At 37.5% G+C, this 72,089-nt stretch overlaps 3 protein-coding genes and 1 pseudogene across 3 annotated transcripts; all 4 read left to right on the top strand.

Moving 5' to 3' along the window:
- The first annotated feature begins 46,654 nt into the window (after positions 1-46,654).
- On the top strand, positions 46,655-47,776 carry LOC125861441 (uncharacterized). The gene has a single exon (XM_049541339.1). The coding sequence runs from the start codon at positions 46,655-46,657 to the stop codon at positions 47,774-47,776; it is 1,122 nt and encodes a 373-aa protein (XP_049397296.1).
- A 2,267-nt stretch (positions 47,777-50,043) lies between these two features.
- Positions 50,044-50,512, top strand: LOC125861440 (uncharacterized). The gene is made up of 2 exons (XM_049541338.1): positions 50,044-50,222; positions 50,314-50,512. The coding sequence occupies exons 1-2, from the start codon at positions 50,044-50,046 to the stop codon at positions 50,510-50,512; spliced, it is 378 nt and encodes a 125-aa protein (XP_049397295.1).
- A 10,245-nt stretch (positions 50,513-60,757) lies between these two features.
- Positions 60,758-63,351, top strand: LOC125861439 (uncharacterized). Its single transcript, XM_049541337.1, has 5 exons — positions 60,758-61,483; positions 61,706-62,260; positions 62,686-62,817; positions 62,901-63,239; positions 63,340-63,351. Exons 1-5 carry the CDS (start codon positions 60,758-60,760, stop codon positions 63,349-63,351), a joined length of 1,764 nt encoding a protein of 587 aa, XP_049397294.1.
- Positions 63,176-66,740, top strand: LOC125861438 (uncharacterized; annotated as a pseudogene).
- The last annotated feature ends 5,349 nt before the right edge of the window (positions 66,741-72,089 follow it).

The following is a 72,089-nucleotide window of genomic DNA, read 5'->3' as shown; positions in this document are numbered from 1 at the left end:
CCACTTGTGCAAGCATGGTGAGTGCATCACGGAGCTCACCATTGGTGGGTGGCTCTTCCGGTGATCGGGCCCGTCTTCCCCTCATGTTTGGCATGATGATCTAGCAATCCAAAGAACAAGCGTTAGGGAGGAATCACCTTATCGCACTCTAAGCACGACATAGAACATGAAGAAGGGAAACCTTTCCTAAAACGTTTTGTAGCCTCCCATTCATAGTCGTGGCGCGCTTCACAACCATGATTAGGACTCTACTCAACGCGGTGTGTTGGACTCCGAGGATTTAACAACCTAGTGCTCTGATACCAAGCTTGTCACGACCCAAGCCTAGGGCCTAGACGTGACATGGCGAATGAGGAACCCGAAGGAACCCCAAACAAGCCTCTCAAACTTGTCATCACACTTCATCGGTCGCGGAAGTACAATCAACATTAATTAACGGGAAATAGGGACTAAGGGCAAACCATTTCAAAATGACATCATAGAACAAGAGTCAAGCTCATTTACAAAATACTTGTCCAACGCACACCTCTACATACATAGATAGGACGGGGGCCATGACATACTACCGGCTCCCCTCATAGTCAAAATACAATTGCAAGCTAAAGTCTCAAAACATAGGAGTAGGAAACATAACATAGCCCTCGAATCATTGAGGACTCACCAACAAACTCGGATAAGCACCGTACTAGCCACGTGAATGGAGAGAAGGATCAAGAGTAGCTCCGGTCCCTACATGGTGACATCATGTAGGCAAAATATGCGTTAGTACTTGGAATGTACTAAGTATGCGGGGTGCAACACAACAATAGACAAGGACACAATCGAAATACAAGAAATAGTTTCATAGGCATTATGAATAACAATATGAGGATGCATGATCAAAGTGAAGTCAAAACATGTTTAAGTAAATCTATACTAATAGTAGATATCATATGTGTATGCATGATCCAACCAATCTATAACCCCAACTTAGGATGGGGGATGCCGTTCACACCCGGACACCCTGGTGGCAAGGTATAAACCCCTCACATGGTTGATGTTGGTCACACCCCAAGCATCCTAGGTGGTGAGATATAAACCTCTCACATGGTTGATGTTGGTCACACCCCAAGCATCCTAGGTGGTGAGATATAAACCTCTCACATGGTTGTCCGGTTCTTTTCCCCCGGACCGGGCATGGTCATGCAACACTTTATATAGGAAATTCCCATTAGGCTCTAATGCAATCTCACGTATGGAATGAACATATACACAAGCTTAGTTTGTCATCAACACATCTCTGGATTGCCATACATCTCATAACTCAAGCTTTAAAGCATCGATTCATCAATTCTCCATAGTTGGACATTTTGTCAAACACCTTGAAGGCATGTAATGGAATCAAAGAGCATGGAAAATAGGGTAGTAATTATGCAGCCAAACCAGTGAACAACCTACAACAACACCTTTTAACACCCACAATACCACATGAAAATCTCCACATCCATTCCAAATTTAGATTCAAGTTCTAGAGTCACAACATGCTCAAAACAATCACTTTTCATGTTTAAAATTCAATGTGCAGGAAATTATTACAAAGAACAAGACTAATTTATGAATCTTAACTTAAACCATGAATTAGTGAGTAGAATAGAGTCTAGGCACTATGGGTGGAAGGACCCATGAGTTCAACACCACATACTTTGAGTTTTTATGAAGGTCTTGAGAGTGTCTTCAATGGAAGCTTGGAACTTGGAGCAAGAATCTCTTCAATCTTGAGGAAGGTTTTGGATTAGGATTCTTGAGAGAACTTGAGAGAAAATGTGTCTAAGTATGGGAGAGGTGTTTTGGGAAATGTTTTAGAGATGGGAATTGAACTAATGGTATATAGGAAATAACATATGCCCTTTGGAAAAATGGTCCAACACTTAGAAAAAGAAATGAGGCGGGTGAACAGTAAAAACGCTCACTGGAAATTGCATTTCCTGCCGGACAGATTTTATGAAAATGGGCATAACTTCTTCGTCCGAACTCCGAATGAGGTGAAACGAAGTGCGTTAGGTAGCTAACTCAAAGGTCTTTCCATGGATATGTTATGGGCCACCAATTATTTGTGTGCTAGGATATATGACCCTCCAAAGTAGACCCTCGAAAAAGGCTTCACTTGGAAATTTCGGATTTTGATACGGTTGCTCTAAAATTTGGGTTAGACCCATTCCCCACTCAATTTGACCCCCTAAACAAGAATATGAAGTCCGATTTTTGAAAAATGAAATGAATTTTTTTTTGATATAGCTAAACAAGTTTCTGGTAACTTTTGAAGCACATTTTTAAGAACCTTATGGGTAATTTCAATTTATCGATAGAGCTAGAGCATAAAGCTATGTGGGGGATGAAGATGATAAAAGTGAGAATTCTTCATGGGTGATCTTGTGCTCCTATTCAACTCTAAGTTGTGCTTGTTTCCGGTCAAACTGAAATCCAACTGGGCCGTGCCATTTTGTCTCTCAAAAGTGCCCTCCCATGGAGTAGTTGAGCTTGAGAACAGTGAAGGAACAAGGTTCATGATTAACGGGCAAAGGATCAAGATATATCTGGGAAACGCAAAAAGTGTGTAAGAAGTTGTTAGGTGTATCATCTTGATGAAGGCTGAGTAATCCAGACGCCTACGTTGTGCCACGACATTAAATCAAGCACTTCTTGAGAGGCAACCAAAGATGTACAATCTAGCCAACTATTGGTTTTCGTTTTCCATCTAGTAGTTTTCTTTGTTTAGTTGATTCTATATGTTAATTTAGATAGGTGTTTTAGGTTGGTACTAGTGTTGGCTAGAATTAGCATAGGGCTCATGTGTAAAAAGTGTCCAGAAAAAGTAAAAATAATAGGCTAAGGGTTGTTATGGGTTCAGAGACGTGAAACAAAATAAGCAGAAACAAGTCTGGTGCAGAGGTCTACGGACCCCGTTGATGGCCCATAAGTTAACCTACGGACTGTTAATTTCAAACGTAGATCCCAGGTAAGTTCCTAAATTTTTCTAAGTGTAAGAGTGATCTAATGTCCCCATCTACGGAGCATAGATCGACCTGTTGACCGTAGACAGGGTCCCGTGGGTCCAAAGTCTTGTAATCATTGCCAAAGAGATGGAGGGATTTCAAAGAGGTAAGAGCTTCCTATGAATCCTATATTGGTGATAGAGTTGTTTGATGTATGGGCAATTGATTATATGGGTCTATTTGTGAGTTCACATGGGATGTAGTATATTCTTGTTGTGGTTGATTATGTATCGAAGTGGGTGGAAGCAGTTGTGCTTCCCTACAATGAAGGTAAAAGTGTCACCGCATTTTGAAGAAGAATATCTTATCCAGATTTGGTACACTGAGGGCGATTATCAGTGATGGAGGTTACAACTTTTGTAAGAGGTTGTTCAAGGCGCTACTTGAGAAATATGGTGTCTGCCACGATGTAGCCACTCCTCACCATCCGCAAACTAGTGGGCAAGTTGAAGTGTTAAGTAGAGAGTTCAAATAGATTTTGGCAAAAACTGTGAATGCTAATAGAACAGATTGGTCAAGGAAGCTTGATGATGCTCTATTGGCCTATCACACTACATACAAGACTCCCATCGGTATGTCTCCTTACCAACTTATATATGGGAAGTCTTTCCATTTACCGATAGAGTTAGAGAAAAAAGCTATGTGGGGGATGAAGAAGATAAAAGTGAGAATTCTTCATGGGTGATCTTGTGCTCCTATTCAACTCTAAGTTGTGCTTGTTTCCGGTCAAACTCAAATACAACTGGGCCGGGCCGTTTTGTCTCACAAAAGTGCCCTCCCAAGGAGTAGTTGAGCTTGAGAACAGTAAAGGAACAAGGTTCATGATTAACGGGCAAAGGATCAAGATATATCTGGGAAACGCAAAAAGTGTGTAAGAAGTTGTTAAGGTGTATCATCTTGATGAAGGCTGAGTAATCCAGACGCCTGCGTTGTGCCACGACATTAAATCAAGCACTTCTTGAGAGGCAACCAAAGATGTACAATCTAGCCAACTATTGGTTTTCGTTTTCCATCTAGTAGTTTTCTTTGTTTAGTTGATTCTATATGTTAATTTAGATAGGTGTTTTAGGTTGGTACTAGTGTTGGCTAGAATTAGCATAGGGCTCGTGTGTAAAAAGTGTCCAGAAAATGTAAAAATAATAGGCTAAGGGTTGTTACAGGTGCAAAGACGCGAGTTGGTCTGGTGCAGAGGTCTACAGACCCCATCGACGGCCCATAAGTTAACCTACCGATTGTCAATTTCAAAAGTTGATCCCAGGTAAGTTTCTAAATTTGAAGTATAAGAATGATCTACGGTCCCTATCTACGGAAAGTAGATCAACCAACAGACCATAGACGGGGTCTTGTGGGTAGAAACTCTTGTGATCGTTGCCATAGAGATGGAGGGATTTCAAAAAGACAAAATCTTCCTATAAATCCTGTATTGGTGATAGAGTTGTTTAATGTGTGGGGAATTGATATATGGGTCTAATTGTGAGTTCACATGGGATGTAGTATATGGGTCTTGCGGTTGATTTTGTATTGAAGTGGGTGGAAGCAGTTGCGCTTCCTAACAATGAAGGTAAAAGTGTAACCGCATTTTTGAAATAGAATACCTTCTCCACATTTGGTACATTGAGGGCGATTATCAATGATGGAGGTTCCCACTTTTGTAATAAGTTGTTCATGGCGCTGCTTGAGAAATATGTTGTCCGCCACGATGTAGCCACTCCTTACCATCCACAGACTAGTAGGAAAGTTGAAGTGTCCAATAAAGAGATCAAACAGATTTTAGCGAAGACTGCGAATTCTAATAGAACGGATTGGTCAAGGAAACTTGATGATGCTCGATGGGCCTATCGAACTGCATACAAGACTCCCATCCGTATGTCTCCTTACCAACTTGTATATTGGAAGTCTTGCCATTTACCAGTAGAGCTACAACATATTGCCTTGTGGGCCATGAAGAAGCTAAATTTGGATAGGGTCGCCGCATCTAATCAAAGAATGAATAACTTGAATATGCTTGATGCATTTCTCCTAAAAGCTTATGAAAGTTCAGCCTTGTACGAAGATAAGATGAAGAGGTATCATGATCAAAGAATTGAAAAGTGAGAATTTGTTATGGGTGATCTTGTGCTCCTATTCAACTGTAGCATGCGCTTGTTTCTGGTCAAACTCAAATACAAATGGACCGGGCCATTTTTGGTCACAAAAGTGCTCCCCCATGGAGTAGATGAGCTTGAGAACAGTGAAGCAACAAGGTTCATGGTTAAGGAACAAAGGATCAAGATATATCTGGGTACGCAGAAAGTCCGTAAGAAGTTGTTGAGGCTTATCATCTTGATGAAGTCTCAGTAATCAACATGCCTGCGTCGTGCCGCGACTTTAAATCTAGCGCTTCTTGGGAGGCAACCCAAGATGTACAATCTAGCCAACTATAGTTTTTGTTTTCCATCTAGTAGTTTTCTATGATTAGTTTATTCTCTTTGTTAATTTAGATAGTGTTTTAGTTTGGTACTAGTGTTTTCTAGAATTAGCATAGGTTTCGTGCCTAAAAAGTTTTTACAAAAAGTAAAAATAATGGCCCAAGGGTTGTTATAGGTGCAGAGCCGCGAAGCAAAATATGCCGAAACAGGTCTGGTGCAAAGGTCTACAGAACCCATCGACGGCCTGTAAGTTCACCTGCGGACCGTCAATGTCTAACGTAGATCCCAGGTAAGTTCCTAAATTTTTCCAAGTGTAAGAGTGATCTACGGTCCCCATCTATGTATTGTAGATCGACCAAGAGATCGTAGACGGGGTCTCGTGGGTCGAAAGTCTTCTGATCGTCGCCAAAGAGAAGGAGGGATTTCGAAGAGGCAAGAGCTTCCTATGAATCCTATATTGGTGATAGAGTTGTTTGATGTATGGGGAATTGATTTTATGGGTCCATTTGTGAGTTCATATGGGATGAAGTATATTCTTGTTGCGGTTGATTATGTATCGAAGTGGGTGGAAGCAGTTGCGTTCCCTAACAATTAAGGGAAAAGTGTCACCGCACTTTTTAAAAAGAATATCTTCTGCAGCTTTGGTACACTGAGGGTAATTATCAGTGATTGAGGTTCCGCCACAATGTAATCCTTCCTTACCATCCGTAAACTAGTGGGCAAGTTGAAGTGTCCAACAGAGAGATCAAACAGATTTTGGCGAAGACTGTGAATGCTAATAGAACGGATTGGAAAAGCAAGCTTCATGATGAGATACGTGCCTACCGCACAGCAAACAAGACTCCCATCAGTATATCAACTTTTCATCACGTATATGGGAAGTCTTGACATTTACCGGTACAACTAGAGCTTAAAGCTTTATGGGCGATGGAGAAGTTAAATATAGATTGGGGCGCCGCATCTAATCAAAGAATGACTGACTCGAATATGCTTGATGAATTTCGCCTAATAGATTAGGAAATTCAGCCTTGTAGAAAAAGAAGATGAAGAGATATTATGATCAAAGAATTAAAAAGTGAGAATTTGTTGTAGGTGATCTTGTGCTCTTATTCAACTCTATGTTGCGCTTGTTTCCAGTCAAACTCAAATACAAATAGACCGGGCCATTTTTACTCACAAAATTGCTCCCCCATGGAGCGGTTGAGCTTGAGAACAGTGAAGCAACAAGGTTCATGATTAACGGGCAAAGGATCAAGATATATCTAGGAAACACAGAAAGTGTGTAAGAAGTTGTTAAGGCCTATCATCTTTATAAAGTCTAAGTAATCAAGACACCTTCGTCGTGCCGCGACGTTAAATCAATCGCTTCTTGGGAGGCGACCCAAGATGTACAATCTGGCCAACTTTAGGTTTTTGTTTTCTATCTAGTAATTTTCTTTGATTTGGTGGTTCTCTTTGTTAATTTAGATAGGTGTTTTACTTTGGTACTAGTGTTTGCTAGAATTAGCATAGGTTTCGTGCCTAAAAAGTGTCTAGAAAAAGTAAAAAAATAATTGCCTAAGGGTTGTTTTAGGTGCAAATACGCGAAGCAAAATATGCCAAAATAGGTCTGGTGCAGTGGTCTACGGTATCCATCGACGACCCGTAAGTTAACCTATGTACCGTCAATGTCAAACATATATACCAGGTAAGTTCCTAAATATTTCCAAGTATAACAGTGATCTACTTTCCCCATCTACGGACCGTAGATCGATCAACAGACCGTAGAAGGAGTCTCGTGGGTCTAAGTCTTGTCATCGTTACCAAAAAAAAGGACGGATTTCAATGTAGCAAGAGTTTCCTATGAATGTTGTATTGGTCATAGAGTTGTTTGATGTATGGGGAAATGATTTTATGAGTCCATTTGTGAGTTCACATAGCATGAAGTATATTCCTGTTGCGGTTGATTATGTAACGAAGTGGGTGGAAGCGGTTGCTCTCACCAACAATGAAGGTAAAAGTGTAACCGCATTTTTGAAAAAGAGTATCTTCTCCAGATTTGGTACACTGAGGGTGATTATTAGTGATGGAGGTTCCCACTTTTGTAATAAGTTGTTCAAGGCGCTACTTTAGAAATATGGTGTCTGCCACAATGCAGCCACTCCTCACCTTCCACAAACTAGTGGGCTAGTTGAAGTGTTCAACGGAGAGATCAAACAGATTTTGGCGAAGACTGTGAGTGCTAACAGAACAGATTGTTCAAGGAATTTCAGAGAGGCAAGAGCTTCCTATGAATCCTCTATTAGTGAAAGAGTTGTTTGATGTATGGGGAATTGACGATATGGGTCTATTTCTGAGTTCCCATGGGATGTAGTATATTCTTGTTGCAGTTGATTATGTATCGAAGTGGGTGGAAGCAGTTGCGCTTCCCAACAATGAAGGTAAAAATGTCACTGCATTTTTGAAAGAGAATATCTTCAGCATATTTGGTACACTGAGGGCGATTTTCAATGATGGAGGTTCCCACTTTTGTAATAAGTTATTCAAGGCGCTACTTGAGAAATATGGTGTTTGCCACAATGTAGCCACTCCTTACCATCTGCAGACTAGTGGGCAAGTTAAAGTGTTCAATAGAGAGATCAAACAGATTCGTCAAGGAAGCTTGATGATGCTCTATGGGCCTATCGCACTGCATACAAGACTCCCATTGGTATGTCTCCTTACCAACTTGTATATGGGAAGTCTTGACATTTACCGGTAGAGATACAACATAAAGCTTTGTGGGGGATGAAGAAGCTAAATTTGGATTAGGGCTCCGTATCTAATCAAAGATTGAATGACTTGAATATGCTTGATGAATTTCACCAAAAAGATTATGAAAGTTCAGCCTTGTACAAAGATAAGATGAAGAGGTATCATGATCAAAGAATTGAAAAGTGAGAATTTGTTCTGGGTGATTTTAAGCTCTTACTCAACTCTAGCTTGCGCTTGTTTCTGGTCAAGCTCAAATCCAAATGGACCGGGCCATTTTTGCTGATAAAAGTGCTCCCCTATCGAGTGGTTGAACTTGATAACAGTGAAGGAAAATGGTTCATGGTTAACGGGCAAAGGATGAAGATCTATCTAAAGTTTTGTGTTTGATGAAGAAGCTAAATTTAGATTGGTGCTCCATATCTAATCAAAGAATGAATAACTTGAATATGGTTGATGAATTTCTCGTAAAAGCTTATGAAAGTTCAGCCTTATAAAAATAGAAGATTAAAAGGTATCACGATCAAAGAATTGAAAAGTGAGAATTTGTTTTGGGTGATCTTGTGCTCCTATTCAACTCTAGATTGCGCTTGTTTTCGGTCAAACTCAAATCCAAATGGACCGGGCCGTTTTTTCTCACAAAAGGCTCCCCCATGGAGTAGTTGAGGTTCAGAACAGTGAAGCAACAAGGTTCATGGTTAACGGACAAAGGATCAGGATATATCTGGGAACGCAGAAAGCATGTAAGAAGTTGTTAAGGCCTATCATCTTGATGAAGTCTGAGTAATCAAGACGCCTGCATCGTGCCACGACGTTAAATCAAGCGCTTCATGGGAGGCAACCCAAGATGTACAATCTAGCCAACTATAGGTTTTGTTTTTCATCTAGTAGTTTTCTTTGATTAGTTGATTCTCTTTGTTAATTTATATAGTGTATTAGTTTGGTACTACTGTTGATTATGTAGTATATTCTTATTGCGGTTTATTATGTATCGAAGTGGGTGGAAGCAGTTGCGCTTCCCAACAATGAAGGTAAAAATGTCACCGCATTTTTGAAAAAGAATATCTTCTCTACATTTGGTACACTGAGGGCGATTGTCAGTGATGGAGGTTCCCACTTTTGTAATAAGTTGTTCATGGCACTGCTTGAGAAATATGGTGTCCGCCACAATGTAGCCACTCCTTAGCATCCGCAGGCTAGTGCGCAAGTTGAAGTGTACAATAGAGAGATCAAACAGATTTTGCCGAAGACTGTGAATTCTAATAGAACGGATTGGTCAAGGAAGCTTGATGATGCTCTATGGGCTTATCGCACTGCATGCAAGACTCCCATCGGTATGTCTCCTTACCAACTTGTCTATGGGAAGTCTTACCATTTACCGATAAAGCTAGAGCATAATGCTTTGTGGGCCATGTAGAAGCTAAATTTGGATAGGGTCGCCGCATCTAATCAAAGAATGAATAACTTGAATATGCTTGATGAATTTCGCCTAAAAGCTTATAAAATTTCAGCCTTGTACAAAGATAAGATGAAGAGGTATCATAATCAAAGAAATGAAAAGTGATAATTTGTTCTGGGTGATTTTGAGCTCTTATTCAACTCTAGCTTGCGCTTGTTCCCGGTCAAACTCAAATCCAAATGGACCGGACCATTTTTGCTCACAAAAGTGCTCCCCTATGGAGTGGTTGAGCTTGAGAACACTAAAGGAACAAGGTTCATGGTTAACGGGAAAAGGATCAAGATCAATCTAAGAAACCTAAAAAGTGTGCATGAAGTTGGTGAGGCTTATCATCTTGATGAAGTCTGTGTAATCAAGACGCTTGCGTCAAGCCGCGACATTAATTCAAGCGCTGCTTGGGTGGCAACCCAAGATGTACAATCTAGCCAACTATAGGTTTTTATTTTCCATCTAGTGGTTTTCTTTGTTTAGTTGAGTCTCTGTGTTAATTTAGATAGGTGTTTTAGTTTGGTACTAGTGTTGGCTAGAAATAGCATAGGGTCTATGTCTAAAGTATGTCCAGAAAATGTAAAAATAATGGCCTAAGGGTTGCTACAGATGCAGGGACGCGAAGCAAAATATGTAGAAACAGGTCTGGTGGAGAGGTCTACGGACCCCATTGACGGCCCGTAAGTTAACCTACGAATCGTCAATGTCAAATGTAGATCCCAGGTAAGTTCCTCAATTTTTCCAAGTGTAAGAGTGATCTACTGTACCCATCTACGGACCGTAGATCGACCCACAGAACGTAGACGGGGACTTGTGGGTCGAAAGTGTTGTAATCGTTGCTAAAGAGAAGGAGGGATTTCAAAGAGGCAAGAGCTTCCTCTGAATCCTATATTGGTGATAGAGTTGTTTGATGTATGGGGAATTAATTTTATAGGTCCATTTGTGAGTTCACATAGGATGAATTATATTCTTGTTGCGGTTGATTATGTATCGAATTAGGTGAAAGCAGTTGTGATTCCTAACAATTAAGGTAAAAGTGTCACCGCAATTTTGAAAAAGAATATCTTCTGCAGATTTGGTACACTGAGGGCGATTATTAGTGATGGAGGTTCCCATTTTTGTAATAAGGTTTTCAACGCACTACTTGAGAAATACGGTGTCCCCCTCAATGTAGCCACTTCTTACCATCCGCAGACTAGTGGGCAAGTTGAAGTGTCCAACGGAGTGATCAAACAGATTTCGCCGAAGACTGTGAATGCAAATAGAATGGATTGGTCAAGGAAACTTGATGATGTTCTATGGGCCTATCGCACTACATACAAGACTCCCATCGGTATGTCTCCATACCAACTTATATATGGAAAGTCTTGCCATTTACCAGTAGAGCTAGAGCATAAAGCTTTATGGGCGATGAATAAGGTAAATTTTGATTGGGGCGCTGCATCTAATCAAAGAATGAATGACTTGAATATTCTTAATGAATTTCACTTAAAAGCTTATGAAAGTTCAGCCTTGTACAAAGCAAAGATGAAGATGTATCATTATCAAAGAATTGAAAAGTGAGAATTTGTTGTGGGTGATCTTGTTCTCCTATTCAACTTTAGGTTGCGCTTGTTTCCGAAAAAACTCAAATCCAAATGGACCAGGCCATTTTTTCTCACAAAAGTGCTCCCCCATAAAGAGGTTGAGCTTTAGAACAGTGAAGAAACAAGATTCATGGTTAACGGGCAAAGGATCAAGATCTATCTGGGAATTGCAGAAAGTGTGCAAGAAGTTGTTAAGGCCTATCATCTTGATGAAGTCTGAGTAATCAAGACGCCTGCATCGTGCAACGACGTTAAATCAAGCACTGCTTGGGAGGCAACCCAAGATGTACAATCTATCCAACTATTGGTTTTGTTTTTCATGTCGTAGTTTTCTTTGTATAGTTAAATCTCTGTGTTAATTTAGATAGGTGTTTTAGTTTGGTACTATTGTTGGCTAGAATTAGCATATGGTCCGTGTCTAAAAAGTGTACAGAAAATGTAAAAATAATGGCCTAAGCCCGATTTATAATGGTCATGCCATCCAAGAGTTGAGATGCTATCACATAAGGTTGATGCATCAAACCTCTAGGAGAAAATTTGTCAGCAACACCATTGTTTATCGAGTCAAGGCTCCCGTAAAAATAATCCAGCAACACGTTGTCTGGCAAGCCATGGGTTGGTCATTGAAGCACCAACTCCTTGCATCGCAGCCAAGTTTCATGTATTGGCTTGCCCTCCAGACGCTTGAAGCTCTGAATGCTATCCCGTAGAGTCATCATCTTCGAAGGAGGGAAAAATTGAACATTAAATGCGGTGACCAGCTCCTCTCACGAAGTGATTAATTCACGTGATAATTTAGCCAGACACTTACACACTTCTCCCATCAAAGAGGATGGGAACAACCTCAACCGGATCGACTATTGGGATATATTCTTGAAGGAGAACGGTCTGCACACATCCACGAGATTTCTAATATGCTCATGGGGATCCTCATGAGCCAAACCACTGAACAACCCCTTAAATTGGAAGAGCTACAACATAGTACTTGTGATATGGAACACCGTATTCCCTTCGGCCGGAGGCAAGCGAATGGCACCAATTCCACCCAGAAGATGGGGGTCATTAGAATTAGGCTCGTTAACATCGTTGAGGTTGCCGATGTCATATTGATGCCCTACTTGGCTGTAATTGCTGCCATTCACACTCATACTTCTTGTTTCAAAACACAAACAAGCAAAACAAAACTAAAAATAAGTAAGTTCAACTATGTAACGACCCGAGAGCACCCCCTAGCCGTTATATGCGTATTCAACCTCTCGGAGGTCTCATACAAGCCTTGGCATTCATTCATCGCATAGATTATAAAAATCACTAAGAATTTAAAACTTTTATTCAATAAAACCATAAGACTTCAAGAGTCATCAACACTTGAAAACATCAATACGCAAGCGGAACTACTAAGTCTCTTTAGCCAATCTTAGACAAGAACTTAAAACGTACTAAGGGACACGACCCTTTACAAATGAAATGAAACTTAAGTGTCTATTACAATCACTAAGAAACTTCTAAACATAGTCCTCGAATCTTGAGGACATACCAAAGACTTGGAACAGTGAAGCAATCCAAGCAACTCCAAAGCACAATCTCCTCCTAGTTATCACAACCTACACTTGTAGTAAAATAAAATAAAGGGGTTAGTACAACACACTTACTAAGTATGAGGATATGAAAAACCTGCTAAAAAGGACATTTGTTCGGAAGTTATGCTTTCATGCCATTTTAATAAATCTCATGAACATCAACATAATAGGCACCTTACAAGTCACAACCAACATTACAAAGTCATATGCTTCACAATACCTCATAAACATACATAACCCATTTATCTTTACCTTCTTGCCTTGGACCTCCACCTTAAGTAACCGTTAAGCAATACCTTTGTGCAATGTATGGGCAATGTCCCATACCATCACCCACACTAAGGCACAACCTTAAGGTCACACAAAGTGCACTTACCATGCATACCTCAACCTTCACCAATTAATCACATAAGACATATAAGCACATAAGCCAACAAGCCACTTCATAAAACTGGAACACTCATCAAATGTCATCCCAAGTGATTCTTAAGGCTACACAAGACAAACTCCCTTCACATCTCAACATAAATCATTGATTCAACTTAATGCATTTAGACAACTTCATTCACTCATGACATAAGATCATCACAAACATTCAATTCAACATAAGCACTTGCATTCAATTCAGTATGACTCACTTTCACATTAGAATGCTCAAAGACCAACACTTTCATTAATTAGCCCAAAGAGACTCATTCATGCATTATCATTACTAAGACACACCAAGATCTCCCTTAAATATCTACTTGTGCAATGCTAAATGATGTCCCATTCCACCACCTATCCTAAGTAGTACACCCTTAAGAAACCCTAGTTCATTCATTCATTAATGTGGGGGAAGAGCCTTAACCGACATAGACCATGGAGCTAGACATGGAATCCCGGTAATACCGTTACCGCATGAGGGATCCCTACTTGCCTAAGGTAGGGTAATTCTTTTAGCCTTTACGTGGTAGAGACCACTAGCTAGTCCTATGTGGGCACATAGTTAAGGGATAGAAGGATTGCTTCTAGGTACTCTCATCTCAACTCACGAAGGAGCACCCATCTTAAGGGTTGCTACTAAATACTCACATCTCAACTAATGAAGGAGTATCCACCCATCTTCATATCCTCTCGGTGCTAGACATTACTTTCCCACGGAGTTTGAACATTCATTTCATTCATTCATTCATTTAGGGATAAGGATTGCTACTAACTACTCTCATCTCAACTCACAAAGGAATACTCATCCTAACCCAACATTCATTCATTTAGGGATAAGGATTGCTACTAAGTATTCTCATCTCAATTCACGAAGGAATGCCCATCCTAACCTCATTCATTCATTAAGAAAGCCTTTGGATTCAAAGATGAGAAAACCTTTCATCTAGGAACCCTATTCATTTAAAGGAGTACTTTATGAGACTATCCTTACAATAGACCCAACTTTAATTCATTAGCATTAACTCCCATTCTTTTCATTCATTATTACATTCTTTCATTCATTCTTCACTAGGTGTGAGGGTAGGTAAACATAGTCTATCCCAACCCCTCATTCATTATAAGTCATTCAAAGAAAAAAACAACAACCAAGCATAACACATAAAGTCTATACACAAGGTCACATTTCATGCTCTTAGACCATACACATATTCACATCATATCACATTACCTTCACATAATCAACATTACTCAAAACAACAATCATCCAATTTTGCCTACAAGGCCATGATCACAACATGCTTATAAAGTAAACACCTCCCCACTTTCAAAGGGATCAAACCTCACAATTCTAACATCTGCAACATATATATATAATACTATAATCAATAATCTATTCACGACTTCATCATCATCATAAGTCTTAGGTCACAATTGCCCATTTAAGGACAATATCCAATATAACACAATTCGCCATCAATTCTTCATAATCCAATATAGAACAATACATAAATCAATAGCCCATAACAATCTACACATTAATATCACATTATTAGCTCATAATCAATAGACCCACTTTAGACCCAAAATTAGGATTTCATGATATGCAAGGGTTCATGGAGTTTTTTATCTTAAAACAATCAATATTAACATAAATCATCATTTGAAATACTTTCATGCAAGAACCCAAGCTTAGAATTGAAATTGGGGTTTTTAGTGTTTTTGAAAAACATTAAAATCACTTTAATTTGGCTCTTTGATTGAAAGAAGAATCAAAGATAAAATCCCCATACCTTTATGATTAATTTCCTAGGAATTTGAAGGAGAAATTAGTAGGAACCCATCCCCTAGCTTGAAGATTCATCAATGTCTTCCATTGAGTTCTAGAGAGAGAATTTATTTGAGAGGGAAGGTTCAATTTGGATAATCAGGTCTAATTCTAGGTTTTTTTTGGGTTTTAACCACTTAAAATATCCTAAAATAGGTAGAATAACGGTTTATAATAATTCCCCAAAGTACCCAAACTACCCCTCACATAGTTGGACCTTTTAAACAAGTCAAACTTAAGTTTTATTTTCACAGATTTCATTGGGAAACAAGTCTGCGACGCGGAGATGTTCCCACAAGTTTCTGGAAATTAAATTTCGAGACAGAAGAGTCCGCAACACGTCCGCGACGCGGACCAAACTTTTGGCCCTTGATGGAGCTAGTCTGCGACGCGGATATGCTCCCTCCATGAGCATTTTTGCAAGTTGCCTTGGTAGCTTGCTTGGCCAAGGTTGGGGTCCTCCTCAGGGACCCTTAGGTTGGTCCCTACGCATCGTACTCGAACATTTTGACCCTAAAAATATTTATTAAGACACTAGGGTCACCTCCACTGATTTAACACTCCAAACAACACATAAAAACAAGAACAACATAATAGAACACACCAACACGTAAAAGACTAGTTTTCGAACGTCTTGGTTATCCCTTGACGTTTGACTTCCAAACTCTTTAAAACTGACTAAAAAGTCTATTCTTCAGGGGTGTTACAAACTATGACTAACAAGACCAAGATTTAACTTAAATAAAGATTCTTAACCAACACCACTCCCCGGCAGCGGCGCCATTTTGATTTAACGTGTCAATGAAACTTAATCGAGTTTTAAGAGTAAACGATCGTTAGTCAGTATATAACCCAACCAATTGGGTTCGGATCATTCCCACAGGGAGTGGTACGTGTTTGATAATCAATAGCCAAGTACAAATATGTTCAAGTCAATCATAGGTAAAAATATTTACAAATAAAAGCATGGTTCAAGTTTAGGGTGACACAAGTGTCAAATAAAAGGGGGGGGGGGTTAGATTGTAATTATCAACTACAAAGCAAATAACACTACGAAACAAATAAGGAGACAGGTTCTTGGGATATGATCGGACTATATGGGCTAAGATAGACAAATGGGTAATTACAATTGAATGAAAATAGTTGTAAATCAGTGAATAAGCTAGACTTTAGTGGGGGATAAACTTTCTCTCGAACAATTTACCCCAAATCAAATTGGTTTTTCTCAATCACCAATAAGGACCAATTAAGAACATCTTTCGCTTTAGTCCATTAATTCTCTCGAGCTGAATGTGTAGAAAAGGGTTTAGGATTCACTCTCTCGAGTTGAACCCATGAAAACCCAATACCCACAGACCATCAAATCAGTAATCTTGGTTTTAAAACCTCTCTCTCAAGCAAGACAAAAACATGAAGGTAGAGTTGCATTTGCAACTTCAACACTTTAGATTAAGCCACAATTACTGAATGAAATCACTTTTAAACAAAATTTAAACTATCAATTAACAATACTCGCCATCTAAATCAACCCATAATCATACCCAAGGAATTGGGGTTTTAGCTAGACATCATAAAAAGGTAAAAATAATTACCAAATTGTGTTTCCATCAACTGGGTAAGATAGGAAAATATTGTCTCCAAACTCGGAGTTCTAAAATTGATTCTATAGAGAAAAACTAGATACTAAACTAAAAAATTTAAAATATATTTATAGTTGCCAAAAAATATGTTTCGAAGGACCATTCGGCGCAATAAGTCAGGATCGCCGATCCAGTTGGCGATCCGTCTTTTGGTCAATTCCAACGCCTTTTTACTTTGGCCGTCATCATCTTCAAGTTCTGTAACTTTGGGCGATATAGCACTGCATCACGAAACTGTTCGGCGACTCACCGACTACTCATTTCTATCGCAGACTTGAGTTTCTCCTTCATGGCTTGGCACACTAGAACTTTAGCCTAGATCATGGCCATTCGGCGACTCTCCCAATGGGTTAGGCGATTATCAGGCCTTTTTTCCCTCATTCTTTCAGCTGCCTTGTTCCTTTTTGCACATTAGAGCCCATGCTTTGTTCCTCGATCCAAATACCTGAATATCAAGGATTTAAATTAGTTATTGGCACAAAATATGCATTTGAGGACACTAAATCTATTAAAATAATGCCTTAAATGAGTCCAAATCATGGACTCATCATTTGTGATGGTCAACCGTCAATTAGGACTGAAGCTGGATTATGAAGTTTTGATCCACAAATACAGACCACGGTCCGTGACCTAACCTAAGATCCGTGGGTCTGGCCATGGGCAAACACTTAGTTAAATTTGTGGGTCTGAGTCTGGGGGGTTTCAGATGCGAACCACAAACCACCAACACAGGTCGTGGGTCACCCTACGGTCCATGGGTGGTAATCGTGGGACGCACATGTAGCTTTTGGAAATCTGCAACTGGTTCTGTTATCGGATACATGGTGTTAAATTGTCTCCCCCTTGGGAACATTCGTCCTTGAATGAAGACTATTTAGATGAAATGGAAGGAGGGAACTGCAACCCCTACCACTAGATACTGGAAATTGATTTTTGACTAAACTAAGTTCCAAAAACATGCAAATACGCTGAAAATGGAAGTACTGATGTTTGTGTAATCAAGACACAACCTCCGATGCAAGTGTCTACGATCGTACAATAGTTTAGTAACCCAACCAAGGGTTGGGATCGTTCCTAAGAGAGTGGTTTTGAGAACTAATAGAAAAATAAATCTTAGTTCTAACTAGTCTTAGCTAAAGACATTAACGATTAAAAATATTGTAAATTAAAGGGGTACACAAGAGTGTCAATTAACAATGGGGGATTTTGTCACAAGTAAGTAAAAACAACAAAATAAACAAGGGTTTCTAAGTAATGAGAGGGGATCCTTGGGATATGATGGGAATACGTTTTAAGCTAGATTATTGGGTACATATTTTCGATAGAAGATTCATAGAATAGTTATGACTAGGCAAGACTTCAAGGGGGATAATCTTTGTCTCGAGCAACTTACCCCATTTCAAGCGGGTTCCTCTCGGAAACCCACTTGCCAAATGAAGAACAACCTCCGCCTTCCCCCACTCACTCTCTCAAGCTGAGTGTGTGGACATGGGACTAGGGTTCACTCTCTCGAGCTGAACCTCATGTCGACCCACTCGCACTGGCCATCAATTTAGTGGTCTTAGTTTTACGACCTCTCTCTCGAGCAAGATGAAAACACATAGATGACAGTATATTTGCAACTACAACCTCATTAAGTTCATCCACAACGACTAAACAAAATCACAACTAACTAGGATTAAACTATCAGCAAGCAAGACCCAACAATTATCATAACCCATATTCGCTAAATCATACCCCAAGAATTGAGGTTTTTAGCCACACATGTATAAGAGATAGAAATTTATACCAAATTGAGATTGCATTACATTGGGTATGAAGATTTAAGTCTTGATACAGGCCAAAACCAAAGAACCCAAGAGACCGAAATCCAAATCTTGAAGATGAAACCCTTTGGATATTCAAGTTTTCAAAACCTCTCAAGCTTAGAGAAAAAATATCAAAAAGTACTATTCTATATGAAAATTATAATAATTGTTCGACTTTTAAAACTATAACTCTAACTAGTATTTATAGTTTTCACAGATTTGTGTTGCATCGAATCATTCGGCGTCGTTAGTCGGAACAACCGATCAACTCGGTGATTCACCTTTTGGTGTACTTGATAACGTTCAAATATACTTCTTGAAAAGAAATGTAAACGATCGTATGCAATATATTTACCCAACTATGAGTCCGGGCCCAAATTATACCTCCCTAAAGAAGCATAAGCGATCATTATCAAGTAAAGAACCCAACTTGTAGGCTGGGGTCGATCCCGCGAGAAAACTGCTTTGACTTAACTTTAACTTACACTTATATTCGTTTAGTCAAAGTACTTCCAGAAACAAGTATTAATAAGGGGGGATTTGTGAAACAAATTGTAAGAATTCAATAAGTAATCAGTAAACAAAAGTCAATTTTTGTTGTTTTCAACATGAGAAAATTAACTAGGTATACGTGTTCACCACAAGCTCATAATTCAGTAATCCCAGTAATAGCAATCTTTTCCTAGTGTATTACATGCAAAGTGATAAGTTAGGTATCCCGAAATCCTTGGTCTGGCATCTAGAGAATTTCACCCCGCACCTTCGTCCGGTTGCGTGTGTATAATTTACTAACCCTTGACTTTACCTCATATTAGACATCATAATCGATGTTTGGCTTAGTTATTACTTCGCAACTATCGACACTAGCCTATTAGACAGTATCACACTAAATCTATGTTGATAATACTTTTCTTGTTGATTACCTCCTTGGTCCGGCAAGTAGCAACAAGGCAAGTTGTAACGCGTGCACTCGTTAAAAAGACTTTTGAACGAAAGAATTATCAATGCATGCAAAACACTATTCAAGAACTGCTTATTTACTATTCATACTTTGTTAATCGCTTATAGATCCCACAACCCTAGTTGTGGAGTTTAGTTACCCATAATCATATGAACACGATTCATTGTTTTAGATAAAAGAATTATGAACTTGCGTAGTTCAGAAAAATAAACCTAGAAATTCAACTCGAATTTCAAAGCAAATCTTCAAAACTAATCTTTGGAAATCAAGAATTTCTAGGGTAGCAAAATTAATTCCCCAGTAATAATGTAAAACAAAAGTAATAAAGTCTAACCCCTAAAAACGAGGTTTACATGCCCTAGTTATAGAAAACAAGTCCCAAATTAAAAGGGAAAGAAATTAAGGAAAGTTTGTTTAGGCACACGTCTTCATTCCACGAGACGGACTCACGGACCGTCAATGGATCTACGGTCCGTGAGTCCCTTCCGTCAGCAAGGATTTAGACAAGATTTCAGCCTCCAAAAATCAGCTTCTCTGAAGCAAACGACAGACTTGCAGTACAAGCAAACAACTGCTTGTATTTTACTAGGATCCATTTTCACACCTTCAGTTGGTACAACATGTCCTAGAAAAGCTACTTCATCAAGCCAAAATTCACACTTGGAAAGTTTAGCATAAAGTTCTTTCTCCTTCAAAATTTTCAAAATAATCCGGAGGTGTTTATCATGGTCTTCACTACTTGTAGAAAATATTAAAATATCATCTATAAAAACAACCACAAACTGATCAAGATAAGGCTTGAATACTTCATTCATTAGACCCATGAATATCGCAAGAGCATTTGTCAATCCGAATGGCATCACCAAAAATTCATAATGACTATATCGAGTTCTAAAAGCAGTTTTAGGAATATCTTTCTCTCTAACACGCAGTTGGTGATATCCAGACCTTAAATCAACTTTTGAGAATACTTTAGCACCTTTAAGTTGGTCAAACAAATCATCAATTCTTGGTAGTGGATATCTATTCTTGATTGTTATTATGTTCAATTGTCTATAGTCAATACAAAGCCTAAGAGTGCCATCTTTCTTCTTTACGAATAAAACAGGGGCTCCCCAAGGAGAAACACTAGGACGAATAAAACCTCTCTCAAGAAGTTCTTGCAGTTGAGATTTCAATTCTCTTAATTCTACTGGAGCCATTCTATAAGGAGTGATAGAAATATGGATAGATCCAGGAATAAGCTCGATTGGAAATTCAACCTCTCTTTCTGGGGGCAATCCCGGAAGGTTTTATGGAAGTACTTCTGGAAAATCACATACAGTAGGTATGTCTTTGAATCAAGAACTCTTCAACTGTGCATCAACTATGTGAGCAAGGTATGCCCCACAACCTTGACGTATCAACTTTCCTGCCAAGGCCATAGAAATAATACTAGATGTCGCTGATCTTTCACATTCTACAATGATGTGTGACAAGGTAGGATCTTTAAAAGTCACATGCTTAGACCTACAACCTACAACTGTATGATATTTATAAAGCCAATCCATCCCGATAATAACATCAAAATCCTTGAAGGGCATTTCAATCAAATCAGCAGGGAAGACTAGGTTTTTAATCACGAAGGGACAATCTTGGTAAACTCGATTACACACAACTTGATAACCCAAAGGACTTTCAACCAGCACATCATAATTAAGACTCACAAATTTCACATTTTCAAGAAGAACAAGCGATGAACAAATATAGGAATGTGTAGAACCAGGATCAAATAATGTAAACACACATAAGCCAAATAAGTGAAATTTACCAACAACCACGTCTTGTCGATCTTGATCATCCCTCTACCTCATAGCATAAGCACGTGCAGTAGCCCTTTGCTCACTGGCTTGATTAGCTCCAGTTGTACCTGCTGCCTGGGTGTTTTTTAGCTCTTGCACCAATATTAGTTTGAGGAGGATTGACAGAAGGCTTATGAACTGAGCCTTCAGTTCTCAACGATGGAGCATTATTAGGATTAAGACAATCCTTAACTTTATGATCAAAGCTCCCACAATTGAAACATGTACCAGAAGCTCTCATGCAAGTACCATACTGATTCTTCCGACATTGTGGACAAGTGGGAACACGAGGCTTGCCTTGGCCATAATTTGGAGTGCTAGCTGTAGAAAATTCAGATTTGTTTTGCCTTTGTTGAGGTGGCTTGTTATCACTGCCAGCCTTAGAATTATCAAACCTTCCCCTTTTGGATGGACCCCCAAAATCTGTTCTAGGCTTTCAGAATCTGTTTTCATTTCTACTAGTTTCTTCATTATCAAGTTGTTCCCAAGTAAAAGTCGCAGACACTAACTTACAAAATTTCTCATGTTGCAGGATCGCCACATTCCTCATAATGGAATCATTTAAACCATCTTCAAATTTCCTGCACTTGTCTTTTTTCTCTTTAATAATACCACCGGCATAGTGAGAGAGCCATAGAAACTTCTGTTCGTATTCAGCAATAGACATGCCTTGTTGCCTTAGATTCAAAAACTCCTTTTTCTTTGCATCACAATAAGCAGGTGGAATATACTTCATACGAAATTCCTTTAGAAAATCATCCCAAGTAAGAATAGGAGGTTTTACCTTGGCATTCGGAACACTTACCCACCAATCGTAACCATCCTTTTGTAATAATGAAATAGCATACTTAAATTTTGCAACATCTAAACACTCTAACTGCTCAAATACCCTCTCCATGCGATCAAGCCATTGTTCAGAATCAGTGGGATCAACAGTGCCTTCAAACTCCACTCCACCCATTTTCCTCATTTTCTCAAAATTCATCCTATGGGGATCATGCATCGATTCAGCCATCTGGTGGAATAATTCAGCCATTTGATGAAAATGAGGATTCATGGTTTGAGTGCCATGACTCATGTGAGGATGCGGACCAGCTCTTACACCCTGATGGTTTCCCACTTCAGAACCACTAGTGTGGGGAACATACTCATTCGAGATATGTTCTCCAACCCCTTCCAGTGCATGAGGTTGGGAAACAGAGGAACCTGAAACTTCACGAGCAGCTTCAATAGGTCGGTAAAAAGAAGTGGCCATAACTTAATTCCTTCAAAAGGAAAGATAACATTGCATTAGGGACATGTACATGATGCATGAACACTCTACATGCGATAAAATATTATAAACCATGTAAGTGAACAAATAATCCAAATAGGACTTTTTTGATAACGAACAAGTATACAAGTAATTCACAGCAAAAGTCCTAGAACCACAAACCTAGGCTCTGATACCAACATTTGTAGCGACCATTTCAAAATGGTACCACTACTTAAACAAGAAATCTAATTAAAATACTCGCGACATTCAAAACCAACTAATGAGGCATACTGATTTTAATCTAGTAGAGGGATTAGATTCATAACGAACTCAAAAAAAATAAAAAAATAATCTAGACAATTAACCGACCAGATTTTCATGCATATTTTAACCTCACACACGAGGTGAAATAACAAGATTATTACACTTCCGAGTACCGAAATCAGCCAACTCATGCTTCACACAACTTTCAAGACATATAGCAAATTAGTATATTACAAAACTTGGGTTTACACACCCCAAAAAGATAAAAAAAAAATGTATGACCATTCTTATATTACAACCCATGGTGACATGACCAAATATGCCCCCAAAATCTCATGTAAATATACAACACAAAGATCATGTACAAGTCTCAAGGTTTATACAAAATATAGATGCCTATATGCAAATGTGATCTTCCTTAAGGCTTTCAAAATCTCCATCATCAATGGTCAGCTTCAAGCATCATCGCCAACTGCCCCTACGATAGAAACAAAAATCGCTAAGCATATAGCTTAGTGGTGTTCAAACTATAGGTTTGGAGCCCTCAAATTCAGCAAGTTATCATTCTCAAGTCAAGGGCAGCACGATTGAAACAAAATCAGTAAATCAAGTAACCAATAAACAAGGAGTATCAAGTTCAATATTTAAAGGTCCAAATGTTAAGAAAGCTCATAACACAACTTTTCAAGAGATTCAATAACAAGGCTCACCCAATATATACATCATGTCGTCACACCAGGCACGAGCAGGTGTTAAGAAGGGTCAAAACCCAATAATCAAGAGAACCAAGAACCATATTAAAAATGGCTTTCTAGTTTGTAGTTAAAATGGACAACTTCCATTCTTAAGACAGACTAAAAATCCAGAGTCAAGATGGCAAATGATCCGAACCAAGAGGCATGCCAAGAGTGACAAAGTCACAGCCACAAGAAGGACAAGGTCCCAACAAGAGTGCCAAGTGATCAAACAGTCCATACAAGGGGGCGAGTTACATAAGCGTCTTTAATGTATTAAAGAATACCAGTACGACAATGCAAAGTGACAAGAGGTAACCAAGGTACCAAGATAACTTTCAGATATACAAGTACGTAAAAAAAGAGTACAAGTATAAGTTTATACACAAACCTCAGTTCTTTAGCACAAAAATAGTCCAACATAACTTCACGAGTTCAAATTGTAGACCAACCGGTGTATCAAGGTCTTCAACTCGTACACGAGGATATACAACTTTTAAAAAGTCAATTCAATCAATTAATTCCTTTCTAGTAGCTCAATAATGATGGCGTAACACAAGGTTATCATCATAAGTAAGCCTAACTTGTACAAATACGACTATACTCCCGAAACAGAAATTCTGCCCAATAAAAGCACTTCATGTTGCAACTTAGATTTAAAACAGAAAACGGCCAAAATGGAATTTATATCCTTCATAAAAGATATAGGTACATCTCTTAAGCTTGCAAATAATCAAGAATCACCGCAAAATACGCTTTGCACAAAAAGATATAAACAAAACACTAACAGTTGAACATAGAGGATTTCAAATTCCAGAATCTGGACAGAACATGTCATAGGTTTCGTCCATTATTTCGTAGTTCTAATAGCTAAATTAGAGTTTACCATAAACATAAGAGTTGTAGGTATAGGAATCAGCTTTCCAAAACATATTTATTCACCTCAAAAAAAGCTATACAAAACGGGATATTCTAAAATTACTAAACACTACTCAGCTTCAAAAAAACAAGTTTTGATTACTCACCAAAAGGTAGGATGTCTCGACTTCCAGCTAGAAGGATCAAGGTTTTCTCTTGTGATTTTGATGAAAATATGGTTAGAAAATGTTCTTATGTTCTTGGACTTCAGTTCCAAACGAAAATCACAGGAGGAGGTGTGATAATATAGTCTAATGAGTGATGTTTCGTCACATATACAACTGTCCCTAAAGGGTGCTGCCCCATTTTATTGTGTGCTGCCCTAATTGTATACATATACACCTATATGTATATAATTGTTATGAACTCTTTCAATTCATATGTAATTTTAATTAGAAAAAATTACGTAAATACGTCCATACAATACCTTAAATTATGAGCACAATCTATTTTAAACAAGGTTGCATATATCACAAAATTTGAAGTTCCCAAAATATGAGTAAAACATATTGTAGTATTTAAGAAATGATGCATCTACATGCAATAGTTGATCTAGTATTTTAGGGGTGTTACAACTTATCCCCGGCAGCGGTGCCAAAATTTGATACTCTCAAAGTACACCTCCCTAAAGATGCATAAGCGATCGTTATCAAGTAAAGAACCCAACTTGTAGGTTGGGGTCCATTCCATAAAGAAACTGCTTTAGACTTAACTTTAACTTACTCTTATATTCATTTAGTCAAAGTACTTCCAGAAAAAAGTAATAAAAAGGGGGGATTTGTGAAACAAATTGTAAGAATTTAGGAAGTAATCAGTAAACAAAAGTCAATTTATGTTGTTATCAAGATGAGAAAATTAACTTGGGTATACGTGTTCACCACAAGCTCATAACTCAGTAATCATAGTAATAGCAATCCTTTCGAAGTGTATTACATGCAAAGTGATAAGTTAGGTATCTCTAAATCCATTGTCCGGCGTCTAGAGAATTTCACTCTGCACCTTGGTCCGGCTATGTGTGTATGATTTACTAACCCTTACCTTTACCTCATATTTGACATCATAATCAATGTTTGGCTTAGTTATTACTTAGCACAAATCAACACTAGCCTATTAGATAGTATCACACTAAATCTATGTTGATAATACTTTTCTTATTGATTACCTCCTTGGTCTGGGAAGTAGCAACAAGGCGAGTTCTAACGCGTGCACTCATTAAAAGACTTTTGAATGAAAGAATTATCAATGCATGCAAAACACTATTCAAGAATTACTTATTTACTATTCATACTATATTAATCGTTGATGGATCCCACAACCCTAGTTGTGGAGTTTAGTTACCCATAATCATATGAACACAATTCATTATTTTAGATGAAAGAATTATGAAGTTACGTAGTTGAAAAAATAAACCTAGAAATTCAACTCAAATTTCTAACCAAATCTTCAAAACTAACCTTTGGAAATCAAGAATTGCTAGGGTAGCAAAATTAATTCCACAGCCACAAAGTAAAACAAAAGTAGTAAAGTGTAACCCCTAAAAAAGAGGTTTACATGCCCTAGTTATAGAAAACATGTCCTAAATAAAAAGGTAAACAAATTAAGGAATGTTTGTTCAGGCACGCGTCTTCATTCCACGAGACTGACTCATGGACCGTTACGGTTCGTGAGTCCCTTCCGTCAGCCAGGACATAGAAAATATTTAAGCCTCCAAAAATCAACTTCTCTGTAGCAAACGACGGACTTGCAGTACGGACCATAGATAGATCTACGGTCCGTCAATCCCGCTCCGTGGCTCCTCACTTAGAATCTTCAAAAATTAGGTATTGGAACCACCGCAGTATCAATCTACGGATCAACTGTACTGTCCGCAAATCAATCTACGGACCATCGGTGGCCACCGTGGTTTTACAATTCGTCAGATTTCCCTAATTTGGATTGCCTGCTGATCTACAACCATCACCTACGGAGCGTCAGTGGACCAACGGTCCATAGATCACCTCCGTAGATGCCCTTTTCTGCATTTCTTTCAGTTGTCTCTTTACTTCCACGCCTGAACATCTTTCCTGCAAATTATGATAAAAACACATAAAATCCAAAACAAAAAGGCCCAAGACACACACAACTTGTAAGTGAAATGTATTAGAAATATCGTAAACTCACGGTATCTCATTACTTCACCATCATCTTGCACCAGCCTTCAGCATCGTTGTGCTCTGGGTCATTGGGTGAGATGGTACTACTTCGCGGAACTTCTCGGCAATGCGCCGACTACTCCCTTTTTTTGCCGACTTGATCCTTTCCTTCATTTCTTCGTTCTTTTCACCCATTTTGTTCCTTTTTTGCGACGTAGTGTCCATGCTTTCCTTCAAACTTCAAATACCTGAAACTTAAGGGTCTTCATCAGATATTGAGATAAAATAAGCATTTGAGGATACAATTTTTATTAAAATATAGCAAATTGGACTCATCAAGTACAAACTGAAGGAACATAATACTAAGACAGAATTTAAGCATGAATGACTTAAAAACATAAGAGGAACTATTACCTCAAGCTGGAATGGAAACGGAAGGAAGGATGTGAGGATACTTGGCCTTCATGGTTATTTCTACTTCCCAAGTAGCTCTCTCTACGGACTGACTCCTCCACAAAACCTTGACTGAAGAGACTTTTTTGTTTCTAAACCTTCGAATCTGACGATTAAGGATTTCAACTAGTACCTCTTCATAAGTGAGACTATCCTTCACAACCACACTTTCTAAAGATACAATAGATACTGGATCCCAAGGATCCCCTCTCATTACTTAGAAACCCTCGTTTATTTTGTTATTTTTACTTACTAGTGACAAAACCCCCATTATTAATTGACACTCTTGTGTCCCCCTTTAATTTACAATGTTTTTAATCGTTAATGTCTTTAGCTACGACTAGTTAGAACTAAGTTTTATTTTTCTGTTAATTCTCAAAACCACTCTCTTGGTTGGGTTACTAAACTATTGTACGATCGTGGACACTTGCATCGGAAGTTGTGTCTTGATTACGCAAACATCAGTATAGCTTGGAGTCTAGATCTCGTTTGGGAGTGATACACTTGTTGAAAGAATGTGTGGTCAGATTAAGAATGTTCAATGATTTGAATGGGTTAACTAAGATTAATTACTCCAGCGAAGAGAATAGTACGTGTGTGGTTTATATGATATTTAGAGTGGTTTAACAATTGGAAGTGGAATGATTAAAGGGATGGCTAGATAATGGACATGTATCTTTGGAGACTATAATTAGTAAAGTTATCATAACATGAACAGGTTGTTTATCGAATGATAAGAATGAAGTTGTGCCAATTGAGGTCAGATTCTCTACTACAATTTTGTATATTGAGTGTATATCAAAGAGTGCCATGATACGACTATTATAATGGTACCAATTCTTACTTGTTTAGAGTTATGGACTGTGTTATTCTTGCTATGGACCTGATCTACGAAGGAATGAATATTGCTTTGGATGAGAGACTGAACTAATTTGGTAGTGTATTATAGTTACTTAATGGGCAGAAATGTGTGGGATAATTGGGTACAATCTTCTCGGTAGGTATTATGTGTTCTAGTGGTAGATCTAACGAACTTTCATGATGTGGTACTAGTGTTATATGAAAATGGATGCATCGATTGTAAGTGTACATACTAACTACTTAAGGAGTTGTCAATTGTATCACATGCTCATATAATAAGATTTGATGTTGCATTGATATTTGAGAAACCAACTAGTTTGTTGCTACAGACACTTGGATTAAACATTATTTATAAAGAAGCTTTTAGTGGTGGATCTTTAGTATGGTATTAATGTGTTTAGGTTATGAAGGGTATCTCGAGGATTTCAAATGAGTGGTGATTTCATCGTAAGCTCTATGAAAGTTGATCGATATTAGGATGACAAGCTTATAGGTAAAGGAACTCTCAACGAGTATGCCTGTGTGAAGGTAATTGAGAATTTTAGTAAGAAATGCATATAAAATTGAGTTAGTATTTTTAATTTGATTAGTATAGTTGGGTTTGCGATGTCATGTCGATGACAAGGTTGACTTTGTGGTGATGGCAAGGGCTAACTGAGCATAATGGTAATAAGAGTTCGTGATGGATTGTGATTGGGATGCAAACATATCATTAGGATTGTTGGTTGAATATATTTTGTATGCTAATAACGACTTGCGAATATATAATGTCGTGGTTTTCCACTATTATGTGCGTAATATGGTTGTATGGAAATTATTAGGAGATATTGGGACCCCGCTCGAATAAAATTTAATGCAACTAGAGTCATAATGACAAAAATAGTGGGATGTAGTGTAGTCTTCGGAAAGAGGTGAAAGCAAGAATATTTTCTCTTATTGCAAAGGCAAAGGATGTATCTCCAAAGGGATTGATAATTGGGTTCAGAGATGCGTGACTTCATCCAATTTGATTTGATTATGGTAATAGTATCACAGGTTCATCTGATTGGTTAAAAACTACTCGATAAATCTTGAGAAAGGAATGTACAAACGTTCAACTCGAGTGTGATGATCAGTTCTTTTGTGGTTTTGAGTTTGATAATTAGTATGGTTGGATTTTTTGCGAAGGATATAATAAGGTCGATGGAGAGGCGATTAATGAAAAGCTAAGATTCATGAATTCATAAAAATCTTCAATGTATGAGCTAATGTTGATAGATAATGAGATTAGGTTACATAACTAGAATCAAAATTCAAGTTCTTCATTGTAAGTCTACATTCTTGATAGTAGATTTAGTCAAGGTATGAATTGGCACTATAAGAAATAATCAAATGTGTGGTGTATTGAGAAATTGGAACGACTTGTGCATGTTTTGGATCATAGATTTTCACTTTTAATTGTTAAAGGATATAAGTAAAGGTTTCACTAAAAGTTTTGATTTAGAGTATAAGGTAAAATGTCATGGATTATTGGTCAAAAGATAACATTTGTAAGTAATTCTACGAAAGAAACAAGATTCTGATGTATTCAAGAGTTTAAAGTATTCAAAATTTGCATCATGGAAGGAGTTTAAGCAAGGTAAAGGAATAAAACCTTTCGTATAGATCATTGGTTTAGGGTTGATGGTTGTAAGAATTTTTTCCTTTAAGTTTAGATATGACTATGAGATGTGACAACTGATTTGGCACAAACTTACTAGGGGCTTATCAACTTCGTTAATGAAGATTGAGTTTTGGTTTGGGGGACACATAGTGATATATGAAATATTATGCATGGTTTTGTCAGGCTAGATTGTTCAAATTATGGTATGTGGCCTATGGATGCACAATTGTATTGACCTATTGTTCTACATGGTTATTAAGGATTTTGAGTTGGATTGATACCATTCTATTGATGAGACTACACTAACTGTTGTGATGCATCACATAGACACTAGATGGTAAATAAAGGTTATATACTTATAGAATGAAAAATCATTGGGGTGACTCAAAATTCTCTCTGCGTATTGGCATGAGGTATATAATGGGTTGCAGAATACTTGATACTTGGTATGTGAATGATTGTGTGAAGTTGACATTGGGTATGATTCAATTATTATACCGTGACGGAAAAGTACTTTTAGATTTGGGATTAGTATTATCAGTCTTGGGTGTGACCCATATTTTCCATGAAATGGTTAAATGGAAAGATAGAGAGCCCATAGTTTAAATTTTTTAGAGGCTATAATGTGTTTGCTAATAAGACTTTGAAACTAGTGACAGTTTGAGAGTATGGTAAATGATTTGTGTTGGTATGATGTTTGTTGGTATGAAGAGTGTTGGCTTCAATAGAGTACTGTGAGAAGTATGTGAGGTTAGATGAATAGAGTATTTGTAATATTGCAATGGGGATCAGACTTGTTGATTGTGGTGGCTAAAAATCAAAGAGATGGGGTCATATGACTGGAAATTCTTGATATGGGCGCTATGGAGGGAGTATATTGTGTTATTCGATTTTGGTTCCGTACATTCTTTCGTAAATCACCTACTTCGTTTCGGACATGATTTGGAGTATAATTCGCAGTATATGCTCACGTGTGTTTCTATATCTATGGGTGAATACCTAGTGGTGGATCGGATGTACCGATCCTCTTATGTCCTCTTGAGAGGGTAGGATCCTTGACTTGGTCAGTTTAGTTATGCTAGATTTGGTGTTGTTTGAGATAGTTTAAGTATACATGTAGTTTTACATGCACAATTTTGCTTATGAGAAGTTATAGGAGAGCTACCATGAATAATTATAGTTGTTCGACAGATTTAAGATTTATCTCATCATCGGTATCACGTTTTGCGTGTGTGTGATTGAAAGTGGGGACCATTGGATCTAGTTTTGTCATTATTATTGTTTGTCTACAATCACAACTACTGATCTAGCATTTTGACATTATTGTTAGATGTTCAGTATACTAAGATGTATCACTCTCTAGGTGGTTACCTGATCACTCTCTAGGTGGTTATTGGGTCTAGTTTTGTCGTTATTCTTCTTTCTTCTTCTTTATATTCGAGGACAAACAAGAAATTTAGTGGTGGATAATGTAATGACCCGGAAGGTCATTTTTTGAAATTTTCATAAAATTATCGTTTTACCCATCTCAATAGTTTCCCGAGTCATTTATGATCAGTCGGTGAAGTTGGTCTGGGAATTTTGAACTATTCAATAACTATAGTTACTTAATTGAGAGGTATTTATTAAATAATTTCTTTTAATTTAATTCGTGGTTAATGGGTCAAGTTTATAATTTCTTTTTGCCCATGTATTAAGATAAATGACTAGGGTTTGTCACTTTTAATACATAATTAATTTAGAAAAGATAAGAGAGAAAGGGAGAATAACAGAAGCTTACCTGCGTAGCCTCAAACGAGAGCCGAATGCTTCAGGTAAATGTCATAACCTGTGAATTTGATTTGAATGTATTAATAGATGTCACATTTTAATTATTGTTATTATGATTTGTGGAAGAGAAAGGAGACAATTTAATTTGCAAAGTTAAAATGAATACCTCTTTACGTATAGTTCGTAAGAGTGGAAAAAAAAAGGTTTTTAATAGTCAACAATTGGATAATGATGGGATGATGATTGGCTAATCAAGAAAGGTGATGATTATCCATCATAGGACAGTGTTTTAGGGATAATCTGCGATAGGCAGATTTCTGCGTATTCCTTTGTGGTTTCTACTGATTTTTGGGACTAACTTGACTTTAATTTTATAGTTTAAGTTTTTCTATATTAAGATAGGTAATTAAATATTGGGGGGTATTATATTATATGAAAACTATTAGGGTTGTAATTTTTGGAGAAATTATGACATAACCATACACTTGAAATTTGAGAAAATTGAAAGAGTTGACATGCTAATTGGCATCAAGATTTAAGAACTTGATTATAAATTTTGTGAGTTCTTGGGTCTAGGCTAGACCAATAGTAATATGGTGTTGTTAGTTTCAAAATCTTATTGTGATTATTAATGTGAATAGATTGCTTTGAGTTGGAAGTACAACCAAAAGGGAAGGCTCAAGTCCCAGAGGGATTGTTCGATTATTTGAGGAAAGTGGTTTTGTAAACCCTTGTTAAGTGTATAGAATCGGGTATTTTATTGTGGTATGTGTTGGGGTGTAATGGGTCTTGGTGATGGATAGACTTGTCCATATTGAATAATACTAATGATGAAAAAGGGGTAATAAAAGACAGTGTGATTCATTGTTGATGTGTTATGTGTTGAGAATGGTTTAAAAAGGCTTGTTGACTCATTGTTGAGGTTGTATCACGATTGTGTTGTTGTGAATTGTGCATTATTATAAAAACGGTAATCTCCTAATTATTTATGTGAACATGTAATTTGCATTGGTTCTGAGACATGGTTATGATAAGTGTTATATGAATTGAGGAAGAATAAGAAATAAAAGAGGATGTACCATTTCGAGGGACGTGTCTAATGCCGCGCGGATACTATATTTCGAGGGACGTACCGCACGCTACGATAGATTCTATTATTGAGGGACATGTTGCGCGCCGCGATAATTACTATATATCGAGGGTCGTGTCACACGCCGCGATGGATGGATGGACATATATGTCCCCCATGGGTCTCGGACTGTGAGACAGCGGGTGTGTATCATTAGGTCAATCATGCATCACTATACTTGTCATTGCATTTCATTGCATTATGCATCTTTATCATTGGTCAACTTGATATTGTGTTTTTATATGTCTTACTTCGCACTTATAATATTTTGAGATTTCTATGTCTTACTTCCGCATTTTTGTGATATTTGGGTTTTAGGCTAACTTGTCTTGGTGGGATAAGACGAGTGCCATGACGTCCATTTTTGGGTCGTTACATGAACTCTAAAAGCAAGCCTCAGACATAGATGAGAAGAAGATGATCAAGGAGATCCATACTCGTAACATACACTAGTGTAGAAAGCAAGGGAATGAGTTTCAAACAACAATGATACTCACAAGTATTCCTACTAACCCTAAGTAAATCAATACAAAATACATGTTATCCCAAAACTTCATCTGAACCTCCACATACTACAACCTGCATAGAAATCATACCAACCCAATCTAACGATTTACAGTTCATATAGCACATAACACAGATAATTACATCACAACATGCATCTCAACATATACAAATTATCATCACAGTCCTTCATATCCAAACAACCACAATGGCTATGACAAATCACTCATAAAGATCAAAGAACAATAATGATGTAAAATGCAAGAAGTGCAATGTCACATATAGTGATGCACGTGTGTCCTAACGATACACTGATACTGATATACCCATGGAGAACTCATAAGGTCCATGTATCCACTGAACCATTTTCCTTTGGCATATCTTATCCGTCCAAATCATTTTCCTTTGACATCACCGAAATTATTTCCCTTCGGCATAAACATCACTCATTGAAACCATTTTTCTTCGGTACAAACATTAATCCAATATGTTTCATATCAATACACAATCCATACTCACACAATCATCAGACATCATCAATTGTGAGTCAGTATAACAATTCAAATCATCCATGACATATCATGCCTTACTATAACAAGTTTACTTTTATCCCACTTTATCATTTACAAGTGAACAAGAATTACAAAACACTTCTCCAATTCTCATTACTCCCAAGTACACACAATAAGGCATACAATGTTCAATACACTTAACGAAGGATCAATAGGTTCATTTACTTAAAAGTAATGAAATCAACTCAGTACATGAACCTTCTTTTCACGTCGAGACACATAATCCACACCAACTAATGAAATATAGAACACCGATAAGAAAATATGATCAACAACACCCATAATGCTGATTTTGAAAACTGGTTCTAAATTGACATAAAATTCATCCTCGGAGACTAATGATAATCTTGAATTTTTATAGAAAAATATGTTTCCCAGAGATTTAGGAAATCACATGCAAAATTGTATTGAAAAAAGAGTTAGAAATCATCCCTAAAAGTCCAGAACATATGATTAAAGTTCATGAGAACACCCCCAATAACCAAGTCCGAGAGCCTTGCTCAAATATGAAATATTTCTTGAGAAATATATTACCCATGATTAGGGAAGTTCAACTATGAAATTCTATGAAAAATAAATAGAGTTAAAATCAACCTTGAAATTCTCAATTTATCAAAGTTAACTTTATCAGAAAATTCCACTTTCTCAAGCCCGGTTAATATGAAAAAAATAATTGATGAATCAACAAGTTTACGCCAAAATCAAATTACCCATAACTTAATGATCTTAAATATACATTTTTCATCAATAACTGAGTATGTATTGATAAAATTCTATTTTTCTCCCAATAATATATGAATAAGGAAAGAAAACCAGATGAAGAAATCATGATAAAATTTCAAAATGAGGATCAAATACTAACCCCCATATTAAATTGAGAAGAATGCCGCAAGAATCACTCTATTCCGAGCTCTAAAACTCCCATTATCCTCGAAATACCAAATGAACACAATCTCAAATTTTAAATACTGATCAACAATATTTATACCATAAACTAACAACTTAATTTTTCACTAAAAGACATGTAACTTCCTTATACGATAGAGAAATGAAATATTTCTTTTTTCTAAATTTCTTAAATAATGATATCGAGCTACTCGTTCAATCGAAACTCAATTTCGTTCTCGTTTTCTAGTCAAATGTCAATTCTTCTCGGTAAACAATTATTTCATATATCGCGATAAAAGTTCAATCTTGGCTTTGCAAAAAATGCTCCAAATTTTCTTATCAGTCCTATGATTCATTCTTAAACTTTCATATGTTTTGGAATACTTTTTCAATCTTTAAAACTAATAACAAACTTTTAGTTGATACAAATTGCTGAAACAATGCCAAAGCTCGGAACTTCCCAATCACAAAACGAAAATGCAACTAGCTTGGAAAGTATAATGGAATCATCAAAACTCCCAAACAAGATCACCTTAACCCGATATTGACCAAAATCAACTTTAACTTGAGAATCTCGAAATTTCTAAATAAGGACATGAAACTCATCCAAATGTTTTTAGAATTGGTCACAACCTTCAACTAGACCAAATATCATCATTTGGAACTAGTGAAATCATCAAAACTTGAAAATAACCTCAAGCATTGACTAAAGTCAAACTTTAGCCTTAACTTTTCCGACATCTCATCTAATGGTTCAAAATTAAATCAAAAGTCTTCGGACCCAAATAAAAAATACATCAAGACCACAAACTACATTACGGACCTAAAAAAACTATCGAAATTACCTTGAGATTAAAAATGTTCACTTTGATCAATTATATAATGCTTTTAACTTTCAAAACACAAAAACTCTTCCAAAACTCATCGAAATACATGAGGACCTGAGACATTAGTCATATAACTCAAAAGTCATGTTTTGGAGCTGATGGAGCTGACAGAATTCCATTTCAAGAATCGAAACTTCAAATGTTTACTAAAGTCAACTGTAACACCCCATATGCTAGAACTACCAAATTGTAGATTTTTTTCAAAAGTCACAGGGGCAGCCCACGGTTGCCACCCACAGACCATATGGTGATCCACGGTCCGTTATAGTGGTCCGTGGATGGCCACCTACAGCCCTCCCTCCCAAGAAACAGTCCAGAAATACAGCTAAGGGTCCACCCATGCCAGGACCTATGGGTCATAGGTCAGGCCATAGTCTGTGGTCGAGGGCCGTAGGTCAGCCCCCCAGATTTCTAGCCTTAGAACCCTGTTAATGGTTGACCAGCACGGACCATCGGTCCTGCCACGGTCCGCCGGTCTGGTCCATTGGTGACCCTGACAACTTATAAGTGAGGGATCGTTTGGTCTTTTCCTTATGCATTGGACCCCTAAACTACGTCGTTTAACCCCTCAACTACGTGGTTTTTGTAAGGTTTGGCCTAGTAAACTAATTAGAACCTAACCTAATAGATTATTCACCAAAAAATCATCAAACTTAGAGAAAAATAGAGGAGAAAGTCGAGCAGCCCTAGTTCATGAACGCAACGATTTTTCATCAGTTCCACCCCTGAAATCGAATGATTTTTTCATGAATTTTGTCACCAAGTATGTGGGATTCCACTAGTGGATTCATTTAACCCATCAGGTCCCTAGATTTCAGTCAAGATCTTGATTCCCTTAATATTATCTAGACCTAGGGTTTCTTGAATGTTAGAGATTGTTGGGTTTTAGCTGTTAGAATGATCCAAATAAGATTATCATGTTATTGCTTAGTTTCTTTTGTGAGATTTAGGATCCTAGCCATGTAGTTCTTTTAGTTCATGAATTACACATTCTAAGTCAGTTATTTCATATATACATGCTTCAGTTTACGAATGTCACAATATCAGTTATAATTGTTGCATTCTTAGAGTTTGCATGTCAGATATTGAGCTATCTAGTACTTCAGCATTTTAGTCATCATATTGCTTATATAAATTATAATTGGGAGTAGGATTAGACCGAGTGGACTTGGGTTCAGTGTACCCGAATGGTCCCAGAACTACGTGCCCCTATAGCTTTATAAGTCCCCTCTGTGGGCATTACATTTATGACGACCCAAGATTATACCCCAGAAGTGACATGGCGTACTCGACCCCAAAAGGGTCTTATACAAGCCTCATAGTTCATTCAATGCATAAGATACTTGAAAATAGTGTGGAATTACATTTTTTCTTAATAAAACCAACAATTGAAAATTCATTAATAAAGCAGCGGAATACTAAAGTCTCACATGGCTATCTTAGACAAAACTTTAAACAAGATAGGGTCATAGCCCTTTACAATCGAAGTCGTAACAATAGTCTTAAAACATGAAAGAACTAGAAACATTAAAAGTCCTTGTCCTTAATCTATGAGGACATACCAAAAGATGTGTTGGAAGAAGTCTAATCCAAGCTCCAACTAGAGAGATACTCACTTACCGCAACATACACTTGTAGTAAAACATAGAAGAAGAATGGGTTAGCACAATTAAGTACTAAGTATGATAGTCATGCAAAAACATGCTTAAGAAGGACATTTGATTTGAAAGTAATGATATATGCCATTTTTGTAAAATTTCATGAACATTAATAAAAGAAGCATAATATAAGTCACAACCAACATACAAGTCATTTTATCCACATGAGAACATGATCAACCATCTAACCCATTACCTTTTCTTTAAGCCTTCACCTCAAGTAACCCTCATGCTATACCTTGTGCAATGTATGTATAGCGTCCCATACCACCATCCACACCAAGGTACCACATTAAGGTCACCAAAAGTGAAATTAACATTAATACTTTCCACCATTACACAATAAAGCATAAAAGAAACATAAACATCACATGAATCACATTATCATACTATCACATTAAGACCAACATTTAAGACAACTCTAAGTCATACTTGTTGAATGTGCATGTAGCATCCCATACTACTACTCACACTAAGTACTCCTTTGAAGTCACCATAGACTAGGCACATTCATAAACAACAAGTCATAACAAGGAAGTAACTCAATATACAATCCAAGTATATTATGCATCTTTACATTTAAACATATAAGAGTCAACATTCTTCACTAGCTTCATTACATTAAGAGCACCTTCATTCATTAAACATTATCTCACCATTCTCATAATGTCATTATAAGAGCCCGTTCATTTCATTAACATAATAAGGAACACACCATGACCTCCCTCAAATGCCTACTTGTGCAATACATAGGTGGCGTCCCATACCACCACCCATTCTAAGTAGCACATCTTTTAAAAGCCATAGTTCATTAAAAAAAATTGTGCGGGTAAGCCTTAACTGACATAGACCATGAGAGCTTGACATGGAATCCTGGTGTCACCCTCATCGGATAATGGATTCCTACTTGCCTATGGTAGGACCATTGTTCTTTAGCTTAAGTGGATCCACTAGCTAGACCTATATGGGCACATAGTTATGGAATGTGGAGATTGCTACTAGATACCCCGCCTCAACTCACGTGAGTGCATCTATCTCAAGAGATTGCTACTAGAAACCCCACCTCAACTCACGTTAGGGCTTCCATCTCATTTCAAATCCACTCGGTGCTTGGCATTATTCCCCACGGAGTATTTGACATTCATTACATTCATTCATTATTATGGAATAAGAGACTTCTACTAGTCATGTGAGGGCATCCATCCCAAACCCAACATTCATTCATTGGAAAGCTCATAGATTCAAAGATGAGAATAGCCTTTCACCTAAGAACCCCTTTATTGTGAGAAACTCCTTTCACAACAAGTCATTAACATTCATTAAAGTACAATTGAGAATAGCCTTTCAATAAGTACTTCATCGTTAACATTATCATTGAACTTCATTCATTCTTCATTCAAGTGTGTGTGTATGTGAGAATAGCTTTTCACAAGTGTTAATAGATAGATAACATTCAATCCTAACACAATTGGATTCTAAACATGATCATCATTCATTCATTTAGATCACACACATAATTCACATCATAGTTATACATTAACCTCCACATGTAGGGTAAAAGGAATATATCCATCAATTTGATACCATAATATACATAGTAAATAAATACCTCCACCTTTCAAGTGGATCAATATCAACTCATGAATCCAAACTACTACAATATAATAGGAAATTGACATGATTCAATCACTTAATTCAACATAAACATCATTAATTCAACAATCTAAATCAATCTAGGAATAATCCATCAACATTCATTCATGATCAACAAACCCACTTCAAAGTGGGAAAATTTAGGAATTGAGAGAAATCATGGGTTCATAGAGTATTTTCATTATAAATCATCAATTAAACACCAATACAATCATAATTTGTTATTAGAAATCATTTGAAAATTTTTAATGAAAGAGCCCATGAGATTGAGTAAAACCCTAGATTTTCATGATTTGAAATCACCTTTGAATAGGCTCCTTGAATGGAAAATGAGATAAGGATCAAGACTACCATACCCTGCTATTCATTCCCACAAAATTCCCTTGAAAATACTTTGAAAACCTTGAATAATATTACCTTGGAAGTTTGAAGTCTTCACCTTCTATGGAGGTTCTAGAGAGAGGCTTTTGGAGGGGAGGGGAGGTTTTGATTTGGCATTTTGAAATAATGGAATGTAAAATAGAGTTTAACACTTTTAATACTCTAAAATACCTTAATAAACTTAAAATAACCTTCCCCCAACTTATTAGGACTTGGGGTGAACTTACCAATTCACCCCACATTTGGCGGTGACTTGACAGCAAAACAGGTTCAATTGACGCCCTAGACCTACAAACCATGAGTCCATTCACGGACCATCCTATTGGTCCGTGTTCTGGGGCTGGGACATAGTTTTGGAGATGTTGACCTACGGAGGCCATCCACGGGGTGTGGATAGACCTATGGAGGCCATCCACGGGGTGTGGATGGACCTACGGAGGCCATCCACGGGGTGTGGATGGACCTATGGGTCATGAAGCCCATCCTTAGGTCAGCAAATTTTTGGCAGCTTTCAGGGTTCTTTGGGGCCTTGGGAGTTAGACTAAGGGTCCTCCTCAAGGACTTCTAGAGTGGTCCTTAGGGATTCGTACCTTGATGTTTATCCCGTAAACCCTTCAACCATGACTCGGGACAACATCAAACACTCTCAAACCTCACACTAAACTAAAACACACACACGTTAGGCTCTAGTTTTACTTATTCATTTTTAGGGTCGTTACAACATTTTAGTGATCACGCCAGTAATGCATGTATACCTCTGGCAAGGTATATTGGGTCCTCTCAATGAGGCGTATACATCAAACTCCACATTTAGCTCATGTAGTTTTATGTCGGTTATTAGTAGCTCCCATAATCAAATTCTATTGCATTGACCATGTTATCACTTACAGTCAGATTTGAGTCTCAGCATGTTATATACTTAGTCATTGCATTTAGTTAGTTCATGTTTAATATTCTCATTAAAGTATCATGCTTATGTCATATCACTTCTTAGCTACATGCTTTATTCATATATGTATGTTGTTCAGCTTTACAATATCCTGCATGCTCAATATCTTTCAAATACTTACGCATACTCTACCCTACATCTTCTCGTGATGTAGGTTCAGGACCTCAGCTTCCAGATCACGCATAGATCGTTCTCTGATCTTCAGCTCAGCAGTATCAGTGGTGAGTCCTCATTCTCCGAGGATGACATACATGTTTCTTTTGCTTTTAGTCTTTAGTTTAGGTTTTTGCTAGATTTAGCTGGGGCATGTTCCATCATTTCTAGTCAGTTCGAGGCTTAGTTGAGACATAGTTAGTTTCAGCTTTAGCACTTGAGTTTGACCTTTCAGTTTGTTGTTAAACTCTCAGTTTTTATATATTTTGATATTTATGGGTATTCCCCATTGTTTCATTTCAATTTATCTCATGATTTAGCTTCCGCACATAATTTTCTTAATTCATCTTACTTAGTATGCTTATGATATGTGTGCAGGATTAGCTTGGGGTCACACGTGATCTTAGGTCCTATGTCCGCGTCCTGGGGTAGCTTCGGGGCATGACAAATTTGGTATCAGAGCATTAGGTTTAAGAGTCCTAGGATTTGTGAAATGTCATACTAAGTAGAGTCCTTTTCATTGGTGTGAAGTGCACCACATCTAATGAGGAGATTTAGGAAAACTTCACTTTCTTGATATTCTTATCGTGCGTAAGGTATGATCTACTTCCTCCTTTCTAACTCGACGTTATGCACTTTCAGATCATGCCTCCTTGTAGAGATTGTGGAAGGAATTTGAATGCACGTAACGCTAACGCATCTCCTTCAGTCCTAGATCAGGAAGTTTTGAATGCATAGTTTCGGAATGCTATTTATCTTTTGGCTCAGAGTGTGACTAACCAGAACAACCAGCAGGTTCTGGTTCCTACATATGCTAGTGGTGGATCAGTGGCAACCAGGCTTCATGACTTCATTAGGATGAATCCGCTTGAGTTCTTAGGATAACAAATTGGTGAGGATTCCCAAAACTTTATAGATGAGGTCAAGAATATCATTGGAGTGATGCAAGTGATGGGTAATGATAGGGTAGAGTGGGCATCCTATCAACTTAAGGATATAGCTCATATCTGGTATACTCAATGGAAAGAGAACAGGGTTACAGATGTAGCTCCTATCACTTGGGAGTGCTTTAGTGAGACCTTTTTGGATAGGTTCTTTCCAAGAGAGTTGAGGGAGGCAAAAGCTCAAGAGTTCATGAATTTGAGGCAAGGTAACATGACAGTCCAAGAGTATAAGCTCAAGTTCACCCAACTCTCAAGGTATGCTCCTCACATGGTGGCCAATTCCAGGGCTCAAATGAACAAGTTTCTATATGGGGTATCTGACTTAGTGAAAACATAGTGCAGGAATGCTATGTTGCTGGGAAATATGAACACCTTTAGGCTTATGACTCATGCTCAGCAGGTTGAGGTAGATAATCTTAGGGAACGGGCTAAGGATAAAAAGAAGGCTAGAACAGGCAACTATGAGTATTCTCAACAAAAATTGGATAGTGGAAATCACTCGCAGTTTCAGCAAAAGTTTTCAGCTCCGGCACCTTCATCAGCTAGTGTTCCATTCTCTAAGTTTTGACATGATCAAAAAGGTAGGGCATCAAGCTCTAAGTCTCAGGGGAGTGTTTTAGGCACCAGAACCTACCCAACTTGTTCAAAGTGTGGTAAGAACCATCTGAGAGAGTGTATTGCAGGAAAAGAAGGATGTTGTGGGTGTGGTCAGTCTGGTCACAGGTTGAGAGATTGTCCTTCTGGTAAAAGGGGTCAACGGGGCAATAATAGTAGAGCTCAGTCTACAACTTCAAAAGTACCGGCAAGTAGCCTGACTCAGCAAGGTAACTCATCTGGTAGAGGTGGCAGACAACCCCAAAATAGGTTGCATGTTCTTCAGGCTCACCAGGTTCAAGAAGATTCTGTTGATGTAGTCAATGATACGTTACGAGTTTTTTACTTAATTGTTTAAGATTTGTTAGATCTAGGGGATACTCTTTCCTTTGAAACTCCTTATATAGCACTGAACATCGATGTTAGTCCTAAAACTCTCTCAGAACCCTTCTTAGTCTCTACTCCAGTCACTGACTCAGTTATAGCTAGACAAGTATACATAAATTGACCTGTCATAGTATCTCAGAAAGTCAGCTTAACAGATCTGGTAGAGTTAGAAATGGTAGATTTCGATATCATTCTAGGCATGGATTGGGTACATTCCTGTTATTTCTCAATCAATTGTAGAACTAGGATTGTTTGTTTTCAGTTTCCAGACGAACCAATCTTAGAATAGATGGGTAGTAGCTTAGCGCCTATAGGTCGATTCATTTCTTAACTGAAGGCCAGAAAGATGATCTCTAAGGGTTATCTCTATCACCTAGTTCGGGTTAAGGATTCAAGATCCGAAAAACCAACTCTTGAGTCAGTTAAAGTACTTAATGGGTTCCTAGAAGTGTTTCCAAAAGATATTCCCGGAGTTTCTCCTGAAAGGGGAATTGACATTAGAATGGATCTCCTTCCAGATACCCAGCCTATTTCTATTCCTCCATACATAAAGGCTCCAATGTAGCTTAAGGAATTGAAAGAGCAGTTGAAAGACCTTTTAGATAAGGGTTTCATCAGACCTAGTATTTCCCCATAGAGTGCACCGGTGTTCGTAAATAAGAGAGATGGTTCTCTCAGAATGTGCATTGACTATCGGTAGTTGAACAAAGTCACAATCAAGAATAAGTACTCCATCCCCAGGATTGATGACTTTTTTAACAAACTTTAGTGTAAAGACCCGAGAGCACCCCCTAGTCGTTACCGGTGTATTCGACCTCTCGGAGGCCTTACACAATCCCTTAGTATTCGTCATAGCATTTATCATAGAAAAATAGCGGAAAATTTAAAACTTTTTCATAATATAGTACAAGACTTAAAAATCCACCTCGTTAAAACCTTTAATACAAAATCGGAGCACTATGTCTCAAGATAGCCATCTTAAAACATGACTACAACACAAGAGGGACATAGCCCTTACAATACAAAAGAAACTACTATCTATTACATAAAACTTAAGGAAACACTTTAACATAAAGGTCCTTGAATCTTTAAGGACACACCCGAACTTGGGAATAGTAAGCCAAGATCATCACTTCTAGGAAAGTCTGTTTAGCCACAACCACCTACGCTTGGTGTAAAAAGATGAAGAAGAATGGCGTTAGTTGATGTGCCGCAAAATCGTAGCACATTGGATGCTTCGTAACCATTAACTAACACTGGAATTAAGTGATATTTCAGGATTATTTTATGGGTTTGTTAATTGTGTAGGAAGAATCTGGTTTTCACAGAAAAAGAAGCAGAACTGATGTCGACCGAATGAAGTTCACGACCAATGTAACGAACCGTTAACTTCATAACGATCCATGGTTGAGCTCGTGAAAGTGGGGCAAAACTGGGCCCTGAAAAGATGAAAAGCAAGAACAACCAAGTGAAGATTGCGAAGGGGCACACGGGCCGCTGTTATTTCCACGTACCGTGGTACCTACCGTTAAGTTGAACCAGTATAAAAGCAGGAATTAGTTGAAAGAAAGTTTGAAAACAAAGTGAAGACCACGGGTGACTTCACGGGCCGTGGTACTCGCTACGGACCGTGGTGTCTCTCGTGGTACATTTTCCAGTGACCAAGTTTGAAGACCCACTCTGGGGAAGATCCAAGGCAAGACCACGGAGGGCTTCACGGTCGGTGAATCCCTTGATGGATCGTGATAGTGGCCATGACAAGGCCCGACAACTCAGTCCTAACTTGATTAGGACTCATTTTAAACATTCTATTTTGAATTACTTTATGTCGTTTTGTATTTAATTATTCATTATCTGATGTTACACAACGAGGAACAGAGAAAAACTTGAGTTTTACATTTTGGATTCAGATTATTGTCATCGGTGGGACAGTGTTCCTTTCAATCTTGAGATTATCAAGTGGTTGTTGATTTACCGATTATTTTTGTAAGTAATTCATAATATGTTTTCATTATCTATTGTTGATTCTTTGCATAAGAACATGATTGGCTAAACATCATGACTGGGTGTGTGGGATCTATGATGATATTCTAGTGGCGATTCCGTAAAATGAGTAAAAAGGCAATCTTTGTTTACAACTTGTAGTTTACAGCATTCATTATCATTTTAGGCTATTGAGTGCACGCCTTAGACAGGCATGTATCTGGTGTTTGTTCGAGAGAAAAGCATCAGTTGGGAAAAAGCTAAACTAAGTTTACGAATTGGACTTAAAGTCGGATTTCGAGAGAAGGGATTTTTAACACCGTATTAAATTAAGCGAAGTCCTATATCGATAACACTTTTATTTCGAGAGAATTAGAGTGGATATTATCTAATTTGGCTGAGAAGCATTAGATTTATTTAAATCGCAAAGAGTCTGTAAACATTGATTGACTTGACACTCAAATTACGGAAGAGCGTTATAATCGGCGTCATAGTGAACACAAAACCTGGTTTCTTTAACTTGATTGAATCAAATTACAACGAGATTTTTTGTGAACCGTGTAACTAAGTTTTGAGTGGAAGTACTTGCTGATAGAATACTTTTCAATTAAACCCAACTTTACTTTCCTTGTTAATTGTTTAGGAAATAGTAACGACAACTGAGTAAATGCGATAGTGAAACTTTATCTGTAAAGAAATTCTCTGTGGGATCGACATCTACTCTAGTTGAGTTCTGTTAATTGACAACGACTGTTTAAACTCCTTACTTGGAGTGTAAGTTTGGACGTATCAAATTTTGGCACTGCTACCGGGGAATTTCAATTCAGAAGTGTTTTACTAGCTTTTATTCAAGTTGTAGTTATATTTCCTAATTTTACCTTTTGTTCTGTGTTTGTGTCTCTTTCAGGTGTATGCTACTGTGTATGCCAAGTACAAGGAGTAAAGGAGTTCCATTGATCCCTTACGACTCAGAACTCAAAAAGACTTTTCGAAAAAAGGTTAATGCACAAGAACTGGAAGCACAAAGACAAAGGTTGGGACTAGAAGCTGAAGTCGCTGCAAGAGGTGTTCAGCAGAACGGCTGTAACAACCAACCTAGGGTGGTAGATGAGGATAGAGGAGTGGATGGATTGATCCCTCCCCAACACCAACCAATAGCTCCAAGGGGTAGAGCTCAGCATCCAGCGCACATGATGTATGATGAAGATGATGTAGATTTGGATGGAGCTGGAGCCACTGGAGCGATAGTGTTACCTGCACTATCTCCACGTGTTAAGTTCACAATCACCAACACTATGATTCAATTGTTGAACCTTAAGGGTATGTTTAGGGGTTCAGCTAGTGATGATGCAAATCATCACTTGATGAACTTTGTGGCTATCTGTAAGTCACAAGAGATTCCTAGTGTAAATCAAACAGCAATGAGTTTGAGGTTGTTTCCATTGTCTCTTACTAGAGAGGTGACTAACTGGTTGAATGAGATGCCAGATGACTCCATCAGAACATGGAATGAGTTGAAGGAAGCTTTCCTGGAACGATTTTTCTCAGAATCAAAAGAGCTGCAGATGAAGGACGAGATTAGTACACACGAGCAACTACCAGGAGAAGCCATGCATGATACTTGGTGGAGGTTCAGCCAAAAGTTAAAGAGATGCCCCAACTATGATCTTACCGAAAGGCATCTTAAACAGGCCTTTTATAGGTCTCTGAATTATGTTACTAAACCTCTTGTTGATGCAGTTTGTGGAGGCTCATTTATGAGGAAGCCATTTGCAGAAATCATGCAGCTATTAGACGAGGTCTCAAAGAACAACAGAGCATGGTACACTAGAGATGCAAAGGAAGGAGAGCTCGGGTATACATTTGAGCTTTTAGCTGATCAAAGGAAGAGAGAAAAAGAAAGGGACCAATACATGGCACATATGAGGACTCAAATAGACTTGCTCACAAAGCACATTATTGCTAAGTCTGAAAAGGTGAATGTTGTGGGACAGCAACACAGGTATGAAGATCAGGATCATGACATTGATGAGGAAGCTAACTATTTGGGTAATCAAGGAGGTTTTCGGAATTATAACTCTGGAAATAAAGGTTACAATTCTGGAAATGCAGGTCGGAGTTATGCTAGGGATGGTCAGTATGAAAGGCCAACAAATAGAGATCAAGGAAACTGGCAAAACAAAGAGGGGTATAGGAATGACCGCAGGGGTGTATATGTACCTCCAGGTAATAGAGACCGAGTGAGTGGCAGTTCTAACGGGTCCAAGCTGGAAAACATGATGGCTAATGTACTTCAAAAGGTGGAGTCAACCGATGCAGGGGTGAAAAAAATGAGAGGTGACTTCTCGAGCATGAGTCAGTTGGTGGACTCTCACACCACCTCCATTAAACTAATAGAGCAGCAGTTGGGGCAACTCTCAGCCTCAATAAATCCGAGAAAGAACGGATCACTACCAAGTGATGCCATTCAAAATCACAAGACAGAAGGACACTGCATGGCCATCGCCACCAGGAGTGGTAAAGTTCTTTCTGACCCTATTTCTGCAAGTACCAAGTATGAACAGGTCTTGGAGCAAGCTAGTTAAGAGGAGAATGAGAATATACAGGTAGATGATCAGGGAGAAGCTTAGCAATCTCAACCTAAAGCACAACATTCGAGATGAAAAGAGAAAGAGGTTCAGGAACATCTGCCCTTACAACAGATTCCCAGGCCACCTCCTCATTTCCTCAAAGGCTTAAAAACAAAGCTGAAGATGGAAAGTTTACAAAATTCATCACCATACTGAAACAACTTTTAGTAAACATTCCATTGGTTGAAGCCCTAGAGCAGATGCCAGGATATGCCAAGTTCATGAAAGACTTGGTCACCAAGAAAAGAGCGGTAAGTCATGATTTCTCTAACGATGTCCATCATTGTAGTGCGATTGCTACCAGATATCTGGTGCAGCAAAAAGAGGATCCAGGTGCATTAACAATACCATGTACCATTGGGTTAATCAAGTTTGCAAAAGCTTTATGTGATCTGGGAGCTAGCATAAATCTGATGCCTTTACCCATTTATAAAAAGTTAGGTTTGGGAGTACCAAAACCTACATCAATGAGGTTGATGATGGCTGATAGGTCAGTAAAGAGGCCAGTGGGCATCATGTGTGATGTACTGGTAAAGGTGGACACTTTCATCTTTCCATCTGATTTAGTGATTCTGGATTGCGAAGTAGATTTTGAGGTTCCCATAATTTTGGGAAGACCCTTTTTGGCCACAGAAAGAGCTTTAGTGGATATTGAGAGAGGAGAGTTGAAGTTCAGACTCAACACATATGAGGTATGGTTCAACAGTTGCTGGTCAATGAAACAGCCACGAGATATGAATGTGATATCTGCAATAGAGATGGTCACTGATGAAGACATGAGGGTACCTATAGAAGAGAGAATGGTTGTTGAAACATTAACAGCAGTACTGATGAACTTTGATGTGGATTTTCTGTCTAACTATATAGAAACCGTGAATGCCTTGCAGGGTATGGGAGCACATTCGTATGCACCAAAGAAATTGGACTTGGACTTGAAAAACAGGCCAAGTCCTCCAGCGAAACCATCCATTGAGGAGGCACCAGTGTTAGAGCTGAAACAGTTACCCAATCACCTTAGGTATGTATTCTTGGGTACTAATAACACTTTACCTATGATATTAGCTGCAAATTTGAATGAAGAGCAGGTACAAGAGGTGATCAAGGTGCTAAAAAATACAAAAGAGCCATTGGATGGACCATTACTGATATAATTGGGATACCTCCAGGTATTTGCACACATAAGATTCAGCTCGAGGAAGACTGCAGCCCGATTATTGAACACCTATTGAGGTTGAACCCACCTATGCAAGAGGTGGTTAAAAAAAATAATCAAATGGTTAGATGTTGGGGTGGTCTACCCTATATCTGATAGCCATTGGGTCAGTCCAGTGCAATGTGTGCCTAAAAATGGAGGCATGACTGTGGTAGTGAATGCCAAGAATGAATTAGTCCCGCAGAGACCGGTCACTGGATGGGGAGTGTGCATGGATTCCAGGAAGATGAACAAGTGGACTTTGAGGGATTATTTCCCCATGCCTTTCATGGACCAGATGCTTTACATGTTGGCAGGTAAAGGATGGTAATGTTTCAAAGATGGATACTCTGGCTACAACCAGCTATCAATTGCACCTGAAGATCAGGAAAAGACCAGCTTCACATGTCCTTATGGCACATTTGCATTTAAACGCATGCCATTTGGACTATGTAATGCACCAGCCACATTTCAAAGGTGTATGATGTCCATCTTTACAGACATGGTTGAGGACACTCTAGAGGTATTTATGGATGACTTCTCTGTAGTAGGCAATACTTTTGATGACTGTTTGTTGAATCGTAGCAGGTCTTTACAGAGATGTGAGGAAGCCAACTTAGTGCTAAATTGGGAGAAGTGCCACTTTATGGTAAAATAGGGCATAGTCCTTGGACACAAGGTGTCACAGAAAGGAATTGAGGTCTACAAGGCTAAGATTGAGGTGATTGAAAAATTACCTCCGCCAATCTGTGTGAAGGGTGTTCGAAGCTTCCTAGGACACGTTGGATTCTATAGGCGTTTCATCAAAGACTTCTCAAAAATTGCACATCCCATGTGCAAGCATTTAGAGAAGGAGGTAAAATTTGTCTTTGATGAGATATGGCTGCTTTTGAATGCCTAAAAGAGTAACTGATTTCAGCACCAATGATTATTGGCCCAGACTGGGCGGAGCCATTTGTGGTGATGTGTGATTCCAGTGGGATTGCGTTAGGAGTTGTGTTGGGACAAAAGCGCAACAAGATGTTCCATCCGATTTACTATGGTAGTAAGTTGTTAAATGGGGCACAGCGAAACTACACAGTCACTGAACAAGAACTATTGGCTGTAGTGTATACTTCTAAAAAGTTCAGAGCTTATCTTCTGGGCACGAAAGTGATAGTTCACACTGACCATGTTGCTTTGAGACATCTTATGGCAAAGAAAGATGCCAAGCCTAGGCTGATCAGATGGGTATTGCTTCTTCAAGAGTTTGACTTCTAAGTGAAAGACAGGAGAGATTGTGAGAACCAGGTAGCTGATCACCTGTCTAGGTTGGAAGCTGCAAAGAAGGAAGAACTTGAGCTCGAGATAGATGACACATTCCCGGATGAACAGGTATTAGCTGCTACTCTTGACCTTATTCCTTTGTTTGTTGACTATGCTAATTTTCTGGTCAATGACTTAATGCCCGAGGGACTAACATATCAACAAAGGAAAAAGGTTCATGCATGATGTAGACAAGTACTTTTGGGATGAACCATATTTGTATATGGTGTGTGCTGACCATATAATTAGACGATGTGTTTCGGAAGCCGAAATGTTGCATATCTTGGAGGCCTGTCACTCATCTCTAGTTGGTGGTCATCATGGTGGTGCTCGAACAGCTCACAAGATACTTCATTATGGGTATTATTGGCCTACAATTCATCAAGATGCAGTGGATATAGTAAGGAGCTTTGATGTGTGCCAGCGGCAAGGATCCATCTCTCGGTGCCATGAGTAACCCATGAAACCTATTCTAGAGGTGGAATTATTTGATGTCTGGGGTATTGACTTCATAGGTCCCTTTGTGAGTTCATATGGGAAGAAATATATATACTGGTGGCTGTGTACTATGTGTCCAAATGGGTTGAAGCTATTGCATTACCTGAGAATGATGGAAAGAGTGTCGCTGGGTTGTTGAAAAAGAACATCTTCTCAAGGTTTGGAACACCCAGAGCCATTATCAGTGATAATGGGTCTCACTTCTGCAACAAAGTCTTTAGTACACTTCTGACCAAGTATGGAGTAAAACAGCACAAGGTGGCAACACCTTATCACCCACAGACGAGTGGTCAAGTGGAAGTTTCCAACAGGTAAATTAAAACAATCTTGGCAAAGACTTTGAATGCCAACAGGACAGATTGGGCACGGAAGCTAGATGATACCCTATGGGCATATTAGACATCTTTCAAGACACCTATTGGTATGTCTCCATATCAGTTGGTGTTTGGAAAGGCGTGTCATCTACCAATTGAGCTTGAGCATAGAGTACTCTGGGCATTGAAGAAGCTGAATCTAAATTGGAGCGAAACCGCAAACTTGAGGCTAGATCAGATCAATGAGATGAATGAGTTCCATCTGAAGGCCTATGAGAGGGTTGCACTGTATAAGGAGAGGATGAATCTATATCATGACAAGAATTTTGAAAAAAAGGAGCTTTACTCCTGGTGACTTGATGTTACTTTTCAACTCCAGACTGCATCTGTTTCCAGGAAAACTGAAGTCTAAATGGTCTGGATCCTTTAAATTCACACAGGTTTTTCAATATGGTGCTATTGATTTGGAAAATGAGAAAGGCGAGAGGTTCAAAGCTAATGGTCAGCGAATCAAGGCGCATTTGGGTGCTCCTGAGGATGTGAAAATTGTGGAGGAATGTAAACTTGATGAAGTCTGAGTAATCAAGTAACCTGCGTCGTGCCGCGACGTTAAATTGTGTGCTGCTTGGGAGGCAACCCAAGATGTAATTATATTAGGTATATTTTCGTTTTTCTTATTTTTCTTTATTTTTATAGAGTCACTATGTTCTGAAGTGTGTAGGAGAGAATAAAGGGAAAATGTAAGAAATTGGTCCAGACTGAAAGTCACGGTCAGGACCACAAACTGTAGAGATTTTCACGGGAACTATCACAATTTGTCAAATTGAGGACTGAATTTGGAAGCTACTGGAAATTCCACAAGTAGGGTTCATGGAGGGGTTCACGTCCGTCATGTATTATACGAGCCGTTTAACATCTCGTGAACATCAGGTACAATGGGTCCCAGAAGAAAGAATGCTAACAAACCTGCTCCTGTCGCCGCTTCACAATCAGAGGGTCATGGCAACTCCGAAGCGAGTAGGTCTGAGGTGCAAATAAATGTTACACCTGAAGATCACTTGTCTCGGGCTACTAGATCATTGGCTAGGAGAGCTATTCTCCACGACTCTCCTCTTCAATCTGAAGAGAGAGGTAGTACTTTCGAGAATAGGGAAAACTCGGGAAGTCCAACTGATACTGCTACTGGTAAATAATCTGCCGATGACTCGGGGGACAGTGCTAAATCTGACAGTGATTCTCAGGCCAACACAAGTACTTCTCCACCTGTGGCTACCACAGAAGCTGAAACTAGGGTACGAAAGGAAACAATTAATAGACAGGATAAGGAGGAAATCACCGATGATGATACCATTGTGATGTATGTGAACGCTCAGGAACCTAACTCTGCATTTAGACCACAATTGATTGCTTGTTATCGCTCCATGTGGACTGTCAACAGATCTAAAAAGTTCTTCGACAATGATATTTTTAATAAAACTAGGGGCTTCAACAATCGAGCAATTATGCCTGAGACTAGGGTGGTGGTAGCTGATGTCAAGGCATTCTCGGACATCTATCGGATATTTCAGCTCCATCAGTTCGATTGGATGGACAATGCACCTGGTGAATACTCTAGCCACCTGACAAGAGAATTTTATTCCTCTTATGCAGCTACATTGATGAATTTTGCTGTGGATACAGAGACCACGAAGCGTGGACAGAAAGACATGGCTAGCACCTGGGGTCCACTCAACTCAATCATACTTAGGGGCAAATCAATAGATATTTCTTAGTTGTCGATTAACAGAATGTTGTACCGCCCAGAATACTCTACACCCGTTTCAGTTGGCCTTTTTGAGGGCAAACACCATGAGGTCACCAGTGATGCTACAATGGAAGATCAGACTTCTCGAGAAAGGGTTTTACGCTGGATTGCGAAGCAAATTTCCATAGATTGAGAAAATGTAGGTTGGGTCACCACAAATCCAATACTTATCACTAAAGCTTCGCTATCTTTCCCGGCCAAGGTTTGGTAGGCTATTGTTTGAGCACAATTGAGACCGACAGCTAATGATAACACTTTGTCCCCTTCCCTGGCCTCGTTAGTAGCATATCTTCTGGTAGGTTACCCAGTCAATGCAGGAAGGATAATAGCAATCGAGATGAGAGACAGGGCACTAAATGAGAGAGATGCACTTCCTTTTCCCTGTCTGATAGGGAAATTATGCCGAGGAGCGAATATTCCTCCGAATAGCCTAGTTGATAGATGGGGTGAAGCATTCAAACTAACCCAGGTTTCAAAGATCAAATATGCGTACTCAAATTCCTAAGCTGGCGAAAAGTCAGCGCAGGTGCCCACTCCAGTCATGCCAGAGTCATTGTTGCAAATTCTAAGTCAGGCACCCTCCACTCAAACACTAGATGATCTTTAGGGAGCACCCCTTACAAGTAAATCCGGCAAAAGAAAACACATAACTCGAGAACTTAATGAGGAGACCCCTACTGACCCCACTAGAGAGGCAAGAAGGCAAGAAAAGAGAGCTCGTAGAGCAACAAGAGGGAAGCTAGGGAGAAGGAAGCCCTTGACCAGCTATAGTGAGATGCAACCTTAGTTGGATCTTCTGGTAGTGGTGAACCTGCTTCGACTAATGAAGACCACACTGATGATGTCCCGAGACCTCAGAGTGCACCCATTGATAGGGGTGCCAATGTTGATATAACGACCGGCGTCTAGAGTGCCGCAGGTATGACCCCTCCTCTTAGCCTGTGTATTTGATTGTTTTATCTCGACTTTGAGGACAAAGTCATTTTTATTTGGGGAGAGGGTGGTCAGCAGCCGTCTATAACGGTTATCTCTTTATAATACTGTGTTGGGTGTTTTATGTATTGAGTTGTGCAACAGCTACTCTGTGAATATTGAGGACCCGAACATGAGTTTGATTGTTACGATCTTTAGATGACATCTTAGATACTGATATATTGAAAATGGCTAATCTGACCAATTAATTGGTGAACCAAGCAACTAAAATAATGCAATCCTCTGTAGTATGTGAGTAAGTTTTGATTGAAGTCTAACACTAGGAGCAGAAACTAGAACTTGCGTAAGTAGTCTTGCTTGAATCTGAAAATAACCGGATAGGAAAGGATCAGTAGGCCATTTTTGTTAAACCAGTAAAAAGCCAAAAATAAAGGAACCAAATGAAAAGCTTATCACTTGAACCCAATTTGAGCCTTAAAGCAGTCATTGTTCCTACCCAGTATATATCAAATCCTTGCTTCTCTGAAGGTACACGATATCACAACTCAGGCCAAAAGCCTAAGTTGAGGGTGATTGCAATTCCAATAGAAAAAAAATATATATAGTAAGAGCTATTGGGTCGTGCTGAAATAAAGAAAAGGAGAGAATCACCCAGAAAAGAGTTTGTGAAAACGAAACTTTGGAAACCAAGGAATTAGTCACTCACGAAACCGAATATCCATTCCCTAACCCCGAGCCTATGTTACAAGCAAATAAAGTCCTACAGTGATCCTATTCTGGGTCTTTGAAAGAGAAAGTGTAGAAAGCAAGGGCAAGCTTATGGTAGTTTGTTGTTAGTGTTAGAAATTTATTGAGAATGTGAGAGTAGTACTCAGTCCCTAACATTATGAGCGAGGGACTTCTTTGGTGTGAGGACACAGTGGTTGCGTTTGAATGTAGATTTTGTGAGCTGATAATTTGCAGGTATAAGCATGATTGACTATGAGTAATGAGATGTCATGTATTGATCCTTACATGTTAGATTCAGAGTTTTGGGGACACAAATTATACTTGAATTAGTTGTTAGGTAGCGTCATAAATCTGGAAATGAATTGAGGGCTGATTTTATTTATTTGTTTTCTCATCACTTAAGGACAAGTAATGGTTCTAAGTTAAGGGTGTTGATATGCCGCGAAATCATAGTACATTTGATGCTTCATAACTATGAACTAACACTGGAATTAAGTGATATTTCGGGATTATTTTATGGGTTTGTTAATTGTGTAGGCAGAATCTGGGTTTTACAGAAAAAGAAGCAGAACTGATGTCAACCAAGTGAAGTTCATGGCCAATGTAACGAGTCGTTAACTTCATAACGATTCGTGGTTGAGCTCGTGAAAGTGGGGCAGAACTGGGCCCTGAAAAGATGAAAAGCAAGAACAACCAAGTGAAGATCACGGAGGGGCATATGGGCCGTTGTTATTTCCACGGACCGTGGTACCTACCGTGAAGTTGAACCAGTATAAAAGCAGGAAATAGTTGAAAGAAGGTTTGAAAACAAAGTGAAGACCACAGGTGACTTCACGGGCCGTGGTACTCGCTACGGACCGTGGTGTCTCTCGTGGTACATTTTTCAGTGACCATGTTTGAAGACCCACTCTGGGGAAGATCCAAGGCAAGACCATAGAGGGCTTCACGGTTTGTGAATCTCTTGATGGATCGTGGTAGTGGCCATGATAAGGCCCAACAACTCAGTCCTAACTTGATTAGGACTCATTTTAAACATTCTATTTAGAATTACTTTAGGTCATTTTGGATTTTATTATTCCTTATCTAACGTTACACAACGAGGAACAGAGAAAAACTTGAGTTTTAGATTTTGGATTCAGATTATTGTCATCGGTGGGACAGTGTTCCTTTCAATCTTGAGAAATCTTGAGATTATCAAGTGGTTGTTGATTTACCGATTATTTTTGTAAGTAATTCGTAATATGTTTTCATTATCTATTATTGATTCTTTGCATAAGAACATGAGTGGCTAAACGTCATGACTGGTTGTGTGGGATCTATGATGATATTCTAGTTGCGATTCCATAAAATTAGAAAAAAAGGCAATCTTTGTTTACAACTTGTAATTTACAGCTTTCATTATCATTTTAGGCTATTGAGCGAACGCGTTAGACAGGCCTGTATCTGGTGTTTTTCGAGAGAAAAACATCAGTTGGGAAAAAGCTAAACTAAGTTTACGAATTGGAGTTAAAAGTCGGATTTCGAGAGAAGGGATCTTTAACACCGTATTAAATTAAGTGAAGTCCTATATCGATAACACTCAAAGTTCGAGGGAATTAGAGTGGATATTATCTAATTAGGCTGAGAAGTGTTAGATTTATTTAAATCGCAAAGAGTCTGTAAACATTGATTGACTTGACACTCAAATTACGGAAGAGCGTTATAATCGACGTCAGAGTGAACACAAAACCTGGTTTCTTTAGCTTGATTGAATCAACTTACAACGAGATTTTTTTGTGAACCGTGTAACTAAGTTTTGACTGGAACTACTTGCTGATAGAATACTTTTCAATTAAACCCAATTTTACTTTCCTTGTTAATTGTTTAGGAAATTGTAACGACAATTGAGTAAATGCGATAGTGAAACTTTATCTGAAAAGAAATTTTCTGTGGGATCAACCTCAACTCTAGTTGAGTTCTGTAAATTGACAACGACTGTTTACACTCCTTACTTGGAGTGTAAGTTTGGACGTATCATTAGTACAAGAATGCACTAAGTATGATAACCATGAAAAAACATGCTTTTAAAAGGGACATTTAGTTGGAAACCATGCATCATGCCTTTTTAGAGAACTTCAACAACATTTAGTACAATAGGAACAATATTAACCACATAAATCATCATACACGTGGAAACCATTCATAATAGCACATAGAGCCACTTATGACATTTTAGGCACATTCAATGCATACAATTTATTACCTTCTTCTTTGTCTTAACTCCTTTCCTCAAGCAACCCTTAGGGAATACTTGGTGCAATGTATCACCTTAAGGTTACCAAGGGTGAACTTACATATAGCCTTCATCAATCCAACCACATATATTCATAGATTCATAAGCACACCATAAGACATAGTCTTAACATAGGAACCATCACCTAAGACAACCCCCAATTAACACTAGTGCAATGTGCAAGTAGGCACATCATATTCAACAAGTCATAACATCTTCATTTAACATTAGACATAAGACCAACATAGTTCATAACACCATATAAGGACTCATTCGTTTACTACATCATTAGTCATAACCCATTTAGTTCATATCACAGGTAAACCACTCTCACAACCCCTTCACAAGCTCACCTGTGCAATGTACACATGGAGTCCCATACCCCCACATATACTAAGAAAATCCATTAAGAAGTCATAAGTGTAATTCACATGCATAATCATACTTCATGTCTTGACATAAGTAAAGTCAACCCTAACATGCATTAATATTAACATACATGGACCACAATCTTCATTATATAAAGAGCCTAATCATAACCTCCCTTAGAGTCCACTTGTGCAATGCATAAGTAGGGTCCATATTCCTACCTACACGAAGTAACTCTTCCAGAAATCATGACTAGAATTCATATTCTTATCTTAGTTCATTTCTTAACTTTCAGGAGACATTTCCATAACCGACATAGACCATGTGAGCTACATGGAATCCAGTGTTCTACTCCCACACCAAAAAGAGAGGGTACTACTTGCCAAGGTAGGACCTACATACACAATAGCTATCTAGTCGATCCACTATGCTAATACCTACGGGGGATCATAGTTATGGAACAAGGAGATTACTACAAGAAACCTTGACTTGCTAGGCGTGGAGGTTTCCATCTCATGAGACAACATCTATGTTGGGAACCCGGACTTGCTAAACGTGAAGGTCCTCTTGTGGGAAGCCGGACTAGCTAAACGTGAAGCCCCCACTCTCATTTTTTATGTTCACTCGGTGCTAAGCTCCAACTCCCGTTTTTATCATCTTTAAGCCTTTATTTAACATTAGTTCATAAAATAGGCTTTTGGGACTTAATCCCTCATATAATATAGCTCAAAGGTTTCTAAGATGAGAATGACCTTTCATCATAGAACTTACATTATGTGAGAATGACCTTTCACATAATCATACCATACTCATAACATAGTCTAGTTTAGAGTACAATTGAGGAAACCTTTAAAGAGACTCACTTTCACTAGATTATCATAAACCTTATTCATTCATTCATGTGTGTGTACATATGTGAGAAAGCCTTCCACATAAACCCCTTGATGCAACACATATTCATACCCTGCTAATCATATACTTTGAATGCATAATAAGATGTAAGGGTGCATATAAGAGTTAACCTTTCAATAGACACCATAACATATCATTTTCATAGCTATACATGTAGAGTGTGTGTGCGCATATTGGTCCTCATAGTGACATAATAGCCACAACATTGATATTGAGTGCACTTCCCTTCTAGGGATCACAACACATTCACAACGTCCCCAAATCATGAGCAATTCACATATAAAGCCTTTACGGATTCTAAACTACACACCCACACTTCATCATAGGAGACAAGGACACATTCAACATTGAATAGGTACTCCTAACATGTCTATGATCACAGATTCATATAGGGGTCATATAGGTAGGGGTCATTCCACAATGGTACTTAACATAATCAATCATGTAGACCACACCTTATCCCTAACATTATCATTCGTATTGTACTCCTCATCATCAACACAGTTTAAACATTATGCTAGCATTGAGGATTTCGTACATAATCTTCATAGCACAACTTCATAAACATATGCATCATAATCATCAATTCACTTCACATCTATTGCCTTCAAGGCCATGATCTCAACATGCATAGATAGACATAAACAATGCCACCATAAGTGGACCAACCAGAAAACATCAATTCTCATATTATAGACTAGAAGTAAGGTCAACTTACCAATTCTCCAAGCCATGATCCACTACAAGAAAAACAGTTATTTAAGACCAACGCTTAGAGACGAGCTAGTAATCCCTTTTCTAATGATATATGTATTGGGACAAGATTATATTTTGGTCCTTATTTATATATTTTATAGGGAAGACACTAAATCCTGTCCCTAAAGAACTTATTAACTTGTCCCAAATTGTAATTGAAGGAATTAGCGGGAATTACTTCAACCCAAATTAAATACTGAAGTATTAAAAAAATAAACTTTTGTTTTCACCAAATTTTAGGCGCTAAAGTTTTTTTTAATGAAGCCAAAAAAGGCAAAGTCCCGCTATTTTTTTCAGAAAAGTAAATGACGGAAAAGGAATTGGAAAAGTCTTTCTAAATATGGTCGCAACTTGACCTAGCTCTCTTCAAATCAGTAACGCCTGATCAAAGAAGGATTATTGCTTCGACTCTACCCCAATCTCAACACCAGTGAATTTTCGTGCATAGCAGCGTTGTCTTTTTCATTGTGTAGTTGTTGCGCATAGCTGCGAAAAATAGAATTCCAGGTTTGTTTCCTCTTCTAAATCGAGTTGTTGTTTCTTCCATTAATTGATTAATGACTCTTATGTTATTCATGTTAGTCTTCTTCTTCTTCCTCTTTTCTAACATTAAATAGGTCAAAAGTTTCATAATATGCTCTGTTTTATTCCTTACAATCAGTGAAAGATTATTGGGTTGAGCTTTCTAATAGTTGACTCGATTTTGCCAGTGAATTTTCATAGCAGATTTTTCTTCTTCATTGTGTAGTTGCTGCTTAGCTGCGAAAAAAGGAATTTCAGGTTTGTTCCTCTTCTAAATCGAGCTTCTTGGTTCTTCCATAAATTGTATTGATGGAGTTTTGTTGTTGTTTTATTCAAGTTAGTCATTTTCTTCTTCCTCTTTTCTAACATTAATAGGTTAAAAGTTCCATAATCTGCGATGTTTTCTTACTTGTCAGTAAAAGATTAATGGGTCGAGCATTCTAATAGTTGACTCGATTTGTGAAGTGTATTATGAGCCTGAAGATTAATATTTTATAAAGTGCTCATGATGCGAAACTTGGTAGTCTTTTTGGGTTTGAAATCACCAGATGACATGAAGTAATTACATAGTTTATGATGAGGAGTTTTTCTATACCACCAGTTAATGTAATGATCACTTGTTTGTTGATCATTAGTATTGGACAAGGAATTGTTTCAAAAACAAATTATAAGGAGTAAATAATTGAACTAATACTTTGGCAGTGTTTTTTTTAAGTACAAACATGCACAGAGCTCTTATTGAACTGTTAAAAATCTCTCCATCTGATAATATAATCAAAATACGAGAAGCGGCTAAACAGAAAGTACAGGAAGAATGACACTACCTATCATGAGTTCAAAGTTCAAAACAGAATTCTGAATGAAGATCAACATTTGCATTTCCAATTTCATAGCCGTCTGAAATGGCTGCTTGAGTTGTACAATTATAGGCCTTAATTTCCTTGTTGACATGGTGCAACAAAGTGGCTTTGGCTTTCTATTTTCTTGGGCTGACTTTTTAGCAACACATACATTTAACTCATTGTTTTGTCTGGACCTATGTTAGGAAAGCTTACCCAGAATTTTTGGAGCAGAAAATTCAACACTTTTCCTTCAATTGCAGCTAGGCTTCACTGTACTTTAACTTCATCATCCAAGTTGCCTACTTCTGTAATTTATCATTTTTGCACCACTTGGAAGTATTGTCTAATGGAGAAATATTGTTAGTGACTAGTCATATAGTCGATTTCAACTTGTTTTGGACTTACGCTTACTTAAAGAGCATCTAGTTCTAAGATTTTATCATTTATGTATGTCCAAACTTGTTTGATCTAATAGAATGACTTTTTTGTATCTAAACTAATACCAATCCATTTCATGAATAAACTGTGAAAAAATAACTAACCAAAGGCAGGTAGATGGAGAACATGAGAAATAGAAACTTGCGCTTTCTATCAAGTGTTATTTTGGAGTAGTTACAGGGTAAATTTGCTGACAGAAATCTTAGAATGAAAGAAGAGTACAATTGCTGAAATATCATCTACAACTATCCCTCTCCTCTTACATTTCCAAGCACGAACAACACATTGAACAATATGCTGTGCTGTTTTTGCAGTATCCGGAATTTCAGATACAATTTCTGCAGCCTCTTCATTCGATATAACATCCCATACCTGCATTTAAGAAACTACACTTTAGTAGTCATCAAGGAAATTACATTTAAAATGGAGAAAAAACTACATTCCCAGATTTTCTCATGTTCATTTACATGAAGAAAAAAAATATACTGATCATGAAAACGATCGGATTTTCTCATGTTCATTTACAGGAAGAAAAAAAATACTGATCATGAAAATGATCAGATTTTCTACCATTCTCTATTAGCGTGTAATCTGGGCCTTTTGCTATATTGCAAAAATGAAGCAGTCCAGATAAATGGTTCTACAAAAAACAGTTAACGCGCAAAGTATTATCCATCTTTATTTGACCACAGACGTGACTAATAAAAACTGACCTCCACATCAGAAAACAATATCCTCATCTTTCTGTAAAGCATGGGACAGTAAGTTATGGGCTGAACCAAGCGAAATACCTCTCTTTAAATAAATATCTTTAGCAGCCTTCTCCACTGCATATAGCCTTGCAACGGCCATCTGTTACTCTACCTCCCTCTTCTTGTAACCTCGTATCTTCTTCAAACGGATGAAGTCCTCCCTTTCCAAATCATCAAGTTCCCACTTTATGTAAAGAACTATAAGCAAGTAGTTTTTTTTAGTAACAAACAACTATTTAGATAATCTTATGTCGTAATATATACTATTTTGTGTATTTAGTTGCTCCAATCTTTGGTAGGCTCAAAGAAAAATCATGTTTCAGGAACTAACATCTTTGCTAGAAGTAAAGTTATAATCGTTTATAATTCTTAGTGACATCTATCCTTAGATTTCAACCCTATTGTGTTTATCTGATGGTAACAAGTTGTTTGCATCTTAGATTTTTTGTTATTCTTTATCTTTTAAAAAGTTTTTTTATGTCCTCTTAAAGGTTATGGCACCTAGTAAGCAGTGGATGCAACTTGTTGATAATCGTCTCGATGAAATCTATTTGATCGGCGTGCAAAAGTTTTTGAATAATGCTTTTCAAAAAACAGGAGAAGAACATGAAATACGATGTCCATGTGTCAAATGTTACAATACAACTTTAGGAACTCGTAAAACAGTTGAGACACATTTGCAAATACATGGAATAATTCGCAATTATACTTTTTGGTATCACCATGGAGAACGTTTGGGTGAGCCATTATCAGAATCAGAACATGAAGATGAAGATGAAAATGTTATAGAAGAATGTGAGAGTGAAGATGAAGTAGAAGAACTATTGAGAGATTTATATCCTAATCTTGATGGAGGAACTACACATACTGGTTGTGATGACTTTCTTGAAGAGGAACCAAATGTTGAAGCAAGAAAGTTTTACAGCCTATTAAAGGATTTTGAGTGTCCATTATACAAAAATTCAAAAGCTTCAAAGCTTTCCACTTTGATCAAATTGCTTCATATAAAAAGTATGGGTCATTGGAGTAATGCATCATTTACAATGCTATTGAAAATGTTGAAAGAGGAGTTATTGCCTGATGGTGCCAATTTGCTAAATTCATATTATGAGGCAAAGAAGATAATTCAAGAACTTGGTCTTTCATACAAGAAGATCGATGCTTGTACTAATGATTGCATGTTATACTGGAAGGATGATAGCTTACTTGATTCTTGCAAGGTTTGTGGTGCGACGAGATGGAAAATAAATACACATAGTGGGGAAACAAGGAATAAAAAAGGTAAAAAGATAGCATCAAAGAGTTTACGATATTTTCCCTTAAAGCCTAGACTTCAGAGATTGTTTATGTCTACCAAGACATCTACTCTGATGACATGGCATAAGGATAAAAGAGTGGATGATGGAATAATGAGGCACCCGGCTGATTCAATGGCATGAAAGTCATTTGATGAACTTCATCCTTCATTTGCGGTGGAGCCTCGAAATGTTCGACTTGGACTTGCTAGTGATGGATTTCAACCATTCCGGAATTCAAAAACCTCACGTAGCATTTGGCCTGTAGTTCTTATCCCTTATAATTTACCACCTTGGTTGTGCATGAAGCAAGAAAAATTTATTTTGTCAATGCTTATTCCGGGTCCAAATGGTCCAGGAGATGCAATTGATACATATCTTCAGCCTTTAATAGAGGAATGGAAGGAGTTGTGGGAAGTTGGTATTGAGACCTATGATGCATCAACTAAGCAAAATTTTAAGTTGCATGCTTCTTTATTATGGACCATCAATGACTTTCCAGCATATGAAAATTTATCGGGATGGAGTACGAAAGGAAAATTGGCATGCCCATGTTTCAATAAAGACACTTCCTCAATTCGATTAACTAAGGGTAAGAAACAGTGTTTTATGGGTCATCGGCGTTATCTTTCTCAGAATCACAAATGGCGAAGTGAGAAGGGGTCATTTGATGGTATAGTGGAGAAAAGGCCTCCACCAAAAGTGTGTTCCGGTATTGAGATATTTAATCAAGTGCAAGATCTTGAAGGGTTACAATTATCAAAAGATCCTAAGATAAGAAAGAACATATCACATGAAAACCGAATGGATAATTGGAACAAGAAAAGTATCTTTTTTGAACTTCCATATTGGAAGTGTCTCTTGTTGCGACATAATTTGGATGCTATGCATATTGAAAAAAATATATGTGATAATATCATGGGGACAATTATTAAAACAATCGAATGGTGGTTTATCTATTTTTAGTCAACCTGGAAAAACTCTAGGAGCTAAAAATCCATGTGAGCTTGAAGCAGATGAACTAGAACAAGCACATATATACATATTGAAGAACTGCGATGAAGTCTTACCGTATCTCAAGTATGGAGATTTCTTTTATATCATCTCATTATTTTTATTTCTTTTAGGTTAATCACTTTTCAGATGAGACTTATGGTTCACTTCAATTTTATAGAGAGTTTGCACAAAGTCATGAGAATGCTCGACACTTGTCTGATGCAGAATGGAGCCGACAATTTATTGCATGGTTTAAAGATAGGGTGAGCAATACATAAATATCAAAGTTTGATATTTTAATATTGTGATACTCATTCTAAAATATTAAATATTATCTTGTTGATAGGTCGCACAATTGCACAAACAAGATGATAGTCAGATCATGGAAGATCTACTCTCACTTTCACGCGGTCCCACCAAATATTCAACGCATTCTAATGGTTATGTCGTTAATGGATATAGGTTTCATGTAGAAGATTATGATAACAAGTTAAGGACTCAAAATTGTGGTGTTGTTGTATTGGGTGAGAATGACGAAGATAGTGAGAACCTTGATTACTATGGAGTTTTAAGAGATGTGATTGAGTTGCAATTTGTCATGGATAGAAGAGTGATTTTATTCCGATGTAATTGGTTTGATGTGTATGATGAAATAAAAGGAGTTAAAAAGGATGAGTATGATTTTGTGAGTGTTAATCCAAGTAGATTTTTGAAAACAAATGAGCCATTTATTTTAGCGAATCAAGCATCTCAAGTGTTTTATGCTAATGATAATTCCAACAAAGGTTGGCAAGTAGTGAGAAAGACTCAACCTCGTGATTCCTTTGAGATTGTGGAACAAATGGATGATGATATTATAGAGTTAGGAAGTCCTTCCCAAAAGAAAAGAAAAAGAACTAATGAGGTGAAGTATCTTTTATGAATTAGTATTTCATTATTCAACATTATGATGACACAATTTCTTTTATTATTACATAATTAGACATTTTCAAGTTTAATTTTTAACGTTCTGTCTCTTTTTGCAGGTTCAAGATGAAATCATTGAAGACTGAAAATGAGGTTGATTCTAATATGAAGAGTACTATCAGATATACGTTTGTTGCGCCTGGTGCTATTGGAGAGGGTCGAGGACGAGGGCTTAAATCTTTGGGTGAGAAGGGAAGTTTGACATCTAAGAGTTTATTGCCTCAATCAAGTGATCTAGTTAAGAAGTACATCAAAGAAATTGAAACAAGTAAGATATTTTGTATTTTTTCACTTTAAGGGATAGCAAAATCTTTAATTGTGTTGAGAATAAATATCTTTTCCAACAAATCCTCTTAAGTTTACTGGTGAAATCATCTCTTTCATTTATTTCTCTTATTTTCTTTTATTCTTGTAAGTTGCGTTCATTGTCGAATATTTGATCTATTTTTTTACCTCAACAAGGCTCTTCAGAAATTTTCTCATTCTTCTTTGTATTAATTGTTGAGTGCTCTGTTTGATGTAGAATATAGGAATAAGATATTAATATGTATAATTATGCTATCATGCGTACAATCTTATCTACCCTTTTACCTTCAATATGGCACGAACTGATATGTAAATTCCATGATAAAAAGTTAAATATCAGGCCAAAAAGCAGCTCTATCTCACTGTACTTAAATATCTTGTCTTTAGGAGCCCTTCGAGGTGAGTCTTTTTTTTCAGCTTCTTGCTCTCCAAAATACTGTGCTAAACTATTGGTTGCATGATTTATTTTTTTCAGGTTCTACAGGGAATGGCCAAGGACTTAAAAACTCTACCATGTCCACTAGTCAAGGAATACGAATGATGCATAAGAACTCCATGGCTCCTGAGAAAGAGAATATGCAAATTAATACTGCATCTCCTATGACTAATCAAGTTAAGAAATACACCCAAGAAGTTGAAACAAGTAAGATTTTTTCAAAAACATTATATTTTTTACAAATATACCGTGGTTTCAACTTTTTTGATAAACTTTTATATCATGTTAAGTGAGTCTAGGTGGTACAGGAAAGGGACTTGAGAAAAGAACTAGATCTTTGAGCTCCTCTTTGGGAAGTGATGAACATGAATTGGGATCTTTCAACAAGAGTGCTGTTTTAGATAATCGGCATATCCAAACTCCTTCTAAATGCACAAAATTGAGTTCTAACATGTCTTCTAATCAAGAAATGCAAAACATGAAAAAATTGGTTCTTCAGAAAGAGAATATGCAAACCAACGTTTCATTACCTCCATCTGTTGATCAAGTTATGAACCACTCTCAAACAACAGAAAAAAGGTATGATATTTTGAATTAATATGTTATTAAATTTTAATTAGTTTGATTGCTATAGTTTTTATCCAATTATGTTGTTGTAGGGTCATTTAGTCCTACAAAGGTAAGAAGAGTTCGAGGAAGCAACATGTGCAAACAAGTTGCTTCACTTGAAATTGGACAAAAGTTGAAAGTCACCTTTTACAATAATTGAACGGTTGGAACAAATAACAATCTTTTTTCGAGGCATTTGGGAAAAATTGTGCGTGATCGTAATATTTGTCCCTTGGGGGTATCATCGTGGCATGATATTAAGCAAGAAAAGTTGAATCACATGTGGGCAGCCGTTGAGGTAACAAATATACGCCTGATGTACAACTTATGATGCCTCTCTTTTTTTGAAAATAATAACTCAACTCATGTTTCAATTGTTGTAGCACAAATTTGAGAGTGTTGATATGAATGATCATCGTGATCATATCTTGGGATGGATGAATGAGTTATGGAACAAATGGAGAGGACACTTGCATGCAAAATATGTGAAGGACAAGCCTATCCAACAGTCTCTTAAGAATGTCCCAAGAGGAGTAGACAAAAAAGAATGGGAATGGTTAGTAAAGGAACATTTTGCTTCTGAAAGTTTTCAGGTACGCCTATTAAGTTAATAGTCTGCTTTTCTACTCTTTTGTACAGTTTGATTTCCCTCCTTAGCACCTAATAGACCTGGAAAAAAACCTGAGTTTGTATCCTTGATGCACCAACTAGCTAATCTATGCCTAATTTATTTTTCTTGAATCTAGGCAAGCCACATTTATCTTGTGAGTTTAGGATGCAAAGGTGAGTAAACAATTCAGTTTTTGTTCTAAAGTACAGGAAAATTGTATGAAGAAGGTGCAAATTTCACATGCCTAATTTATTTTTGTTCTATACCAATATGTTTGTGTTATAGAGCATTTCAGTTCTTGATTGCATCTTGCTATGACTAGCTCATATTGCTGACTCAAATTTGAAAATAAATTGTTTTAAGTATCCATTTGCATCAACCAATTATCATCCATTTATAAGCAACTTCCAAGAACCATTGGTTTTTCTTCTTTAAGTTCAGAATCCAAATTTCTCATATAAGAAATGACCATCTCGAAAATATTTATATCTATGATCCCAGTTTTTTTAAGTACTTGCACTAGAAGCTTACTGTGAACAAATACAGGCAAGAAGCACTAGGAATGCAGCAAATCGAGCAAAGTTAAAGATGCTTCATCATATTGGTAGCAAGCCTATTCGAGAGATTATTTATCAAAAGGTATTATCATAAAATTAGTTTTCTAAATGGAATATTTATGAGGTGTGTGTTATTTGACATGTTTGACTTTGATGTGAAGGGCGGAAAAGATGGAAATCCACCAGATTTGGCAACTATTTTCTTTGAGACTCGTAAGAAAGATAACAAGCTTGTTGAACCTGAAGCAATTGAAAAACATGTGCGTTTTGTAAATTAAATATGTTAATTGCTTAAAATTGTCATGTTTTATAATAGAAAATGTTCTTTGATATATTTTATAGGCTCAACTCGAAGAAATGGTTCAAGTAGATCCATCTCTACCTACCTTAGAGATTGTTGAAAAATGTTGTGGACCTCAAACTCGTAGCCACGTATTTGGATTTGGGGGTGGAGTAAAGGCAAAAGACTTGAAAGGTGGAACTTCCTCAAAAGCTAAATTGTTATCTGTGCTGCGTTCAACTCGAGAGGATATCAAATCCTTGAATGAAGAGAACAAATCCTTGAATGAGGAAAACAAATTCTTGACCAATCGCTTGTCTACCTTAGAAGATGCGATGAAAGAAGTAATGAAAATGAAAGAACTCTTCGTGGCTCATCAATCACATGTACCAGCTACAACATCGTCCTTTTCAACTGAATGACCACTACCTTTTCAGCTTACCAAGTTAGTAACAATATACCCAACTTTTTACTATGCTACAACATTGCTGCCAACTGCTCTGTTTTAACATTTTCTGCCCACATGTTGTTACTCCAGCTCGTCTTTTATGTTATTCACTCAGTTCGTTTGTTTCTATTTCCTTCCCAATGTTGTTTAGTTGTGGTTTCTTAAAATAGATGTTGGATTGTTGTCTATAAATATATGCAAAATTAGTGACTGCTTAGAGAATAGTTAGAGTTAAATTTGAACTCTTAATTTCTTTAAACAAAGTTGGTTAGAGGAGGAGATGAGTTGAGGAGAGGCGACGAGACAAGACGAGGTGAGGTGAGAGACTAATGCATTGCCTTCTAATAAAAATAAAAAGGCGCAACATTTAGAACATAGTACATTATTTTTTTACTCTGCTGCAATATTGCTGCCAGCTGCTCTGTTTTAACATTTTCTGCCCACATGTTGTTACTCCAGCTCGTCTTTTATGTTATTCACTCAGTCCGTTTGTTTCTATTTCCTTCCAAATGTTGTTTAGTTGTAGTTTCTTAAAATAGATGTTGGATTGTTATCTATAAATATATGCAAAATTAGTGATTGCTTAGAGAATAGTTAGAGCTAAATTTGAACTCTTAATTTCTTTAAACAAAGTTGGTTAGAGGAGGAGATGAGTTCAGGAGAGGCGACGAGACAAGACGAGGTTAGGCGAGTGACTGATGCATTGCCTTCTTTTATGTTATTCATTCAGTCTGTTTGAATCTGACTCAGCAGAAATACTGCTCTGCTGCAAAATTGCTGCCAGCTACTCTATTTTAACATTTTCTGCCAAATTATTGTTACTCCAGCTCGTCTTTTATGTTATTCATTCAGTCCATTTTAATCTGACTCAGCAGAAATACTACAGTCCACCTGGTGTATGAATCATGACCTTTGTGAATCACCTGAATTATTCTGCTGATTCAGTTTCAATTTGTAGATTAGAGATATTCCGTCGAGCCGCCATTTTCAGTCCTATTACTAGAGCTAGTAGTTCCAATGTATAACGTTGAAAACATTAATTGGAGTTACATTTGAACTCTTAATTTATTTTAAACAAGGTCAGTTAGAGGAGGAGACGAGTTGAGGTGAGGTGACGAGACAAGCCGAGATGAGTTCAGAGACTGATGCATTGCAACTGTACATATCTTTTATGTTGGCTATGTTTTTTATTTTCTACATAACTTCATAACGACACAAATTTTGTTTTGAAATTTTCTACTATGCTGCAACAATATCGCAGCCAGCTACTCTGTTTTAACGTTTTCTGTTGAGATGTTAATCTAGCTCGTCTTTTATGCTAATTCATTCCATTTGTTTCTATTATCTACCAAATGTTATTTAGTTCTAGTTCTTCAAAATAGATGTTGGATTCTTGGCTAATGTATCTCAAAGTTTTCTAATAGATTTTTCTTATTTCTTGCAGGTTTTGTTGATGTTTCTGGATATCACTTGACAAAGACTGAAATTTTAAAGTTTTCTGCCAGACTTTTGTTCATTCTTCAGTGAAGATGCAAGTTTAGAAGATGCACTAACTCATTATTAGTTTGCTATGAATGTTTTGCAAAACTTTTGATGTTATCCGAGATTTTTTGTCAAACAAATATCGAAACTAACATCATGGGATGTTAACCAATTTATCGTAATCAATCGCACTGTTATCTATATCTTCCTACCCCCTTTCACTATAAGATATTTTTTTATCCATATTTTTAGTAGTAATCATTTTGGTATTTGTTGATGAATTTAGATTTTTGTGATATTAATGTCTCTAGGAAGGTGGTCAGTTATAGAGCACAATTATTGATCGTCTATAATGGTCAATCTAGGACCAAACTTGTTGCTCGTCTCTAATATATAAGCTAGGACTAGAAATGATTCTCGTCTTTAAAGTTGTTTTAGGACCAGATTGTTTGTCATCTTTAAAACTACTCTAGGACCAGTTTGTTAAGGTCATTATAGCTATTTTAGGAACAGATTTTTGATGGTCTCTAATGCTATTTTAGGACCAGGTTACACTCGTCTCTAAAGCTCTATTAGGACTACATTGCATACCGTCACAAAAGAGGTTTAACGACATGCATTCCATGATATAAATGGTCTAATTGAGACCAGATATATAGTCACTAAAAGGATCTCACGACCAGAGTTTTGGCCTGTCTCAAAACCATTTAGGGACAAAATTTTTGAACTCGTCCTTACTTACCAGTAGCGACGGTAGCTTCTAGGACGAGTGACGACCAGGTTTTTCTAGTCTCAGTTGCTCATTTGAGACCAGATTTGAACTTTCAGGGACCAGATTTCCCTTCCTTAGAGACTCTTTTTCTTGTAGTGATATCACCATGGATCAATCCTCAACAATTCATAATCAATTGACATAGATAACAATAGGAGTCAATAATGTAATTCAATAACATAAACATGTACAATTCTATAAACAAAGGGATCAACCCATAACTTTGCCCATAAGGCCATAATTCTAAACTCATCAATATACCAACAATTCAACATGAATAAGTATAGATAATCATAGGAAACATCAATACAATCTAATCTACACATAATTTCACTAATATAGATCATATTCACAAAGACCCACATCATAGGCCAATTTTTGAGAATTTGGGGATCATGGGTTCTTCAAGAATTCTTTTGAAAATTATCTTAAAAACCTTAATTCCACATCAATTCATCAATAGAATGATTTAGAAAAATAGCTTGACAAGGGACCCATGTTTAGATTGAAAATTGGGAGTTTTGGTCTTTGAATCACTTTTGAAAATCTTTGATAGAACTCCTTGAATGAGCGGTTATTCAATAATCAAGAGTTACCATACCTTAATTATTGAAGACCCATGAAATTGAAGAAGAAATCAGTTGAAAACCCATCTTCTAGCTTGAGCTTCATCAAGGTCTTCAATGGGTTTTTTTTTTGGAGAATCTATTTTGCGAGGGAAGGGTCAATTTGAAGAATAGGGTCTAATTCTAAGTTTTGGAGTTTTAACCAACTTAAAATACCCTAAAATAGGTAGAATAACCGTTTATAATAATTCCCCAAAGTACCCAAACCACCCCTCACTGATTTGGACCTTTTAAACAAGTCAAACTTGAGTTTTATTTTCGCAGATTTCATCGGGAACCAAGTCCGCGACGCGGAGGAATTCCATGGAGTTTCTGGAGATTAAATTCCGAGACAGTAGAGTCCGCGGTGTCTTCGCGATGCGGAGCCACTTTTTGGTCATTGGTGGAGTAGGTCTGCGATGCGGAGCCACTCCCTCCATGAACAACTTCAAGCTGCCTTGGCAGCTTGTTTCGCCAAGGGTTGGGGTCCTCCTCGGGAACCCTTAGGGTGGTCCCAGGAAGTCGTACTCGAACGTTTCGACCCTAAAAACATTTATTAAGGCACTAGGATCACCCCCACTGATTTTTAGACTCCAAACTACACGTAAAAACATGAACAACATACTAGAACACATCAACACGTAAAAGACTAGTTTCCGAACGTCTTGGTTGTCCCTTGACGTTTGACTTCCAAACTCTTTAAAACTCACTAAAAAGGCTATTCTTCATTATTTTAACAAGTTATTAATGCATAAAACCCATGTGAGGCTCTATTTTATCCTACTTCATTTTAAGGGTTGTTACAATATCCCCCACTTAGAAACATTCGTCCTCGAATGACACTTAAAACAGTTCTGAGGACTCAATGACCCAACTAGCAGCTCACAATACACGACATACAACATCAACATAAGAGCACACATCAAGGATGAACATCAACTCCACATAAAAGGCTCAAAACAACTTTGTGCAATTCAAGAAAGTAGCAACACATCTACCAACTCCTTATGCATCAACTTTATTATTTCCCTTTTCATTGGAAGAACTTCCATCTCCAAATCATCATTCTCATTTCAAACACCAAAGAAACACAACATGCAACTATCTCATTAAAGCATATTATGCGACTTTATCATAAGAAATCATTTAAGCATGCACTTCAAATCAACTCATGCAACACAAGCAAGTAGAAACTTTATTCACCGACTCATATTGCGTCAACCACCTAGGCCTTTCTCATGTTCATAGGAGGAACTACCTACTCCTAATCATGACATGATATTTACCCCTTTTATATCATTATAGGGTCAAATATGCAATGGCTATCAAATGCACATATAGACATGATCAACATTTCCACTCATGAGGCAATTAAGCAATTCATACTAGTTGCACTCCAATCTTGATGATTATAGATCATCTACTGGTCTTATCATTTAATCATCATACTATCAAGAATATACCGGGGATTACCATGCTTAGTTATGTTCAAGGAGGGACTACCTTCTCCTAGTCACAACATACACACATGACATCATCAAACTCATAAGTAAGCATTACACAAAGGTCAATTCGTTTAAACTTTCTATTTGTATTTGTAGATATAGAATAGTTTTTCTTTGTGCTATTATAGATTTTTTACAAATTCCTGCAAATATATTACTATTAAGTCTATTTTGCCTATGTCTTAATTCTTGTCTTTTTGTTATAATTAATTAAGTAAGTTTTTATTTATATTTGTTATTCTCGTTATTCATTGTATTTTTAGATATTGAATATATTTATATTCTATTTTAGATATATTATCTATTAAGTCATTTAGGGGAGTAAACAAAGTTGAGGATACCATTTTTCGGTGCGAAATTCATCTTGTTGGTAGGTGAGGAATTCCTGATATTTTTGGTAGTGTGGTAGGTGGTAAATTCATAACATTTTTGGTAGGTGTACCATTTTTGGTAGGTGAGGAATCCATTTTAAAGAGTTTATTATAATATTCTTTTGCTAGGTTTCTTAATCTTGATATNAATTCATATTGTTGGTAGGTGAGGAATTCCTGATATTTTTGGTAGTGTGGTAGGTGGTGAATTCATAACATTTTTGGTAGGTGTACCATTTTTGGTAGGTGAGGAATCCATTTTAAAGAGTTTATTATAATATTCTTTTGCTAGGTTTCTTAATCTTGATATCTCTTTAATATTATTTATGATATATTCAAGATATAACATATCATGGGTTCTTAGGTACATATATAAATTATTTTCCATTAATTGTTCTAATAGTTTTATATTTTCCATAGCTTCTGTCCAATATTGTAAACATTCATAGTTCATTTTAATCTGAATTTATTTCTAAACAATATCATTCTATTCTTTCAAGGTCTAAATCACGTAGGTCTATTTCATACCATTGTTGGTTTAATATATCTTCTGATCCGTTATCATTAAGTATTTTTTCCCATATTATT

Source organism: Solanum stenotomum, chromosome 4 (genome assembly GCF_019186545.1).
Source record: "Solanum stenotomum isolate F172 chromosome 4, ASM1918654v1, whole genome shotgun sequence".
Classification (NCBI taxonomy): domain Eukaryota; kingdom Viridiplantae; phylum Streptophyta; class Magnoliopsida; order Solanales; family Solanaceae; genus Solanum; species Solanum stenotomum.
This window is presented reverse-complemented; position numbering and strand designations above follow the sequence as displayed.

Coding starts and splice junctions, on each gene's coding strand:
- LOC125861441 (XM_049541339.1), top strand. CDS start 46,655: ATGAAAAGAGAAAGAGGTTCAGGAACATCTGCCCTTACAACAGATTCC.
- LOC125861440 (XM_049541338.1), top strand. CDS start 50,044: ATGTCTCCATATCAGTTGGTGTTTGGAAAGGCGTGTCATCTACCAATT. Junction 50,223..50,313: donor GCCTATGAGAGGGTTGCACT/GTATAAGGAGAG, acceptor TTTCAACTCCAG/ACTGCATCTGTTTCCAGGAA.
- LOC125861439 (XM_049541337.1), top strand. CDS start 60,758: ATGGCACCTAGTAAGCAGTGGATGCAACTTGTTGATAATCGTCTCGAT. Junction 62,261..62,685: donor AGAAAAGGCCTCCACCAAAA/GTGTGTTCCGGT, acceptor TATTTCTTTTAG/GTTAATCACTTTTCAGATGA. Junction 62,818..62,900: donor TTGCATGGTTTAAAGATAGG/GTGAGCAATACA, acceptor TCTTGTTGATAG/GTCGCACAATTGCACAAACA.